General features: G+C 43.3%; 1 protein-coding gene across 1 annotated transcript; it reads right to left on the bottom strand.

Moving 5' to 3' along the window:
- Window positions 1-33,576: 33,576 nt before the first annotated feature.
- Window positions 33,577-45,703, bottom strand: LOC137359807 (uncharacterized; the record flags this gene model as incomplete). Its single annotated transcript, XM_068025505.1, has 9 exons — window positions 33,577-34,173; window positions 34,441-34,597; window positions 34,944-35,075; window positions 36,806-36,916; window positions 40,592-40,766; window positions 41,907-42,064; window positions 42,686-42,791; window positions 44,006-44,268; window positions 45,403-45,703. Coding segments are annotated over 9 exons (1,407 nt in total), but the record flags the coding sequence as incomplete, so codon positions are not given.
- Window positions 45,704-72,089: the final 26,386 nt, after the last annotated feature.

Genomic DNA, 72,089 nt, shown 5'->3' with positions numbered 1-72,089 from the left:
GCGGCAACAGCAGCCCCGTCCACCGCGCTGACCCCGCCAACGCGCTGAGGGCAGTGTCTGTTGCTGAAAAGCGTCACCAGCGGCCCGGCCAACCGGCAGTCTCAACAGCAACCAGGCAACAACCAAAACTGCAACAACAGGAAGAATAGAGCAAGTGGTGAGAAGATTCAGCCTTAAGTACTTCATACCCGTTTATAAATCTTTATGATAATTTCGAAACTTTATCATCGTTTACAATTCTTAGAATCATTACAAATGATCTTAAGAACTGCATAATCCTTTATAGTCCTTTACTCTTCTTTATATTACTTTATAACCATTTTAACTATTTTATGACACGTTATAAACATTTATAATCCTTAATTATAGCCCTTTATAATGCTTTATAATACTATATAATCCGCTATAGAACTTGAGATACCTTTATAATACTTCGCGTTTCTTCAGACAATTTAAAATTATTTACAACCTTTTATGGTCCTTTCGAACCCTTGATAATCCGTTCTAATACTTTATAAACTTTTGTAATACTTTATAATCTTTATAATCCTTAAAAGCAATTTATAATGCTTAATAACTATTTTACTGATGCTAACTCTTTGTCCTCCTTTATAATCCGATAAACCAGCATAATCCTTTATAACCCTTTTTACCAGTTCATAATAATCTCTCATCTTTATAATATGTATAGTCCTTTGCAGCCTTTTATAATCTTTCATAAGTCCTTAGAAGCCTTTGTAATTCTTTATTACCCTTTTTATCTTTATAATCGTTTGAATCGTTTATAACCCTTCAACATCTTTAAGAATTCTTTCTTTTTTTATAATCCTTTATAACCTTTTAACCCTTCAGAATCCACTGTAACATTTTATAATACTTTATAACATCTAATATCAATTTATATTTTGTAATCCATAATATGTTTTATATGTTATAACCCTTTACAAACCTTTATAATCCTTTATAACAGTTTATTATACATTGCAATTGTTTCTAGTCCTGTGCAATCATTTATAGCACTTTATAATCCTTCACAATCATTCACAATTCTTGACAGAAGTCTATAATCATTCATAACTCTTTATTGCACTTTCTAACAGCGAATAATCCCTTAAACCCCGTGGTAATCCTGCATAACCCTTTTAATCCTTCCTAATCCTTTATCATTATTTATAACCCTTTATAAACATTTATAACACTTCACAATGCATTGCTATAATTTGGATTGCTTTATAATGATTTGTAGAACTTTATAACACTTTATAATAATCGTAATCGTTTATAACGCTTTGTGATTCATCATAGCCCTGTACACTCATTTATGGAGACTTTACCACTTCATAATGCTTTATGAACGTTATAACCAATTATAATCCCTTCTAATCCGTTATAACCCTTCATAATACCTAATAACCTGAATAATTCTTTGAAAATAATATATTCCGCTATAACCCTTTATCACCCTTCATAATCCTGAGTAATCCTTTATAACATTATATAATTATTCATAGTATTTATAATGATGTATAATATTTTATGAACTTTATAATAATGCATTGTAAGCTTTTATAGTTCATTATAACCAGTCATACACCTTATTGGTCCTTTATAGAGTCATTACGACATAGAGAATCATTTACTACACAGGAGGAGGTCATTCGACGCACATAGGCCATGGCGGCTATCAGCAGAAATCAGTCAGTCCCACTCCCTCGCTCATTCTCTGTAGCCTTCGAGTTTATTTCCTTCAGGTGCCTATCCAATTTCCTTTTGGAATCATTGATTGTCTCTGCTTCCACTACCTACGTGGGAGGTGAGTTCCAGGACAGAAACACTCATTGCATAAATAAAATAGTTTCTAATGTTCCCCCTGCCTCTCTTGCCCAGAATTTTAAACTGTGTTCCCTAGCCCTTTCACCAGCAGCTAACTGAACATTTTTTTTTCCTTTTCTAACTTATCTAAGCCTGTAATATCTTGTTCACCTCGAGCAAAACTCCCCACAATCTATTTTCCACCAAAGAGAACAAACGCAGCTTTTCCAACCTAACCTTGTAACTCAGATCCCCCATTCCTGGAACCATTCTGAAAAGTCTCCTCTGCAAGCTCTCAATGACTCTCATATTCTCCCTGAAGTGTGACTGGAACTGGACGCATTGATCTAGTTGGGACCCAACCAAATCTTTATATAGGTTCAGCATAGGTTCTACACCTTCGTACACAATGCTTCTATTTATGAAGCCGAAGATGCAACCAGATTTACTAACCACGCTCTCAATAAATCCTGCCACAGTCAAAGACTGATGCACATGCTGCCCCCGGTCCCTCTGTTCATACACACCGTTTTGAGCTGTGTCATTAAGTCTATATTGCCTTACCCTATGCCTTCTGGAAAAATGCATCGCCTCACACTTGTCTGTATTAAATGTAATCTGCCACTTGTCTATCCATTGTGATAGCCTATCTAGTTCCTGCGACAGGCAGTTCACAACATCCGCTCTGTTTGCAATCGCTCCAAGTTTGGCATCAAATAACAAAAACAAAGAACAAAGAACAACACAGCACAGTAATAGGCCATTCGGTCCTCGAAGCCTGCACCGATCTTGATGCCTGTCTAACTAAAATCTTCTGCACTTCCGGGAACCGTATCCTTCTATTCCCATCCTATTCATGTATTTGTCAAGACGCCTCTTAAACGTTGCCATCTACCTGCCTCCATCACCTTCCCAGGCAGCAGGTTCCAGGCAATCACATCATCTGCACATTTTGGAATTCTACTCTGTATTCCAAATGCATGTCATTAATATATAGAGCAAAAAGGGCAGAGGTCCGAGCACTGATAGGGAGGAACAGCACTATCCACTATCCTCCGGTCTGGAAAAAAAAAATAATTTACCAAATCTCCCCGTTATCTGTCCTTGAGCCAATGTTTTATCCAATTGGACACTGACCGGTCTATTCCATATGTTTCAATTTTGTTAACATGCCTTTTATGTTGTACTTTGTCGAAGACTTTCTGAAACTCCATATTGACCGCATCCACCACATTCCCTTCAATATTCCTTCACTGTTATTTCATCAAATACATTAATTGGATTTGTCAACCATGATCTGCCTTTAGGAATTCCGTGCTCGCTATCCCTACTGATGTTAATCTCTAACCAGTAGGTGTAGTGCATTTGCATGTCCAAAAAGCATTCGATAAGATGCCACATAAAAGGTTACTACACAAGACAAGTGCTTATGCTGCTGGGGGAAATATATTAGAATAGATGTAGAATGGCTAACTAACAGGAAGCAAAGGCTTGGGATGAATGAGTCATATTCCGGTAGGAAAACTGTAACCCGTGAGGTGCCATAGGGATCAGTGATGGGCGGCAACTATTTACAGTCTATTTTAATGAATTACATAAAGTGGATAAAGTGACCGACTGAATTGTAGCCAATTTTGCTCACAATACGAAAATAGGTCGGAAAGCAAATTGTGAGGAGGGTGCAGAGTTATATGAAGTGTTAGAATTGGTTAGGTGAGTGGGAAAAACATTGGCAAATGGAGTATAATTGGGAAAATGTGAGCTAGAGTACTAAACTTGGAAGAATAGGGGTAAAAAACAAATATTATTAAAATGGAGAGCGATGGAAAAATTCTGCGGTGCAGGGGGACCTGGGTATCGTTGTACATGAATCAGAATAATTAAGCATGTAGAAATAGCAAGTAATTAGGAAGGCACATGGAATGCTGACATTTATTGCAAGGCGGGGTGGAGTATAAAGTTGGGAATTCTTGCTAAAACTGCACATAGCGTTGCTGAGACAGACTTAGAGTACTTTATAGAGGTTTGGTCACCATACTTAAGGAAGCATATACTTGTATTGGCAGCAGTTCAGAGAAGATTCACTCGGCTGATTCCTGGGATGAGTGGTTTGTCTTATAAAGAAAGGTTAAGCAGGTTGAGCCTATAGTGTTTGGAGTTTAGAAGAATGAGAAGTGATGTTATTGAGGCATGTACGATTCTGAGGGGGCTTGACAGGGTAGCTGCAGAGAGGATGTTTCCTCTCGTGGGGGAATTTGGAACTGTTGGGCACAATCTGAAAAATACGGAAATCTCCCATTGAAGGCAGGGATGAGGAGGAATTTCTTCTCCTCCAGGGTTGTTAGCGTTTGGAATGCTCTTTCCCAGAAAGAGTTAGCGGCTGGGTCAATCAACGTATTCAAGGCTGGGATAGGCAGATTTTTCATTGACAAAGGAGCCAAGAGTTTTTGGGGCAGGCATTAAAGTGGAGTAGGGACACAATCCAATCAGCCATGAATGGTGCAGCAAGCTCGAGAGGCCAAATAGCCTACTCTTTCTCCTGTTTCTTATGTCCTTATGTTATTTTCTTATATTTCTAATCGTAGCCATAGAATCACCATCAATAACTACCCTTTCTGTTACCACATTGTTAACACTGGTGTTCCCAATGTCCGTGCCCCCTTCCTCTCCCTCGTCTAACTGCTGTCCCTCAGCGGTATCATTTGAAAGCACAGCGTTATTTTTGACATGTCTTCTTATGACACTCAACTCTACCGCACCGCCATTTCTCTTCACGTTTCCAGTGCTGCGAAATTATCAGACTGCTGATCCAACGTCCATGTTTGAAAATGCAACAAATTCATCCAATTAGCTACTGTGATGACGAAACACAAATTTCATCAGCTCCGACACAAACTCAATTCCATACTTACTGATTACATGCCTTTAATATAAAATAAACCAATTTGGAAGACAACCAGATTCGATACATTTTTTTCAAGCAGCCTATGTGGTCCATGATAAGCTGCTAAATGGCCGATGAAGCCAAAGTGTTTGGGAAGATGGGCATTCTCCAAGGGTCAGGTTGTGAGGAAAAATTAGATAAACTAAACCTGTATTCCCTGGAATACAGAAGGTTACGGGGTAATTGCTCACTCTCTCAGTCACGGGAGGACCGTACGTAATGTTGCTCAGTCAACATAAACTGATGAGATACATCCAAGAATACTGATGGAAGTAAGGCAGGGAATTCTGGAGATACTGGCCATAATTTTCCAATCCTTCATAGATAAGTGTGCGGCCAGAGGACCAGAGAATTGCAAATATTACACCATTGCTCAAAAAGTGTGCAATTGCAACCTCAACATCTACAAACTAATCAGTTTAACCTTGGGGGTGGGAAATCATTCAGAAACAATAATCTATGAGAAAAGTAACAATTATTTGGACAAATTTGGATTTATTAAGGAAAGTCGCATGGAGTAGTTAAAGGAAAATCATGTTTAACTACTTGCTTGAGTTTTTTTTTTTTGATGAGGCAATGGAAAGGTTGATGAAGGTAATGTGGTTTATGTGGTGTACATGGACTTCCAAAAGACATTTTATAAGGTGTCACATAACAGATATGTCAACAAAATTAGAGCCCATGGAATAAAAGGGACAGTAGAAGCATGGATTCTAGGTTGGCTGAGAGATAAGCGAGTAGTGGTGAACAGTTGTTGCTCAGACAGGAGGATGATATTTAGTGGGGTTTCCCATGGGTAAGCATTAGGGCCACTGCTTTCTTTGATCTAGATTAATGACTTAGAGTTGGGGGCGCAGAGCATAATTTCAAAATTTGAAGATGACACAAAACCTGGAAGTATTGTGATCTGTGAGGAGGATAGTGAGAGATTGCAAGAAGACATAGACAGGCTGGTGGAATGGGCGGACATGTGACAGATGTAATTTAATGTAGAAAAGTGCGAAGTGATTCATTTTCATAGGAAGAACGAGAAGAGGCAATTTAAAATAAGGGGTACAATTCTAAAACGAGTGCAGGAGCAGAGGGATCTGGGGATATATCAATACATATCACTGCAGGTTGCAAGGCAGGTTGAGAAAGCAGTTAATACAGCATGTGGAATCCTGGGCTTTATAAATAGAGCGATAGCATACAAAAGTAAGGAAGTAATGGTAATGCTTTATAAAATGCTGGATCTGCCTGTACTGGAGATTGTGTCCAGATCTGAGCACCACACTTTAGGAAGGATGCTTACGCAGTTGAAACGGTACACAAAAGATTTACAGGATTGGTTGCAGGGCAAGGAAATTCTGAAAGGTATATGCTGCAGAAGCTGGAACCATTCCCCTCAGAGAAACTTGAGAGGAAATTTGATAGAGGTGCTCAAAATCACGAAGGGTCTGGAGAGAATAGATAGGGGGAAACTGTTGCAATTGGTGGAAGAGGCAAGAACCAAGCAACACTGATTTAAAGTGATTGTCAAAAGAAGCAAAGGCGGCTTGAGGAAAAACCTTCTTTATGCAGCTAGTGGTTAAGATCTGGAATGCACTAGCTGAGCGTGTCGTGGAGGCAGATTCAATCGTGAACTTCAAAAGGAAATTGGAGAAATTTTCGGAAGAGAAACAATTTGTAGGACTATGGGGAATTGGCGGGGGAGTGGGACTTGGTGTGTTACTCTTGTAGAGAGCCAGCTCAGCCACAAGGGGTCAAATGGTCTCCTTCTGTAAACATTCTACGATTCTATGGAAAACCATTTAAACGTTCTGACTATGAGAAGAGCTTTGAAAGCAAAAATAATCTGTTGATACACAAACCCACTCACATTGGGGAGAGGCTGTTTATCTGCACAGCATGTGGGAAGGGATTCAATTTTTATCAACACCTGCTGATCCACAGGTGAGTCCACACCAGGAAGTGGTTCTTCATCTGCTCCGTGTACGGAAAGGAATTTAACTGATCATCGAACCTGCTGAGATTCCAGCAATTTCACAAGTGACTGCAGGGGTTTATAAAGCTCTGGCTAGGCCACAAATAGAGTATTGTATCCAGTCGTAATTACCACACTTTAGGAAAGATGTGAAGGTCCTAGAAAGGGTGCATGGGAGATTTGCCAGAACGGTTTTAGGAGTGAGAGATTTTAGCTACAAGGTTGGGTTGGAGAAGCTGTGTTGGTTCACCTTGGAGCAAAGGAGATGATGGGAAATCTGATCGAGGTGTTCAAAATTATGACAGGGCTAGGTAAGGTAGACAAAGAAAAGCTGTTCCTATTAACTGATAGTACACCGGCTAGGGAACACAGATTTGCGGGGTTGGGCAAAATATACAGGGGGATGTGAGGAACTATGTTTTTACATAGTGAATGATAATGACCTGGAACTCGCTGCCTTACAGTGTGGTAGAAGGGGAGAAATTCAATGATTTAAAAAGGCAAATGAATGGGCACTTCCCGGATTTAAACCTGCAGACCTATAGGGATAGAACGGGGGAATGGGATTATTAGATTTGTCTAAAGGCAGCTGGCATCAAGTCAGAAAGCTGAATGTCCTCCTTATGTGCTGTATTTACTGTGACTCATTTGTGTAATCTGTCCTTGTCAGGTTTTAGTTTAGTCAGGCTTCAAGATCGGTGCAGGCTTCGAGGGCCAAATGACCTGTTCCTGTGCTGTACCGTTCTTTCTTCTTTGTTAATTTAACCCTTGGAGACAAGGTACCATTCAGGTAAATCTATGCTGCACTGTCTCCAAGGCCAAAATATCCTTCCGAAGGTGTGGTGCACAGAAGTGAACACAATAGTCCAGAAGTGGTCTAACCAGGGCTTTGTATATCTCAGTACTGATACTTGACAACTTTTTTCATGGACAGAAGTGACTAACCTTTTTTCCTTCCACATTTAAAGACGTTTGATATTCAGGTCCTCATGAATCAAGTGACAGTCAGACCTTGATGTGTTGCTTGATTTGAATTTCCCATTTGTCAATCTTCCCCTTCCAGATCCCTGTAAAAGGAGTTTACAAAAGCCATGACTGTCAGTCCAGCAGCGGAATTCACAATATTCTCTCCCCTTGCTTCCTGGTCCAGGATGGCTGCAGAGGCGCCCTGCAGCACATTGTCCCCTCCAAAAATGGCAGCCGTTAACCCGGGCCTGTCACCGGGTGAAACACCGCAGCTGCCACCCTGCTTGGTGTAAATGTGAGACCTGGAGAATGTTATGGGGGTTTGAGGCCTACACCAGGTGATTGGAAGTCGGAAAATGTTCCCTGCTTTGCACTGGAGTCTGGGTCTGCACTCAGTGAGTGTGAAGCTTAATTTGCCCCGGAGTTTATGAACCCGTTCCCTCCAGCCTCCTCCTTCAATTTCCATTCCATTTCCAGGACTTTATCTCAAATTCCTTTGCAGATATGGTTCTCTTGTCCTCACCTTCCACCCCACCAGACTGTGCATTCAATGCCGCATCCTCCATCATTTCCCCCATCTCTAGTGTGATGCCTGCAAACACATCTTCCCCTTGCCTTTAAGTATTCCGCAGGGACCATTCCCTCCGTGACACCCTGCTCCAAACCTTTATCCCATTCAATACCCACTCTCCCTCCCATGCAAGAGCAGGGGATGTAGCAACTGCCCTAACACAGTCTGACTGTCCAAGGCCGTAAATACTCACTCAAGATGAAACAGCTATTCATTTGTACTTCATTAAAGTCAGCATACTGTATTCACTGCTCATGTTGCAGTCTCCTCTACAATGGGGAGATAAACGCAGACTAGGTGACCACTTTGAACAATTCTATACAGACTACAAGCTTGACCCTGAACTTCTGATCTCCTGTCATTTTAGTTCTCGACCTTGCTGCCATGCTGACATCTCTGTCGTCAGCCTTCGGAACTGTTCTAATGAAGTTCAACAGCCGCTCGAGGAAGAGCACCTCATCTTTAATTAGGCATTATAATTCGGCGCAGACTCGTTCGGCCGAAGGGCCTGTTTCAGTGCTGTATGACTCTAAGATCAGCCACCCTCTTATTGAATTACAGAGCAGATATCAGCCTATGCCTGGAAAATGTCTGGGTCTTGATGCATTTCTGCATGCAGTCATGAATGGTGCTCAGCATTGTTCAACCAGCAGCGAACTTCTCCATTTCTGACCTTATGATTGAAGGAAGGTCATTGATGAAGCAACTGACAATGGTGGGGCTTGGATACTATCATGCAAAACTCCTGCAGTGATATCCAGTTGCGGAGATGATTGACCACCAACAACTACAACCATCCTCCTTTGCACGAGGTACATTTCCAACCAGCGGAGTGTTTTCGCCCCGATTCCCATTAACTTCAGTTTTGCTAGGACTCCTTGATGCCATACTCGGTCAAATGCTGCCTTGAAATCAAGGGCAGTGGCTCTCACCTCACCTCTTGAGTTTAGCTCTTTTGTCCATGTTTGACCCAAGGATGTACTGAGGCCATCAGCATAGTGGCCCTGGCGGAATCCAAACTGAGCGTCACTGAGCAGGCTATTGCTAAGCAAGTGCCGCTTGATAACATTGTCGGTGACACCATCCATCACTTTACTGATGATCGAGAGTAAACTGATAGCGCGGAAATTGGCTGGGTTCGATTTGTCCTGCTTTTTGTGTACAGGACATAACTGGGAAATTTTCCGCACTGCCAGGTTGCTGCCAATGTTGTAGCTGTCCTGGATCAGTTTGACTCGAGGTGTGGAAAGCAATGAACACAGGACTTCAGTAGAATTGCCGTTATATCGTCAGGGCCCATAGTTGTTGCAGTATCCTGAGCCTTCAGTCGTTTTTTTTTTATATAAACCCAAGTCAAGCGAATTGGCTGAAAACCGGGATCCGTGATGCTGGGGACCTCAGGGACAGGTCGAGATGGATCATCCATTTGGAACCTATGGCTGGGGATTGTTAGAAATTCTTTAGCTTTATCTGTAGCACTGATGTGATGAGCTCCCCCATCATTGAGGATGGGGATATTTGTGGAGCCACCTCCTCCAGTTCGTTATTTAATTGTCCACCACCATTCACGACTGAATGTGACTTGACTGCAAAGCTTAAATCTGATCTGTTGGTTATGAGATCGTTACGTTCTGTTTACTGCGTGCTGCTTACACTGTTTTGCATGCTGTCAGGCGCAAGTTACCTGGTTGACACCTCATTTTTAGGTATGCCTGGTGTTGCGGCTGGCATGCCTTCCTGAACTCTTCATTGAACCGGGGTTGATACCCCGGCTTGATGGTAATGGCAAAATGAGGAACATGCCGGGCCATGAGATTACAGATTATGGTTGAGTACAATCCTGCTGCTACTGATGGCCCACTGTACCTCAAGGATGCCAGGTTATGAGTTGCTGGATCTGTTTGAAATCTATCCCATTTAGCATGGTGGTAGTGCCGCACAAAACAATGGAAGATATCCTCAATGTGAAGGTGGGACTTTGTCTCCACAAGGACTGTGTACTGGTCACACCTCCCAATACTGTCAGTGACAGATGCATCTGCGGCAGGCAGATTGGTGAGACGCGGTCAAATAAGTTTTTTTCCCTTGAGTTGGTCCCCTCACTTTCTGCCACATGCCAAATCTAGCAGCTATGTCCTTTTGGACTCGGCCAGCTTCTTCAGTAGTGGTGCTCCTTAGCCACTCTTGCTGACAGCCATTGGATCTTCCCAACCAGAGTACATTCGGCACACATGCAACCCTCAGTGTTTCCTCCTGGTGCTGTTCAACATGGAGGTGTACTGATTCATCAGCTGAGGGAGGGCGGTAGGTGGTAATCAAGAGGAGGTTTCCTTGCCCATGTTTGACCAGATGGCATGAGGTTTCATGGGGGCCAGAGTCAATGTTGTGGACTTACAGGTCAGCACCATCCCTACAGTATACCACTGTACCTGCACCTCTATTGGGTCTGTCCTGTCGTTGAGCAAGTGCTGTTTGATAGCACTGTCGATGATCCCTTCCGTCACTTTGCTGCTAACTAAGAGTGGACTTCTAGAGGAATCGTCTGGGCCTTTGTGTTACTGGTCTGGTGACATCACCGCTGTACCACTGGCTTCTCTGCATGTTTCTATGTACGTGAAGCTTATCCAAAGTTCTAACTAGGAAGCAAAGTGAAACATAACTTTGAAGTAAGTCTTTTTCGGTTTTCACTCAAGTTGTATGACCTTTCCGCTTTTTGTTAAATATTCCGCAGCATGAATGTGGTTTTTTTTCTTTCACTAGTGACTCCGTTAATCTGCAATGGAAACTGCTTGAAGCAATTAACAGGTTACTTTAGCTTGGAGAAAAAGCCCTTTCGGCCTTCAAAATTCATGCTGGTCAGGTTCGGTCCGTTTCCTGTACACCTGTATCAAGCATAGGGCACATCAAGGGCAATTTGGGTTGGGAACAAATGCTGGCCTTGCCAGCGAACCTCATATCTCTTGAAAAGATTAAATAAAAACATATCTTCCTCTATTTGTTTTAAAATATCGATGTTCCTGAGTTGAATAGTACAGCAAGTAACAATCACAAATGTTTCCGAAAATAATATTACCATCTCTTACCTTGTCTGACTGAAGTTAATAAGAGGTCCTTACCAGTGATAAGCAAAGGGATGACCTTATGTGCTGGGGGCTGGAATAGGAGGCGTCCACCTTGGGTACCTGGTCCCTTGGTAATTGGACCATTGAATGAGAAGATGTAATTGGTCAAGAGATTGGCATAAGACAACCACCAGCCCCCAAATTAAAGTACATAAATGGGCATCAGAGAAGAGAAAAACACGGACGAGATGAGGAGGCTCCTCAAGGTGGATCCATGTTCACTTCGGCTCAATACCGTGATCAGCCGAAAGGCACGGCAGTGAACAGTATGGCAGACAGCAGAGGCCAGGCCATTCCATCCATTCGATCCCGGATAGTAAACCATTCTCACCTGTCACAGGTCAGACAGCAGAGACCAAGGTGCAACTGCAATTATGGGTGATGTTAATCTGCATATAGACTGGACAAACCTAATTATCAATAATACTGGAGAGGATAAATTTCTGGAGTGCGTACATATTTTTTTTGGTCCAATCTGTTGAGGAACCTGCTACAGAACAGGCCATCCTAAACTGGGTATTGTGAAATGAGAATGTGCTAGTTCACAATCTTGTTGTGTGGGGCCACTTGGGAAAGAACGACCATAACATGGTAGGATGCATCATTCAGATGGAGAGTGAGAGAGTTGATTCCTGGACTAAAGTCCTGAATTTAAATAAAGGAAACTATGCAAATATGAAGCGCAATATGGCTCTGATGGATTGGGGGACGTTACTTAAAGGGTTGACAATGGATAGGCAATGGCTAGCATTTAAAGAGCGCATGGATGAATTACAACAATTGTTCATTCCTGCCTGGTGCAAAAATAAAACGGGAAAGGTAACTCAACCGTGGCTGACAAAATCAGGGATAGCATTAGATCCAAAGAGGAGAAGCATAAAATGGCCAGATCAAGCAGCAAAGCTGTGGATTGGGAGCAATTTAGAATTCAGCAAAGGAGGACAAAGTGATTGATTAGGAAGGGGAAAATAGAGCATGAGTGTACGCTTGCGGAGAGCATAAAAACTGACTGTAAAAGCTTCTATAGATGTGTGAAGAGAAAAAGATTAGTGAAGACAAATTTGGGTCCCTTACAGTCAGAAACGGGGGCATTTATAATGGGGAAAAATAAGTTACAGACCAATTAAATACATACTTTGGTTCTGTCTTCACAAAGGAGGACACAAATTATCTCCCAGAATCTTGGGGAACATAGGATCTAGTTAGAAAGAGGAACTGTATGAAAGCAGGAAATGGAGTTCGGGAAATTGATGGGATTGAAAGCCGATAAATCCCCATGACCTGGTAATCTGCATCCCAGAGTACTTAAGGAAGCGGCCCTAGAAATAGTAGATTCATTGCTGGTCATTTTTCAAAATTATAAAGATTCTGGAACAGTTCCAACGGATTGGAGGGTAGCTACTGCACCCCCACTATTTTTAAAAAGGAGGGAGAGAGAAAACAGGGAATTATGGACCGGTTAGCCTGACATCATTGTTGAGGAAAATGCGAGAGTCCAGTGTAAAAAATGTAATAGCAGAGTACTTGGAAAACAATGTTAGGATCGGACCAAGTCAACATGGATTTACGAAAGGAAAATCATACTTTATAAATCTACTGGAATCTTTTTGAGGATGTAACTAGCAGAATAGATAAAGGAGAACGAGTGGATGTGCTGTATTTGGACATGCAGAAGGCTTTCGATAAGGTCCCAAATAAGAGATTAGCATGCAAAATTGAAGCAAGTGGGATTGGGGGTAAGGTACTGATATGGAAACAGAATTGGTTGACAGACAGCAAAAAAAGAGTAGGAATAAAATGGGGAATTTTTCCAAGTGGCAGGCAGTGACTAGTGGCGTACCGCAGGGATCAGTGCTGGAACCCAGCTATGCACAATATCTACAGTCATAGAGAGATGCAGCAATCAAACAGGCTCTTTGGCCCAACGAGTCTGTGCCTACTGACAACCACCCAGTTATACTAATCTTACGTTAATCCCATATTTCCTACCACATTCCCACCGTTCTCTTACCTATTCTAGGGGCAATTTACAATGGTCAATTTACCTATCAACCTGCAAGTCTTTGGCTGTGGGAGGAAACCATACCACAGGGCAGAAACCCGTGCAGTCACAGGGAGCACCCGGGTCGCTGGAGCTGTGAGGCTGAGGTGCTAACCACTGCCCCACTGTGCCACCCGAATATTAATGATGTAGATGAAGGAATTAAATGTAACATATCCAAGTTTGCAGATGAGACAAAACTGGGAGGGAGTGGGAGCTGTGAGGAGGATGCAAAGAAGCGCCAGTGTAATTTGGACAGGTTGAGTGAGTGGGCAAATGCATGGCAGATGCAGTATAATGTGGATAAATGTGAGGTTATGCACTTTGGTGGCAAAAACAGAAAGGCATACTATTATCTGAACGGCGATATTTTGGAAAAGTGGGAGGTGCAGCGAGAACTGGGTGTCCTTGTGCACCGGTCGCTGAAAGAAAGCATGCAGGTGCAGCCAGCCATTAAGAAGGCAAATGGTTGTTCGCCTTCATAGCGAAAGGATTCGAGTACAGTAGCAATGGCGTTTTGCTGCAATTATACAAGGACTTGTGAGACCACATCTGGAGTATTGTGTGCAGCTTTGGTCTCCTTATCTGAGGAAGGATGTTCTTGCTATGGAGCGAGTGCAGCGACGGTTCACCAGACTGATTCCTGGAATGGCAGGACTGGTGTATGAAGAGAGATTGGGTCAATTCGGCTTGCATTCGCTACAGCTTAGAAGAATGAGAGGGAAGCTCACAGAAACCTACAAAATTCTAACAGGACTGTACACACTAGATGCAGGAAGGATGTTCCCGATGGCAGAAAGCCCAGTACAAGGGGTAACATTCTTAGGATAGGGGGTACGCAATTCAGGACTGAGATGAGGAGAGATTTCTTCCCCCGTAGACTGGTGAACCTGTGGAATTCCATACCACGGACAGCAGTTGAGGCCAGTTCATTAAAATATCTTCCAGAAAGGGTTTTATGTAGTTCTTTGGGCTAATGGGATCAAGGCATACAGGGAGAAAGCGTGAACAAGTTACTGAGTTTGGAGGAACAGCCTTGATCGTATTGAATGGCAGAGCAGGCTCGAAGGGCCGAATGGCTTAATCCCAGTACGATTTGTCTATGTTTTCTATTCCATCAATCCAATCCAGGATAGCAAACCATTCTCCCTGTCGCAGTTCAGAAAGCAGAGACCAGGCCATTCCATCCAACCGATCCGGGATAGAAAACCATTTTCACATGTCACAGGTCGGATGTCCATATTGTCTATTCTGATTTTGTGTTGTATTTGAACTATTGCTCCGAAATAAACTGCTTATAAATCCACGACCTCCTTTTGGGTAATCTTTAACACTTGAACAGATCTTAGAGAAGTGTTGGAGAGGAATCACAGGGCGGAAAAAAAGGCTTGGTTTACTTGGTTTGTGAGAAACGATAATCTCAGTTTGCCATGAGACAGATAGAGCTTACACTCGGTGAAACGTGTGTGACCTTACTAAGAGGGGTCCAGAACGTTGAGAGAACTTTGAATGCATGAAGCCAGAAGTGCAATGCCGTTCGCACATCACTGGGAATAGTTGATCAGCAGCCTGACCAAAAAACAGTCACCAAAATGAAAACAAAATACTGGGGATGCTGGAAATCTTAAATTAAAAAAAAACAAGTATTTCTGGAAATACTCAGCACGTCTGGCAGCATCTGTGGAGACAGAAGCAGAGTTAACGTTTCAGGTCAGTGACCCTTCGTCAGAACTGGCAAATATTAGAAATGTGAAAGGTTTTAAACAAGTAAAGCGGGGGTGGGGCAAGATATAACAAAGGAGAAGATGTAGATAGGACAAGGTCACAGAATAGCTGACAAGAAGGTCATGGAGCAAAGGCAAACAATATGTTAATGGTGTGTTGGAAGACAAAGCATTAGTGCAGATAGGGTGATAACGAACTGAGAATTGAACATCCACAAGCACAAACATTAAAATAGTGGGTAAGGAAACTGAACAAACTAAGATTAAATAAAATAAAATAAACACTGACAAAATATAAAAAAGAAAAATAGAAAAATTAATTCAAAATAGAAGTAAAATGGGGGCCCGTCATCCTCTGAAATTATTGTGAAAAACAGTCACACCTGGAATAATGTATTTTGGAAGATTCCAGTGGGGTTTACAATTCCATTCCCAGCGGTAGCTCTGAGAGCGTCCAGAAATGCAAATTTGGCTAAAAAAAAGGAATGAGAACAGTTGGGCAATGGTGATCATCTCTGCACCTCACAGTTCAATAAAACAAACACAAAGCATTGAAGGGACCAGCAGATAAGTTATAGAAGGAAAATAAAGTTGGCAGGGGAACATTTGCTTCTTGCACAATAAGTTCCTCTGGGATCAGGAGGTAATGACACTGCACATTAGATGTAGAGAAAATGAGAGCAAATCTTGGATTAAAATGATTTATAGACAGAAAATACCAGACTAGATAAAGAGTTAGAAGATGTGAGGAGGGAATTTACCGGAATTAGACCAGTGTTAAAGCTCTGCCTCTCCTCAAGCTGAATCATGGGGAGGCGGTGGCGTAGTGTTGATACCACTGGACTAGTAGCCCCCAGAGGGCCAGGCTAATGCTCTGGGGACATCGGTTCGAATCTTACCATAACAAATCGGAAAATTTAAATTCAATTAATAAACGTCTGGAATTCAAATATCTATTCTAATGGTGACCATGAAACCATTGCCCATTGTTGTAAAAACTCACCTGGTTCACTAATCTACCATCGTAACCTGGTCTGGCGTACATGTGACTCCAGACCCACCGAAATGTGCTTGATTCTGAAATGACCTAGCAAGCTACTCAATTGTATTGAACGACTACAAAATCTAAGAAAAGCAATGAAACTGGAGGGACAACCTTGCACCGAGCTAGGCGCCAGAAACAACAAAAGCAAACCCAGCCTTTTCGACCCTGCGAAATCGTCAATGAACATCTGGGGGCTTGTGCCAAAATAGGGAGAGCTGTAGCACAGACTAGATTAGCAGCAGAAAACATACTCATATTCACCGATTCGTACCTCACAATGTTCCAGGCACCACCAGAACCATCCCTGGGCGTGTCCTCTCCCAGCGGCAGGACAGATCCTTGACTGCAGACCCCATGAAGCTTCATGGCATCAGGTCAAACATGGACAACGAAACCACCTGTTGATTACTATCTACAGCCCTGCCTCAGCTATTGAATCAGTGCTTCTCCTTGTTGAACACCAATTGGAAGAATCACTGATGGTAGCAGAGGCACAGAATGTACTCTGGGTAGGGGACTTCATTGTCCATCAGCTAGAATGGCTGGGTGGCACCACTACTGACCGAGGTGGCCGAGTTCTAAGGAACACAGCGGCCAGACTGGGTCTACGGTAGTCGGTGGCAGAACAAGCAAGAAAGGAAAATCTATTAGACCTCGTCCTCGCCAATCTGCCTGTCACAGATGCATCTGTCAATGACAGTTTTAGTAGGAGTGATCATCACACAGTCCTTGTGGAGACAAAGTGCCGTCTTCACACTGAGGGTACCCACCATCGTGTTGTGTGACACTAGCACCGTGCTAAATGGAATAGCTTTCATACAGACCCAGCAACTCAAACCTGGGCACGCATGAGGCGATGTGGGCCATCAGCAGCAGCAGAATTGTACTCAATCAAAATTTGTAACCTCATGGCCCGGCATTTACCCAACTCTACCATTACTATCAAGCCGGCGGACCAACTCTTGTTCAATGAAGGGCATGCCAGGAGCAGCACCAGGCATATCTAAAAATGAGGTGTCAACCTAGTGGAGGTACAACACATGTCTAGTTGTTTGCAAAACACCGGAAGCAGCATACAGTGAACAATTCTAAGTGATCCCACAACCAATGGATCAGATCTAAGTTTTGCAGTCCTGCCACTTCCAGTCGTGAATAGCCGTGGACAATTCAGCAACTAACTGGAGGAGGTGGCTCCTCACCTTTCCCCATCTTCATTGATGGGGGAGCCCATCACATCAGTGTAAAAGATAAGTCTGAAGCATTTGCAACAATTTTCAGTCAGAACGGCCAAGTGGATGATGCATCTCGGCCTCCTCTTGAGATCCCTAACATGACAGATGCCAGTCTTTCGCCAATGCTATTCACTCCAAATGATATCAGGAAACGACTGAAGGCACTGGATACTGCAAAGGCCATAAGCCTGACAATATTTCAGCAATAGTACTGAAAACTTGTGCTCTGGAGCTTGCCATGCCCCTAGCCAAACTGTTCCAGAACAGCTACAACACTGGCATCAACCCAGCAATGTCTAAAATTGCCCAAGTATACCGTGCCCACAAAAAGCAGTAGAAATCCAACCTGGCCAGCTCCCACTGTTTCGGACTACTCTCAATGCTCAGAAAAGTGATGGAAGGTGTTCTCATTAGGTCATGGGATGTGGGAGGCGCTGACAAGGCCAGCATTTATGGCCCGTCACAAATTGCCTTAACAGTGAGTGGCTTGCTCGACCATTTTAGAGTCAACCACATTTCTGTGGGTCTGGAGTCATATGTAGGCCAGACCAGGTAAGGACGGCAGATTTCCATCCCTAAAGAACATTAGTGAACCAAATGGCCTTTACAACAATTAATAATTTTGTATTACCTTTTCACAACAATGGCACCATGAGACCAGCTTTTTAATTCCGGATTTTATAAATTGAATTCAATTGTCACTATCTTCCCTGGTGGGATTCTAACTCATGACCCCAGAGCAATAGCCTGGGCCTCTGGATTACTATTGCAGTGTCATTATCACAAAGCCAACGCCTCCCCTGCCATCAACAGAGCTATCAAGCATCACTCACTCAGCAGTAGTGTGCTCAGTGAAGTTCAGTTTTGTTTCTGCCAGGGCAAATCAGCTCCTGACCTCAATACAGCCTTACTTCAAACATGGATAAAAGAGCTGAACTCAAGAGCTGACATCGAGGCAGCTTTCGACCGAGTCGGAAATCAAGGAGCCTTAGCAAAACTAGAATAAATGCAAATCAGAGGCAAAGATCCGACGTTGGCTGGAATCATACCTAGCACAAAGGAAGCTGGTTGTAGTTTTTGTAGGCCATCGATCTCAGTCCCAGGACATCACTGCAGGAGTTCCTTCACGTTAGTGTCCTCGGCCCAACGATCTTCAGCTGCTTCCTCAATCACCTTCCTTCTAACCTACGGTCAGAAATGGAGATGCTCACTGCTGAGTGCACAATATTCAGCACCATTTGTGACTCAATGTGTAAATGCATCAATACCTGGGCAATGCGGCACGACCCGTCATCCACCTAGGTACCAGAAGCAACAACGACAAATGGAGGCCTGTTAACCCTGCAAAGTCCTCCTCACTAAAATCTGGGAACTTGTGCCACAGTCAGGAATGCTGTCCTAGAGACTAGTTAAGCAACAGCCTGACATAGTCATACTCATGGAAACATATATTACAGATAATGTCCCAGACACCTGCATCACATTCCCGGATATGTCTGGACCATCCGGTAGGATGGACCCAGCAGAGGTGGCGTCCCAGTGGCATACGGTCATGAGGGAGTAGCCGAGCTGCCAGGGTGTTCTCCACATACACTCCAGACCCCATGAAGCCTCATAGCATCAGGTGAAACATGGACAAGGAAACCTCCTGCTGATTACAGCCTACCGCCCTCCCTCAGCTGATGACTCAGTCCTCCTCCACGTTGAAACCCACTTAAAGGAAGCACTGAGGGTGGCAAGGGCACGAAATGTACTCTGGTGGAGGACTTCAATGTCCATCACCGAGAGTGACTCCGTATCACCACGACTGACCGAGCTGGCCGAGTGCTAACGGACATAACTGCTTGACTGGGTATGCAGCAGGTGGTGAGGGAACCAACACGAAGGAAAACATACTTGCCTCGTCCTCACCAATATGCCTGCCACAGGTGCAACTGTCCACGGCAGTATTGGTCTGAGTGACCACCGCACAGTCTTTGTGGAGACGACGTCCCGCCTTCACATTGAGGAAACCCTTCATCTTGGTATGTTGCACTACCACATTGTTAAATGGGATGCATTTCGAACAGATATAGTAATGCTAAGCTGGGCATCCATGAGGCGCTTTGAGTCATCAGCAGCAGCAGAATTGTATTCAACAACAATCTGTAACCTCATGGCCCGGCATATCTCCCACTCTACCATTACCATCAAGCCGGGAGATCAGCCCTGGTTCAATGAAGAGTGCAGGAGGGCATGCCAGGAGCAGCATCAAGCATACCTAAAGATGAGGTATCAACATGGTGACGGTACAATACAGGAGTATCTGCGTGCCAAACTACATAAGGAGCATGTGATAGTCAATACTCAGCCATCCCATACCCAATGGATCAGATCTAACCTCTGCAGTCCTGCCACATTCAGTCGTGAATTGTGGTGAACAATTAAAGAACTATCTGAAGGAGGTGGCTGCACAAATATCCCCATCCTCAATGATGGGGGGAGCCCAGCAAATCAGTGCAAAAGATAAGGCTGAAGCATTTGCAACAATTTTCAGCCAGACGTGCTGAGTTGATGATCCATCTCGGCCTCCTCCTGAGGTCATTTGCATCACAGATGCCAGTCTTCAGCCAATTCGATTCACTCCGTGTGATGTCATGAAACGACTAAAGGCATTGGATACTGCAAAGGCTATGGGGCCTGACAACATTCCGGCAAATGTACTGAAGCCCTGTGCTCCAGATCTTGCCACACCCCTAGCCAAGCTGTTCCCGTATAGCTACAACACTGGCATCTACCCTGCAATGTGAAAAATTGTCCAGGTATGTCCTGTACACAAAAAGCAGGACAAGTCCATCCAGGCCATCTTCGCCCCAACGGTTTACTCTCAATCATCAGTAACGTGATGGAAGGTGTCGTTGACAGTGCTTTCAAGCGCCACTTGCTCTGCAATAACCTGCGCAGTGAGCTCAGTTTGGGTTCTACCATGGCCATTCAGCTCCTGATATTATTACAGCCTTGGTTCAAACATGCACAAAAGAGCTGAACTCAAGACATGGGTTGAAAGTGACTGCCTTGACATCCTGAAAGTGGCAGCCTTGACATCCAGGCAACATTTGACCGAGTGTGGCATCAAGAAGCCGGAACAAATCTGAAGTCAATGGGAATTTGTGGGAAAACGCTCCGCTGGCTGGAGTCACACCTAGCACAAAGGAGGAAGGTTGTGGTTGTTGGAGGCCAATCATCTCAGCTCCCATATATCACTGCAGGAGTTCCTCAGGGTAGTGTCATATGAACATACAGACATACGAGCATACGAATTAAGAGCAGGAGTAGGTCACTCGACCCTTCGAGCCTGCTCCACCATTCAATAAGTTCATGGGTGAACTGATAACTGCACATTTCCATGTACCACGATAACCTTCTAACCTTTGCTACAGCACAACATTTTTCAGTTCGGAAGAACATTCTCCAGCAGGGTAGTTTAAGTCTGTTTCTCTTTCTAAAAATGCTGCCTCGCCTACAAAGTAGGTCGAACATTTTCCGTTCACAGTTCAGATTACCAGCATCCGCAGTATTTCGACTTTTCTGAAGAAGATGGTATCAGGATGGCAAAGGGGAATATGATGGGATTAGGAAAGTGATCTCTTTAGGCACACACTTGGTCAAATGCTGCCTTGATGTTGAGGGCAGTCCCCTCCATTATCATTACCAACATTACCAGAAATACAGCAATCACTTATTTTCTTGTACAGTTTTGCTGCATTCGCCAACTGGAGAGTGGCAGAGTGTTTCTGAACCGTTCTTCTCAGAAATGCTGCACAACTATACTCCATATAAGGACTGTGTTGCTTTAGAAGGTAACTTGTGAAATCTTTGCGGAAACGTGGCCACTCAGAGAGACTGTCGAGAGAAGCAGAACACAAAGACACACTGACTGGTAATCAGAAGGTCTAAAAATTCACCATCGTTGAATTGTCCGGGGTGGGACGTGGTGTGTTCCCTGCAAGCATACAGGAATGTGCTTTATAAATGGTGATCATTTAGAATCAAAAAATAATTTCCATTACCGAAATATGTGAAAAGCAGCTCACAGTCTGCAGAGCCTCAGAACATTCACTGTATGCTTTGTTGTTCTGTTGAACTGACAGGAAGCGCCTGACATTGTGACAGTCACTAAACATACAAGGTCAGTGACATGCTTTCATCTGAACACCTTATTTGTCAAACAGTGTACTTGCCAGATATTGCACAGGCAGGAATTGAAACGTTCCAAAGCCCAGAATATAATTTGTTTGACTATTCCACTGCTGAAAACTGCACAGCGCTATAGTTACATTGATATAATACTGTCCATATCTGCCTGTGGATTTTGATCAGTGCCATGCGTGCATTTAACAAGTACTGCCTCCCTCTGCTGGTGAATACTGCATAGTACAATTGTTGCGTTCATACAGTAATACCTCCATTCTTTTGTCGGTATGACAGTGCAGTATTATAGTTATATATCAACGATGAGCGCAAAGACTACATTGATATAGTAATATCTACCTCATTTGGTGAATACCAGTTTATACCTCTGGTGGGGAAGACTAAACAGTGCACTGGCTACATTTGCACAGTGATATCCTTGTCTCTTTGGAATACGGATTAGTGCATTGGTTATTGTTACGATCAGGTGATGAGGGTCACACGACTCCACACTTGTCCTTCCTCTTATTTAACCGCAGCAGGGTTTATTCCTTTCTAAACACTGGATGTATTTATCACTTCAGTGAGTGTTTTACATGTTTCCTTTGTTGTGATCGTAAAATAAACAATTGGACAGGTTTTCTTGAGGTTAAACAAGGAAGAGGTGAGTTTATTATACTTAATAATCCGATCTAAGAAAAAAATTACACCACACATTCACACACGCACACAGGCACACAAACAAACAGAGGCACGCAAACACACACCTAAATTACAGCGTGATAATAAGTTGATTGGTGTTTGGATTAGAGTCCAGAACACAGTCTATCTTGCATCCAGCAAACAGCTTTACTTGCCCCACACGAGGTCTTCTGGAGCGAGGGAAAGAGACACCCGTCATGGCTTCTGCACATGGCTTGTGTGCTTTTTCCAAGGGGTAACTCCCAGCTTTCACAGAGATGGACCGACGGTCACATGACTGCCTCAGTGTATTGCCTGGAACATTGTAATGGGATTCAAGTTTAGTAATTTCAGTCCCTCAGGCCTCAGGATGTTAACGTTTACACCTGGAGGATTGGCTCTTTCAAGGTTAATGTTGTAGGCTGGCTCTGTGCAGCCTTCTAATGAAAGGAATCTCCTGTGATTAACTCAGTAGAGCAAGTCATTATTTTGTGTACAGGCCCATCAGACATGTGTCTCCTCTTTGAGGCCTTGGAATGTGCAAGGTGTTCAAATACAAATTGTGGTGACCATCTTGTCTGCCAGCGTTCCAAACAAGTTAACTGTCGAATTCCAGCTTCTTCTGTTTCATTAAACGTTTAAAGTAGGTTTCCTATCCATGAATTTTTTTAAAAATCCCCTTTTTACAGCAGGTTTTCTTGACATTATGTTTAATATCATGATGCTTACCGCCACTGGTAGATCCTCCTCCATAAACTGCACTAATGGCTCCAACTGATGCAATATGTGTTTTCACACGAGACACCCTAAATTCATACAGTATTTCTTAACTGTTTCAAGGTCAAGAAAATAAATGTACACGGCATCTATTGAATGGCACACAGAACATCAACTGGTGACTAACCATAAACAGTCAGTAGTTAGTTAGAGATACAGCAATGAAACAGGCCCTTCGGCCCACCGGGTCTGTGCCGACCATCAACCACAATTTATACGAATCTGACACTAATTCCATAGTCCTACCACATCCCCACCTGTCCCTATATTTCTTTACCAACTACCTATACTAGGGGCAATTAATAATGGCCAATTTACCGATCACTCTGCAAGTCTTTTGGCATGTGGGATGAAACCGGAGCACCCGGAGAAAACCCACGCAGACACAGGGAGATCTTGCAAACTCCACACAGGCAGTACCCAGAATTGAACCCGGGTCGCTGGAGCTGTGAAGCTGCGGTGCTAACTACTGCGCCACTGTGCCGCCCATATTTTCATTGACCTACAACGGACAAACTGACCAAGTTCATATAAACTGACCCCAACCATACATCTAAACTATTCATAAAATGCTCCGTGACTCATTAACTGAACAGGTCTCTAAAGCTGACACATCGCAACAAAATACATAACCATCGACATCGATTTGTTTTGTGATGGGTTCTCTTCGTTTCTTGTCCTAAATGTGCATCACTTTAAGGGAGTTGCGGAAAATTGTAGGTGCCTCTCCACTCTCACAGCTATGTGGTTGCTTAGTCTGCCTAGTTCTCATATTTCACTTTTACTGTCTCCGCTGACAGAATCCTCTGCATGGCGAGGCCCTTCAGAAGCAGGAGAACCAAGCCAGCAATTCCAAACTGAACAGTCACCCCTCATACTTCAGCACGCACCAGTTCGGCATTTAGCAAAATGCATGGGACTGATGGTGAGATAGCACAGTCTGTACAGGGTGAAGGTCACATTATAAGTGAGTAGCACTGGCAGTGTTGCAAGGTACAGCAGAGGAGAGAGGAGGGTGGTGAGTGAGCCCTGACACAAACTAGCATGGGGAATACCAATTCAATGCCTGAGTCTTCACGCAAAGGAAATTGGAATACTACCAGCAGAGAACGGTTGTGTGGGAAACCAGTTAAAGAGTGTCCACATCATGGATGAGACTATGGAGGAGCCAACAGTCTATGACTGGCACCTGGACGTTCCTGTTCATGGGACGAGTTGCCTGTGTTCTGTTATGGAGAATGTGCTGTCCTCGACGGAAGCTGCAATTAGGCTTACAATTCAAGAGCCCTGGTAACCACCAAGGCCAGCTTTGATTGAAGCCCAAACTGCTGCTATTCAGGCTGTGGTTTCTACATTATCTTCCAGCCTCGAAAAGTAGAGAAGCAGCGTTGACAGATTTAGTGGTTTGATTGGAGAGGAGCTTTGGTCGGATTACTGATGTCCTTTAGTTTTCTCTCATGAAGATCAGTTGGTTGATGATGTGCAGCCCCATGGGTTCAGACTGGCGCTACAGCAGCTGCAGATAGTGTCCTCTTTCAAGAGGGAAGTGCATCTGTGCCCTTGACAGACCCTAGTCCCATGCCCATGCAGGCACCAGCAAGTTAGTCTAGATGCACCAACCTGAAGCCAGTCCCATTCTCGGTCGCACCGCCGAAAATGCCGGTTGTAAATATCTGCAGTGCCATTTTTACGACTGCAGCAAGCGTCCACCACGCTGAACTAAAAGGGGCAGCTCTATAATTATAAAATACCAGCCTTCAAGGAAACAGTATTATTTGGTACATGAATGAATATTAATTTGAGTGCAATTTATTAACGGAGTCTGAGTCAATCGTCTATCCATGTCAATTTGTGCAAAATGTTTTGTTAATAATTTAGGGCCTTCACAGTATGTTGGCATGTGAATGCCTCCTGCAGGGATTTTCTCTGTCCTGGTGCAGTGGAGATTTGAGCAAAATGTAGGGGAAGAATCAACTTCGTGAATCACTTGGTGCAGGGGTGGGAGGAAGGGGTGTGAGTAGCATTTCAATACAACCGATATTTAGTCACTTGTTCTCAGACTTCATATGTCATTCGCTGCTTCACCGTGCAATGCCAGGCACCACATGGTCAGCTTTCGGTGTGGTCTCCAATTCTGCTGCACAATGACAGTGCAGTGACTGGCACGGCAGAGCCATCTCTCAGTGTGGGCTCCAGGTCTGGCTGCTGATACATGGCAGTGGGAGGGAAATATGAAATATCTGTCAAAGAGGACCACATATCTGCCAATGAGATAGGAAAGAGGAAGGTTGATCCCAGGGTAACTGCTACTGTCGTGAGTCAATAGGGGATCCCCACACCGAGCACGAACCCACACTTCCTCCAATTCAACTTGTTTGTTCATTACCAATACCCGCTATTCAAAAATACAGGAGCGCTTTTAAGGCTGAAAAGTGCCAATGGAAAGTTGATGTGTTCACTGAAGCCTCATCCAATCGCCGTTGGGTCTCTGCAGAATATACTCCATTGGGAGTAATGAGTACCATGAACTCAGTTGGAAAAAGTACAATTAGATGCTTGGTTCATTCAGAAAGAATGTTCGGCACACTCTCTGTGAAAAGGGAGGAGGGGAAAGAACAGGTGTCGCATCATCCGACACTTGCATGAGATGTTTTTGTGGGAAGAGGATTGATTCTGGGATAGATAGAACACTAAACTAGGGTTTCACAAAGGGAATAGAGCCTTTGGATTGTTTAAAGGAGAGGGGGGACTGATACCTTTTGTGGTCACATGGCACAGGAAGTCGCAGAAATTGTAGAAAACTGTAGAATATGTAAGTGTTGCTGTGGAAAGTGAGGACAAGGCGAACTGGATCATGGCTCTGGTGGCGACGAGAAGGGATGAGGGCGGAATTGCAGGTCATGTGCCCGAAGAAGGGGAGTCTTCACCCGAGCAAAGACAGAAGCCAATTCGGAAATGATGATGTGGAAGATGGCGTCGTTGGAACTGCTGTCACAGAGACGGACATACCTGGAAAAGGCAATAGAGAACTGACACGAAGCATGATGGAGGAAGTCGGGGTGCATAATCAAGGTAGTTCTCTGAGTTGGTGGCGAATGATAGACATTGTGAGCTACCTGCCTATCCTCAGTTATGAAGATAGTAATTCGAGGATTCGAATTTGGGATGGGTTGTGTAAAGATAAGGTAGGCATGGCAGCTAGAAGCTGCCTTTTCAATGCAGCAGCTTATTCGGGAGCAGAGACTGCGAGCGAGTGAGCTGTTGGGAAGGTCAGTTTCAAAGTAAACTTAAATTCCTTTTGTTTTCAGCAGAGACCAGTGGGCTGCTGGGTAAGTAAAAACCTATATATTTGGGCTGTTGAAAATTACTTACCGTTCATTGCAGCAGCTTATTCGGGAGCAGAGAGTGCGAGCGAGTGAAAAGCTTTGATTCTCAGTTTCAAAGTAAACTTAATTTCCTTTTGTTTTCGGTGGAGACCAGGGAACTGCTGGGTAAGTAAAACCCAATATATTTGGGATGTTTACATAACTTACCTTTCATTGCAGCAGCTTATTCGGGAGCAGAGAGTGCGAGCGAGAGCAGCTGGGAAGGTCAGTTTCAAAGTAAACTTAATTTCCTTTTGTTTTCGGTGGACCACCAGCGGGCTGCTGGGTAAGTTAAAAGCTATATATTTGGGCCGTTTCTGAACACGAGACACTACACCAAAAGGATGTGGATGCTTTGGAGAGGGTGCAGAGGAGGTTCACCAGGATGTTGCCTGGTATGGAGGGCGCGAGCTATGAAGAGAGGTTGTGTAGATTACGATTATCTTCATTAGAAAGCCGGAGGTTGAGGGGAGACCTGATTGAGGTGTACAAAATCATGAGAGGTATAGACAGGGTGGATAGCAAGGAGCTTTTTGCCAGAGTGGGGGATTCAATTACTAGGGTTCACGAGTTCAAAGTGAAAGGGGAAAAGTTTAGGGGTGATGTGCGTGGAAGGTTCTTTGCACAGAGGGTGGTGGGTGCCTGGAATGCGTTGCCAGCGGAGGTGGTAGACGCGGGCACGATAGCGTATTTTAAGCTGTGTCTAGACAGATACATGAATGGGCAGGAAGTAAAGAGATACAGACCCTTAGAAAATAGGCGACATGTTTAGATAGAGGATCTGGATCGGCGCAGTCTTGGAGGGCCGAAGGGCCTGTTCATGTGCTGTAATTTTCTTTGTTCTTTGTTCTATCTAGTTCCTTACAGGCTTTAGTTACTACCTCCTCACCGTACACTGACCTCCTCATTTGGTTCCCATCCCCCTGCCACATGAGTTTAAACCCTCCCCAACAGCATTGGCAAAAGCACCCCCAAGGACATTGGTTCCAGTCCGGACCAGGTGTAGACCGTCCAATTTGTAATAGTCCCGCCTCCCCCAGAACCGGTCCCAATGTCGCAAAAATCTGAACCCCTCCTTCCTGCATCATCTCCAAAGCCACGCATTCATCCTGACTATTCTTTCATTTCTACTCTGACTATCATTTGGCACTGGTAGCAATCCTGGGATTACTACCTCCGAGGTCCTACTTTTTAACTTGGCTCCTAACTCCCTAAATTCTGCTGGTTGGACCTCATCCCGTTTTTACATATATCGTTGGTGCCTATGTGCACAATGACAACTGGCTGCTCGCCCTCCCCCTTCAGAATGTTCTGCAGCTGATCTGAGACATCCCTGACCCGTGCACCTGGGAGGCAACATACCATTCGGGAGTCTCGTTTTCGACCACAGAACCGCCTATCTACTCCCCTAACAATCGAATCACCTATGACGATAGCCCTTCCACTCGTCTTCCCGCCCTTCCGATCAGCAGAGCCAGCCACGGTGCCATGAACCTGGCTACTGCTGCCTTCCCCTGGTGAGCCATCTCCCTCAACAGTATCCAAAACGGTATACCTGTTTTGGAGGGAGATGACCGCAGTGGACTCCTGCACTGCCTTCCTGCTCTTTCTCTGCCTTTTGGTCACCCATTCCCTTTCTCCCTCAGCAATCCTAATCTGCGGTGTGACCAATTCGCTAAACGTGCTATCCACGACCACCTCAGCATCGCGGATGCTCCAAAGTGAGTCCGCCCCCAGCTCCAGAGCCGTCATGCTGTTTAACAAGTGCTGCAGCTGGACACACTTCCTGCACGTGAAGGAGTCAGGGACATCAGCCGTGTCCCTGAGCTCCTACATTGAGCAAGAGGAGCATGACACGGGTCTGAGATCTCCTGCCATTTCTAATCTTAAGCTTAACTTAGTTAAATAAAAAAGGAACGAAAAGTTTGTACCAATCACACGATAAAAAAAAATCGAAAATGCCTTTCCTTATCTACACACCACCGATTCCTTTTTTTTGGTACGAGGAGGAGGGCGGTTGGGAGACACTACAGTGTAGTGTCTCGGGTTCAGCCGCTGCCCAAATATATAGGGTTTTACTTACCCAGCAGCCCCCTGGTCTCGGCCGAAAACAAAAGGAAATTAAGTTTGCTTTGAAACTGACCTTCCCAGCTGCACACTAGCTCGCACTCTCTGCTCCCGAATACGCTTCTGCAATGAAAGGTAAGTTATTTTAAACAGCCCAAATGTATAGGTTTTTACTGACACAGCAGCCCCCTGGAGGTCCGCTGAAAACAAAAGGAAATTAAGTTTAATTTGAAACTGACCTTCCCAGCTGCTCACTCCCTCGCACTCTCTGCTCCCGAATAAGCTGCTGCAAAGAAAGGTAAGTTATTCTAAACAGCCCGAATATATAGGTTTTAACTTACCCAGCAGCCCCCTGCTCTCTGCCGAAAACAAAAGGAAATTAAGTTTACTTTGAAACTGACCTTCCCAGCTGCTCACTCCCTCGCACTCTCTGCTTCCCGAATAAGCTGCTGCAATGAAAGGTACGTTATTTTAAACAGCCCAAATATATAGGTTTTTACTTACCCAGCAGCCCCCTAGTCTCCGCCGAAAACAAAAGGAAATTAAGTTTGCTTTGAAAATGACCTTCCCAGCTGCTCACTCGCTCGCACTCTCTGCTCCCGAACAATGAAGTCAGTGTGACTAAGCAGGCAGGGAGCAGATGATGAACGCAAAGGGACTGGTGGTCTGAGGTGCATTTTTTTAATGCAAGAGGTGTAGTAGGTAAGGCATATGAACCTCGGGCTTGGATTCGTACCTGGGAGTATGATGTTATTGCTATTACTGAGACTTGGTTGAGGGAAGGGCATGATTGGCAACTACATATCACAGTATATCGATGCTTCAGGTGGGATAGAGAGGGAGGTAAAAGGGTGGTGGAGTTGCATCACTTGTCAAAGAGAATATCACAGCTGTGCTGAAGGAGGTCACTATGGAGGACTCGAGCAGTGAGGCAAAATGGGCAGAACTCAGAAATAGGAAGGGTGCCCTTACAAAGTTGGGGCTGTACTACAGGCCTCCCAACAGGGAGTGTGAGATAGAGGTACAAACATGTAAACAGATTATGGAAAGATGTAGGAGCAACAGGGTGGTGGTGATAGGAGATTTTAATTTTCCCAACATTGACTGGGATTCACTTAGTGTTAGAGGTCTAGATGAAGCAGAATTTGTAAGGAGCATCCAGGAGGGTTTTCTAGAGCAGTATGTAAATAGTCCAACTCGGGAAGGGGCCATACTGGACCTGGTGGTTGGGAATGAGCCCGGCCAGGTGGTTGAAGTTTCAGTAGGGGACTACTTTGGGAATAGTGATCACAATTCAGTAAGTTTTAAAATACTCATGGACAAAGATCAGAGTGGTCCTCAAGGAAGAGTGCTAATTTGGGGGAAGGCCAACTATACCAAAATCGGCAGGAGCTGGGGAATGTAGATTGGGAGCAGCTGTTTGAAGGTAAACCCACATGTGATATGTGGGAGGCTTTTCAAGAAGGGTTGATTAGCGTGCAGGAGAGACATGTTCCTGTGAAAATGAGGGACAGAAATGGCAAGATTAGGGAACCATGGATGACAGGTGAAATTGTGAGACCAGCTAAGAGGAAAAAGGAAGCATACATAAGGTCTAGGCGGCTGAAGAAAGACGAAGCTTTGAAGGAATATCGGGAATGTAGGATCAATCTGAAACGAGGAATTAAGAGGGCTAAAAGGGGTCATGAAATATCTTTAGCAAACAGGGTTAAGGAAAATCCCAAAGCCTTTTATTCACATAAAAGGAGCAAGAGGGTAACCTGAGAAAGGATTGGCCCACTCAAGGACAAAGGAGGAAAGTTATGCGTGGTGTCAGAGAAAATGGGTGAGCTCCTAAACGAGTACTTTGCATCGGTATTCACCGAGGAGAGGGACATGACGGATGTTGGGAATAGGGACAGATGTTTGATTACTCTAGGACAAGTCGGCATAAGGAGAGAGGAAGTGTTGGGTATTCTAAACGGCATTAAGGTGGACAAGTCCCCAGGTCTGGATGGGATCTATCCCAGGTTACAGAGGGAAGCGAGAGAGGAAATAGCTGGGGCCTTCACAGATATCTTTGCAGCATCCTTAAACACGGGTGAGGTCCCAGAGGACTGGAGAATTGCTAATGTTGTCCCCTTGTTTAAGAAGGGTAGCAGGGATGATCCAGGTAATTATAGACTGGTGAGCCTGACGTCAGTGGTAGGGAAGCTGCTGGAGAAGATACGGAGGGATAGGATCTATTCCCATTTGGAAGAAAGTGGGCTTATCAGTGATAGGCAGCATGGTTATGTGCCGAGAAGGTCATGTCTTACCAACTTAATAAAATTCTTTGAGGAAGTGACAAATTTGATTGATGCGGGAAGGGCTGTCGATGTCATATACATGGACTTCAGTTAGGCGTTTGATAAGGTTCCCCATGGTAGGCTGATGGAGAAAGTGAAGGCGCATGTGGTCCAAGGTGTACTAGCAATATGGATAAAGAACTGGCTGGGCAACAGGAGACAGAGGGTAGCAGTGGAAGGGAGTTTCTGAAAATGGAGACGTGTGACCAGTGGTGTTGCACAGGGATCCGTGCTGGGACCACTGTTGTTTGTGATATACATAAATGATTTGTAGGAAAGTATAGGTGGTCTGATTAGCAAGTTTGCAGACGACACTGAGATTGGTGGAGTAGCAGATCGTGAAGGGGACTGTCAGAGAATACAGCAGAATATACAAAGATTGGAGAGTTGGGCAGAGGAATGGCAGATGGAGTTCAATCAGGGCAAATGCGAGATGATGCATTTTGGAAGATCCAATTCAAGAGTGAACTATACAGTCAATGGAAAAGTCCTAGGAAAAATTGATGTACAGAGAGATTTGGGTGTTCAGGTCCATTGTTCCCTGAAATGTGGCAACGCAGGTCAATAGAGTGGTCAAGAAGGCATACGGCATGCTTTCCTTCATCGGACGGGGTATTGAGTACAAGAGTTGGCAGGACATGTTACAGTTGTATAAGACTTTGGTTCGGCCACATTTGGAACACTGCGTGCAGTTCTGGTCGCCACATTACCAAAAGGATGTGGATGCTTTGGAGAGGGTGCAGAGGAGGTTCACCAGGATGTTGCCTGGTGTGGAGGGCGCTAGCTATGAAGAGATGTTGAGTACATTAGGATTATTTTCATTGGAAAGATGGAGGTTGAGGGGGGACCTGATTGAGGTGTACAATATCATGAGAGGTATAGACAGGTTGGATAGCAAGGAGCTTTTTCACAGATTGCGGGATTCAATTACAAGGGGTCCCGAGTTCAAAGTGAAAGGGGAAACGTTTAGGGGGCATATGCATGGAAATGTCTTTCCGCAGAGGGTGGTGGGTGCCTGGAACGTATTGCCAGCGGAGGTGATAGACGCGAGGACGACAGCGTCTTTTAAGATGTATCTAGACAGATACATGAATGGGCAGGAAGCAAAGAGATACAGACCCTTAGAAAATAGGTGACATGTTCATGATAGAGGATCTGGATCGGCGCAGGCTTGGAGGGCCGAAGGGCCTGTTCCTGTGCTGTAATTTTCTTTGTTCTTTGTTCAAAGTTCATTCCTTTCAGTTGAGAATTAGGTCAGGAAACTACACTGAAATAGTCATCAATGCACCCAAACAAGATGCCGTGTGCTGGTGGGAGTTGAGGGTGTCAAAGGACTGGTTGGCTGGGCAAGTGATAACGATGCAGAGAGGCTGCACGTCGTAGTCAGAGATACTGGTGTATGTGGAAGGTACATCCTGGTAGAAGATGGATTGTAAAGCGACTGGACATCCCGGTGTGGGATGGTAAAGTAGAGAACTGAATATTTTGAATGGGCTAACTTGTCGATGGTTTGAACATCCTGGTTAGTGACAGAAGTGTTGAGGGTATGGCCGTCCTGATGAGGGATGGAGTAGTAGGGATCCGAATTTCTTGAATGGATTGGGTTTTAAAGGGATTGATCTTCCTGGTGAGTGATAGAGTTTCAGCAGAATTACATGCTCTGGAGAGAGAAAGAGAAGTTTAAAGGGAATGAACATCTTGGTGGGAGATGTAAATGTAGAGTGGTTGGACGGCCTGGGGAGGGATGGAGTTGAGGGAGTCTACATGTCCTGTTTACAGTGTTGGACTGGATGTCCATGGCGAAAAGGAAACATTGCTGGCCAGGACACCAGAGTAGTTAAAATCGTGGTTGGCGACAGCAGAAGACAAGGGGAGAAAGTGCAATGGAAAGAGTTAAGCTCCATCGGAAAGGAACAGATTGAAATGTTGAGTCTATCGAGGTAGTCTTGTTTGTGGATGTTTGCAGGATTTAGATGGGTCTGTGCGCGGTTACAGGCACGGGGTGAAGATCTCAAGAGGAAATGAGTTCAATGATAGTATGGGAAAGGATGACATGATGTACAGTGTTGTGGTCATGGTCTGGGTGAGCTGGAGCGATATGTCAGAGAGTTCGTGTTTAGGCACCCCAAGGTAGAGGTCTTTTCAGAAAACATCAACAGCGATTCCATAGTCTGCAGGTTTAATGACAACGTCAGGGTGGGGAGAATGAATTGTTGCAGATCACAGGGACATTGATAACAAAGAGTAAAGTGGGGCAGGATTCATTTCATCACAATTGCCTCCATCTTAACACAAACCTTCACTATTTTACTCTCTCAAGTCCCCCTTTTTCCCTGGTTCTGTATTTGCTAAAAGTAATAAATTTTGACTAATATATATTTCTGAAGAAATCACATTAACATTCAAAGCTCTCGCCACAGATGATATCTTAGCTGTTAAGTATTTCCAGCATGATTCGTTTTCAATTCAAATGATGGTCTTCGTCTGCTGGTGGATACGGGTATTTCAGTAAGCCAACGAGTCAGAAAAATCACAATTTTCTGGTGTTGCTGCTCTCCCGACAGAGTAACAATTGCGCTCTGCTGATAACTCACTGAAATGTTTAAAATTGACGGCAAAAACGCATGGATTTCTGACCAGATTCTCCTACTCTGACGCCATCCTCTGGGAGAGTGTAGCACAGTGAAAGAACATTGTATTGTATCTAGGAATTGGTGTTTATTTAGCACTTGAAACATAAAAGAGTTTTTGATATTGACAAAGGCACAAATTCCAACTGCAACATTGAATAAATGCTTTTAAAAATTATTTTTAAGGTTATTCCTATTGTACATCAGCACTTACATTATAAACTGCAGTAATTTGTCCACATCGAGTAGATGGCGATGGAGGAAGCAGATACAATAAATGCAGATTAAAGAGACAGACAATTTATTTGTCACCTGACGTGTTCTGAACCTTTTTTTAACAGGCTATGGAAAAGTGAATCGGTTACAAAACGAACATTACATAAACTCTTTATTAATCAGCAATGATTTTCATCTCTGTAACAGTGCTGGTAATTAAATGTGGAGTAATATATCTCACTATTTGTATAGACAGAGAAATGATCCGATATCAATTCTGTTGTGTATTTTAATTAAACAGAAAACACACACCTTCAAACAAAATATGGAGAAAAGCCAAATCTAGTTATTTCAACACAAAGTAAAATGATAGTTAATTAAAATAAAGTGATGTTTATATAGTAAAGCAAAGCACATTCATCATGTTCACACTGTTGGAAAAATTCATGCCATTCCCTCAGATTTAACACAGATTCGCCTCCAGACATCATTCACAGGATTTGAGGCTGACTTTTACCTGAAAAGACAACAAAAACGACTTGAGAGATTTACAGCAATGTTACCCGTCCAACAAATACATCAAATACCGTATCTGATCTCCTCAGAATATTTCTGCTTCAATAAGCCTCCTATATCTTTAGTAAGTACAGAAAATGTTCTCTTCTGATACTTTGGAATCACTGACCATTGAAAACACCATTAATTATCATATTAATATCGGAAACAGCCGGGACTGCCGTGTCAGCACAAATACATGGAACAAATAATAAAGCATTCATCTTACCGGTGTGATGGAGATGTAAGATGTTGAACCACACAGTCACTGCCCATTGTTAGTGGAATGTCTGCTATTGTGAACGTGTCACAGTGAACATCCTCATTGTTTTCAGGACTGGAGGGAACCAGCAAAGCGGTATCAGTGCGGGTCTGAGAGCTGTATGCTGTGGAGGGAAAAATTATGCATTAATGATTGGACTGAAAGCGGGAACGGTGCGGGTCTGAGAGGTGTATACTGGAGAGAGAAAGATGATGGATTAATGATTGGACTGGAAGCGGGATCAGTTCGGGTTTGAGAGCTGTATACTGTGGAGACAAAGATTATGGATTAATGACTGGACTGAAAGCGGGTTCAGTGCGGGTTATCTATATATGTGTCAATAACGTAGAGGGGACTGGAATTTGGTGGCCTCTGAATGTTTTCCAGCTCCATTCACCGCGTTGTTTTTTTTACCGCTGGGTGATAGCAGATAAAATGGATCAGCTGGTGACTGTGGGAGTTTAACTCACCAAGAGTGGAGAGATCACCGCCGGCACTTGTCAGTGTGAAGAGATCATCAGGACCACTGCCCAGCAAAAAGTGCCCATCCTGAGTGTCAATGGCTCCAATATCAACGTCATCATAATCAGCGGGAACCAGACCTGAGAGGAAATAATGATTTTCACTGAAAATAAATGGTAACACTGAATGCTTAGAATTATATTATTAGACGTCAGTATACACGGGCCGGCCAGGGTAGACTGTGATCTTCAACTACAGTGAGATTAGAGGCTGGCGAATGGTGGGAACTTGTCGTGTCACGACAGGTAAGTCATCGCTCATGCTATGTTTAAAATGCAGCCTGCAATCGACTGAAAGGAACGGCAAAGTAGGACATTGGTTGGGAGACTGGCAACCTGCATGTTTGGCAGATGGCAGCAGCCAGAGCAAGGGTGGCGCCCAGGTTTTCGCATGCCTCCATGGAAGTGTTCCTTCAGACAGAAAGGGCAAGGAGGGAAGCGCTTTTTCATCGGGACGGGAGGAGGAGGCCAGCTAGGCAGGTGGGGAGGGCGGCGGCATGGCAGGAGATTGAGCAGGAGGTAACCAGCCGTGACGTGGTCCCATGTAAGAGGTTTCAGTGCAGAAACAGGATCAATGCCCTGATGTAGTATGGCAAGGTGAGTGCAGTGCCTAACATTAAGCTGACGGCCTCAAATGTCAGAAAAGATGAAAATATATTTGGGGAAGGGGTGCCCCCACTCATTGGTTCAGATCCTCCTCCATCATAGTGCACATCTCAGTGACCGCCTCCCTGGAGAGGCACAATCTTCAGTGACACTGCTGTTCTGACATTTGCAGGAAGCAGAGACTCTGATGGTAAACCCTCTCTGATGGGTCGCATCTTCTGCACTCAAGAAGCTGCTTGCGTGCTACTGTGAGACCTGCTCGCCCACCCTCTCTTCCAGCGTCATGATCCTTGTCCCTCTCTGGGTGCTGCAGCCCAAATCTCGCGGACTACAGTTCTCTCCATCTCTGATGCTCCTCCACAATGGGAGACCTCAAAACAGGAGTGGATGACATCTATTGTAAATTGTTGCACTCATTTCTCAATGCCTCCACTCTTTTCACTTTGCATACATATGTTGCAAGTCGGAGAGGATGCTCATCCTGAATACTTCTGTTGTGATCGCCAAGATCGGTCAGCCTCCAGATTGCCAATAACGTGATTCAGTATCTCTCGCCCTCCCTCCAGTGCCACAATGCTTTTCACAGCCAAAACTGACCTTCCTCTGAGCTTCCGCCTCCGTGTAGATGGCGAGTCTCTGAAAGCTGTTGTTGTTGCCGGCCTTTCACTAATTTGTGAATAGTTCGGAAAATTGCCATGAATTTCCTGTTTTATAGGCTCAGTTATCTGCCCAGAGCCTTATAGTGCAGCCTCCACCCACCAGCTCTGCCGACTCTGGGAATATCACCTAACAGTGTAAAGATGTCGAGCTTCCTTTGCACCGCTATCCAGTGGCAATTTCCCTCCCAATCTGCAGCCAATGTGTAATAAAATTCTGCCCTCCGTATTAAAGTCACATGTATCCCGTTGAATCACCTATCCAAAATGCACACAAATTTCACATTTCACTGCCCAGACAACAGTGCCAGAAAACATCATGAACTGAAAGTTTAATTCCATTATACTACTGGGTGGAATCGGGATGATTTTGTAGAAATCCAAATTATTTCTACATTTTTTAAAACTAAAATCAATCAGCAAATCTCCATGTCTTCAGCAGCATCATTTTACAGCGAGTAAGTTCTGATATATTTCATTATTAATTTTAGATAGCAGACAGCGTGATGGATTAAAAAGCCTGATGATAACAAGTAAAAATGTACCCACCCTGAATACTGGAGGAGTTCCCTTCAGAATTTTCTGATCCAGGATCCGTGTCACCCAAACTGTGACTGGTGTAATATTCAATCTGATTGAGGGACTGAATGGAATCAGTAACTGTTAAACACAAACATGGATGGTTATTGGAGAGATTGAGTGGGACGTTCGAGCAAATAACAATAAACCGTCATCATCTGATGACAATGTACTGGGACTTTGTATCTGACACGATTGTGGAACATTCATCACAGGGACTGCAGTGGTTCAGGAGCATCTTGGGATGGACCAATAATGTTGGCTCACACAGCGAGCAGTTAAAACAATACACAGTACAGCTGGTCCTTCAGATTTCAGACATCAGCGCAGAAACAACAGTGAAAAAATAGTCAGTTAGCACAGTTTCTTAATACAGAATCCCTCCACCCTGTCCCCATCTCTTTCCATTTTAGAGTCTCAAATGGCCGATGTTGGCTCCAAAACTAAACCCCACCCCGGATAATGGGGCAGAAAAGAGTGCAAGGAGGCTAATAACGGATTTGTTCTGAAAGTCATAGAATCGTACAGCATAGAAACAGGCCCTTCGGCCCATCGCGTCCATGTCGACCATAACGAATATCTATACTAATCCCACCTTCCTGCATTAATTCCATATCCCTACATGCATTGCTCATTCAAGTACCTGTCCAGATGCCTCTTAAATGTTGCTACTTTTCCTGTCTCCACCATCTCCTCAGGCAGCTAATTCCAGATACCCACTATTCTTTGTGTGAAACATTTACCCCTTTGATCCCCTTTAAACCTCCTCCCTCTCACCTTAAATCTATGCCGTCTAGTTTTAGTCACCCTTAACATGGGAAACAGACTCTGGCTAACTATCCTATCTATACGTCTCATAATTTAACATACCTCTATCATGTCCCTTCTCAGCCTCCTTCGTCCAGGGAAAACAGACCCAGCCTATCCAATCTCTCTTTCTAACTCAAGTCCTCCAAACCAGCTAACATCCTTGTGAATCTTTTCTGCACCCTCTCCAGCTTAATCACATCTTTCCTGTAGTCTGGCGACCAGAACTGCACACAGTACACCTAGTGCGGCCGAACCAACGCTATGTACCACTGAAACATGACGTCCCACATCTTGTACTCAATGGCTCGGCCAATGAAGGCAAGCATGCCATATGCCTTCTTCACCACCCTGTCTACCTGTGTTGCCACTTTCAGGGAACTATGTACTTGCACCCCAAGGTCTTTCTGCTCAGCAACACTCCCACGGCCCTGCCATTCACTGTATATGTCCTGCCCTGGTTTAACTTCCCAAAATGCATCACTTCGCACTTGTCTGCGTTAAATTCAATTTGCCAATCCCTTGCCCACTTTTCCAGTTGATCTACATCCTGTTGTAACCGGCCTCTGATCTGAAAAACAACCCTCCACCACTACCCTCTGCCTCCTATCATTATGCCAATATTGTATCCAATTGGCTACCTCTCCCTGGATCCCATGTGTTTGAACCTTTAGGAGCAACCTACCATGCAGGACCTTGTCAAAGGCCTTGCCAAAGTCCATGTAGATATCGTCCACCACCCTGCCCTCGTCAATCCTCTTGGTCACCTCCTCAAAAACCTCAATCAAATACGTGAGACATGATTTCCCACGCACAAAGCCATGCTGACTATCCCTAATCAAACCTTGCCTTTCCAAATGCTTGTAAATCCTGTCTCTCAGAATCCCACCAATGATGTAAGGCTCACCAGCCTGTAGTTCGCTGGCTTATCCCTGCTTCCCTTCTTAAATAACGGCACAACGTTAGCCATCCTCCAGTCTTCCGATACCTCACCTGTGGCTAACAATGACATAAAAATATCTGCCAGTGCCCCAGCAATCTCCTCCTTTGCTTCCTATAGCATCCTAGGATACACCTGGTCAGGCCCTGGAGATTTATCCACCTTAATGCGCTTCAAAACCGCCAACACCTCCTCCTTTGTAATGTTGATATGCTCCAGGATATCTGTTCTCTCCCTTGAACTCACTAGCTTCCATAACCTTCTGCACGGTAAATACAAACTAAAGTATTCATTTAAGACCGCGCCCATTTCCCATGTCTCCACACATCGATTCCCACAGTGATCCTTAAGGGGACCGACTCACTCCCTAGTTACGCTTATACTCTTAATATACTTCTCGAATCTTTTATGATTCTCCGTTATCTTAGCTGCCAGGGAAATTGTCTTTGTGTGTTTTGTTGTAAACTGAGTAATTTATCTCAATGGTTAAATCGCCCTGCAAATATAGTTCAGGACAGAACTTATATCGGTATGGTGGTGTTGCTGCCCCAGTATCATGAAGCAGAATTTGTAGATTTCATGTTAAACTTCAGAATACAAGGTGTTAGAATAAGTTTCTTGGTGCAAACCACCGATTTCAGGTAAGGAATTCCCGATGGGAAAGTGTTTCTGATCCAGAATTCCAGTCACCTAGAAAAATAAAATCTGAGTCAATGTGACTATCTCCTTCTGAGAGCAGTGATTATTTATGGTCTAGTTTAAATGGAATGAAATGACATGATAGTTATAAACAAATAGAAATCACGTTCTTTCAGCATTAGCGGCGGGTGGGAATCTTCCCAAACCCATTGCTCATCTTACTATACACACAGAAAGACACACTCGCACTGTGACAGGGCTCCTTCACATGGTGATAGTGAGCAGATTTCTGACAGTGTTCAGTCAGTAACCTGACTATTAAAATGGGGTATTTGTCTAGTGAAAATTCGGTATGAAATATAAAATACAGACCTGAACGCCGGATCTGATAGGAATCCTTGCCAGGTGGAATATTCCCAATCTCTTCATAAATTGCTTGGTACAAACCAGCCAGTGAACCCTTGCCGCTAGTGACAGAACCTGTCAGGTGGATGGTGGGGAGATTAAAGTTTAGTTGCAACCCATGAGCGTTTAACAGTAAATTATCTGCGAACACTTCCAAAATGGCAGAGATTGTGATAGTAAAGAGATAAAGCCAGGTATTGTGAATGCGGAGTAGTTTTATTGTCCGTATTTGTGTATATGTCTTTGTGTCTATTTTTCTACATACTCATATGTTCACCTGCAGCAGACTGGGGACAAATGTGTTCACTGAGGAAAAGTTCAATCAAGTTTGTCAGAAACGATCTCCCCTGACAAAGCCATGCTACTATCCCCGATTAATGCCTGCCTCTCCAAGTGGAGATTAATCCTGTTCTTCTGAATTTTTCCCAATACTTTCCCTACCACTGATGTTAGATTCATCTGCCTGTAATTACCTGGTTTATCCCTGCTACCCTTCTTGAATAATGGTACCACATTCACTGTCCTTCAGTCCTCTGATACATCTCCTGTACCAGAGAGGATTTGAAAATGTGTGGCAAAGCCCCTGCTATCTCCTCCCTTATCTCACATAGCAGCCTGGGTCACATCTCATCTGGGTCTGGGGATTTATCCATTTTAAGCCAACTAAAACAGCTAATACTTCCTACCTTTCAATGATAATTTGTTCAAGTATATCACAATCCCATTCCCTGATCTCTACACCTACATGGGTCGTCTCCATGGTGAATACAGATGAAAAATAATCATTTAAAGCCTAATCTACATCCTCCGACTCCACACACTGATGGCCACTAATCGGTGGTAATCTTATCCTCTTGCCCTGAATATACTTCAAAAAGACTTGGGATTGTCCTTCATCTTGCTCCCCCAGTGTTTTTGCATGTCCCCTCTTCGCTCTTCTAATTACTTTTTTAAATACCCCCTACACTTCCTATGCTCCTCTAGGGCCTCCACTGTTTTCAGCTCACTGATTCTGCCATTAAACTCCTTTTTGTTCCTTATCCAATCCTCTAAATCCCTTGACATCCAGGGTCTCCTGGACTTGTTGGTCCTACTCTTCAAGGTTAGGGGAACATGCTGGCTCTGAGCTCTCACTGTTTCCTTTTTGAAGATAAGAGACCATGGGATCCAGAGCAATTTGACAAAGTGGATGCAAAATTGGCCTAGTGGCAGGAGGCAGAGGGTGGTGGTCAAAAGTTGTTTTTGCGAGTGGAAGCCAGTGACCAGTGGTGTACTACAGGAATCGATGCTGAGACTCTTGCTGTTTGCACTGTACCTTTAGATGTAAATACAGGAGGTATGATCAGTAAGTTTGCAGATAACACGAAAATTGCTGATGTCGTAGACAGTGAGGAGGAACGCCTTATATTACAGGACGAAATAGATGTGCTGGTAAGATGGATGGGGTCCGAGCAAATGGAATTTAATCCTGAGAAGTGTGAGGTGATGCATTTTGGGAGGACATTCAAGGCAAGGGAATATACAATGGATGGTAGGACACTAGGGAGTCCAGAAGGTCAGTGGGACCTTGGTGGACTTGTTCATAGATCACTGAAGGCAGAAGCACAGGGAGATAAGGTGGTGAGGAAGGACATATGGGATACTTGCCTTTATTAGCCGAGGCATAGCATATAAGAGCAGGAAGACTATGATGGAGCTCCATGAAATGCTAGTTAGGCCACAGCTGGAGTACTGTGTACAGTTCTGGGCACCACACGATTGGATTGATGTGATTGCACGGGAGAGGATGCTGAGGAGATTCACCAGGCTGTTGCCTGGGCTGGAGCATTTCAGTTCTGTAGAGAGACTGGATAGGCTAGGGTTGTATTCTTGAGCGCAGAGAAGGCTGAGGGGAGCCCTGATTGAACTTTACTAAATTACGAAGGGCATTGATAGGATAGATAGGAAGAAACGTTTTCCTTTAGCAGAGGGGTCAGTTGACTGGGGACATGGATTTAACATAAGGGGCAGGAAGTTTAGTGGGGATTTGAGGAAAAAAAATATTCACCCAGAGGATGTGGAGTCTGGAACACACTGCCTGAAGAGATGGTGGAGGCAGGAACCCTCACAACATTTAAGGTGTTTAGATGAGCACGCGAAACACCATAGCATACAAGGCTAAGGGCCGAGTGCTGGAAAATGGGAATAGAATAGATAAGTGCTTGATGGCCGGCACATGCACAATGGGCTGAAGGGCTAGTTTCTGTGCTGTATAACTCTATTACTCTATGACTCGATGACCTGATCTGCTGCTTGTGTTCGTTTGTAAACTACTGCCAGTCTAGTGAGGTTAGAAAGCTTGATCGTATCAGCTTTTGGACTGTCTTGTTTCAGAGCCTGTTCTAGTCGGGTCCTCGGCAGAGATAACAGGCCGAAGCTGTCCGAGCTTTCAAATCTTTCTGAGTAAGAGAGAGAGCTATTTCTATAAGAACTCTATGTTATTATGGAAAGTGTTTTTTATTAAGAGGCCCATTTCTTATAATAAATCAGGAGTGTGTTAGTTGGGTGAAATATGAGTGGAAGCGTTGTTTTGGAATGTAGAATCACCGCTGGTGAATGCAGAAGGTCCTATACAAATTTCATTTGTCAAAATAACAGGCAGACCCGGTTAGACAGCTCGAGATTGGATGCCCAGAGCCAGAATCTGAAGGGCTGGAATTGATACCCAATGGATGAAGGAAGATTTAACAGTCAAATAAATAGCTGAATGCACAGCCCAGAAATTCCAATCAAATTTCCTGATCCATTGTTACAATAAGTAAATTCTTCCAGAGTTTCATGTATTATGTGATGAACTCTCACAGTGAATGTGGACACTTGAAATTACTCTCCAGTTTAAATGTCACCTTTCACTAATTGCGAGCACGTTGAATTGAGAAAACCAGCAAAAAAAATTACAATGTGTTTCTAACAAGGCCACTTGACGGTCCATAGAAAGCTGCAATGAACGAGAAGTTTGGCAGTATGTGACACAATATCTGGGATTTTGTGTTGGATCCGCGGTAAGATATGAGCCTCACCTCTTCTGATTGACTTTTTCTGTATAACCACCATCAGCGAGATGAACACACAGATTAGCAGGACTCCGAAGCAGACCGCAATTAGGATGGAAGTTGTTTTATATCCCTGTTCTTGATGACAACAAGAAAGCTTTAATACAGACACAGTCCGTCTTGCATGATAAAATATTTATATAAGTATTTAATAATTAGATCCACTGCTTCCGGGCAATGAGTTGGGCTGAACATTCCCCAGTATGTGTGGTGCACATTGCACCAGAGGAAAGTGTGAGCCAATCTAAATTACAGAGACAGTGCCCCCATGTTTCTGATCAGTACAGGACAGTTCAGGTACAGTCAGAAACTGGGATTAGCGGATTTTCAACCGGACCATTTGAAATATGCGGTGAGGAAAATTTTTTTCCAGTCAGTGAGCACATGCTTATAGTATCTTGAGGAAATGACAAAAGTACCAATTCAACTAATACAAACCCGAACGCTAGCTGGAATACTAATAATGGTAAGTACCTGCAGATGAGGACGGGTAAACAATCGGAGGCACATCGAGTCCTGTGGAATATATTGTACAAAACGTTCAGGAGGATTTCAGCACTTTCCATTTAAACGATAAAAATTGTTCTTAATTTCCGAACTAATGAGTCAATTTAACAAAACAAGGCACCCTAACCCCACTCTCCAAACCCTGCCACCCTCACCGGAACAAATCACACTGGCATCTTCCTTGTGATCACAGTCAGACTGAGCCAGCGATGAAGAAGGACAGTCGGCCAGAGACGATTCGCTTCCAGTGCATTTCACCTCATCCAGCCAGATAACACCGTCACCCTGGGAAAAAGTAGCTCCTCCTGGGGCCAAAAGAGCGTGACCACAATCCAGCTGTCTGCAGACAACATTGGCATCGGCCAGATCCCAGGAATCATCACACACCGTGCCCCAGCTGTTATTGCACAATATCTCAACTCTCCCGGAGCAGTTGGTGTTACCTCCAAACAGGCGCAACCAATGTCCAGAATCTGGCAAAGAGAATCAATGGTTATTATTGATGTAGTATAAGAAAGTAGTACATGTCAGATAGTTGGTATAATAAAGAGGAAGTAGCACCTGGTGAAAGCCCACGTTTACAATCATATTCTCGAATGCAGTCCTTTGATCTGTGGGGCTGCTCCTCAGTTACTTTTGCTTCTGTTGAGAAGAGAAACATGCTGACTGTATCACACACCAATGTTTGAAATGACACTCGCACATTTAGAGGTTTGTTGTGTTACCTGAACAAACAACACCAGCATCCTCCCTGTGTTCACAGTTGTGTTTACCCCACGGTTCTGTTTGACATTGCCAAAGGAACGATTCGTGTGAAATACATTCCATCCCATCGAGCCAAATGGGTCCGGATCCTTCTCCGAATGACTGAGCATAATAATCAATCGAACTGAGAGGACCGCACTGTAATTGTTTACAGATCACTTCTGCATCAGGTCCATCAAGTCTCTCCGAGCACACTGTTCCCCAGGTGCCATTGTAGAACACTTCCACTCTCCCCTCACAGCGATGCTTCCCATTCACCAGCCGCAGCTCTTTGTGCTCTGTCAATGACACAAGAAATATCCAGATAGTTAGATTGATAACTCGTTGTATGTTCATACTGCACAGCTCAACACATGCTGCACCGGTTGTGTTCACTGATTTCCAGTAATTATTTCAGAAAAGCGATAGAAAAACACTGACAGCCCATAAAGTAATAAAGAATAATCAACACGGATTTCACAACAGAAAAGACAAACAACGTTATTGAATTCTTTGAAGAAGTTACAGAAAGATAACAGGGATAATGCAGTCGATGTAATATGCATGTTTTTTTTTCAGAAGGCCTCTGACAAGGATCATGACTGAGGTCAGAGCCTGTGAAGTCAAGAGATCAGTGGAAGAATGATAGGAAACCAGCTACAAAGCACACCGTCCGGGTACAATGTGCTAACCCAGAATGGTGGAAGTTGGGAAGTGGTGTTCCACAGGGCTGGGATCACTACTGCTCAACATTTACATGAGCGATTTGGATTTAGACAAGGGAGACTTAATTTCAAAATTTAAGATGACAGCAATTTGGGGATATAGTTAACACTAAGAAAGACAGAGACAAAATACGGGAATACGTTAATAAACGGGCCGAATGGGCATACAATTGCCAAATAAGTTGAATAGAGATAAGTCTAAGGTGCTCAGTGTTGACAGGAAGAATAAAGAGACCACGTACTTCTTGCAAAATAAGAGTCAAAATGATGTCGATCAGCAAAGAGATCTCGGGATACAGAGGCACTAATCACTTCGAAAGTGACAGAGACCGAAGTTAGTGATCATAAATATAGGATAATCACGAATAAATCTAATAGGAAATTCAGGAGAATTTGTTTGTTTTTTTACCTAGGGAGTGGTTTGAATTTTGAATTCCGAACACATGCAATTGCTGAGGTGATTTGCACTGATGCCTTTATGGTAAAGCTATACAGGTACATGAGGCAGAAAGAAGCAGGAGGATATGCAAAGAGGGTTAGGTGCAATGATGTGGGGTGATACTCGTGGGCAACGTAAACACCACATTGACCAGTTAGTCCGAATGGCCAGATTCCGTGCTGTCCATTATATGCAATTCGAAGCCATATCTTCCCTGTGAAACCGCGTGCACAACACTACGGAAAATGGGCACATGGAAGCACCTTCACCTGAACACATGATCCTCACATCTTCTTTATGAGAACAGTCGTGGTGACCCCACGATGCTGAGGGACATTCCCAGAGAAATGATTCGTTACCAGAACACGTCAGTTCATCCAACCAAACTGGCCCTGAGCCTGGTCCACAAGATGCAGGAAGTGCCAGGTCCAATGCCTTTCCACAACCCAGCTGTTTGCAAACCACGTCAGCGTCCGCCAGATCCCAGGAATCATCACAAACTGAGCCCCAAGTCCCATTGTAATAAATCTCCACTCGGCCAGTACATGGGCTTCCACCGTCAGACAGCCTTAACTGCACGTGGTCTGTTGGATAACAGTACATGAGGATTATACTTTCAATAGACATTCACATCATCACTCAATACAACTGATTTTACCATCACCAGCTCAAAAAATGAACGTGAAAAGCACCTGTGACAGGTAAATAAAACTATACAACAGAATATCTGTTTACACTTACTTCTTACATAGAATGTAAAGAACGGCAATGTTTCAGATATGCTATTACATCTGGCTTTGACAAGTTCTGGTCTCCAGTTCCCCTTTTATGTTTTGAATGCTGTGTACGGTGTTAAACAGGCAATCACTCACACGATTCACAGTTAATTTATACTCATGTTATATAACTGTATCTGTTCCTTGTCCATGTATGTTACCCTAATTTGTTATCTTGGTCAGACATTTACTGCCATCTCCTATTTCCCTCATCTTCAATTACAAGTGACTTGCATTTATCTAGCGCCATTAACGTAATGAAACATCCCAAGGGGCGATACAGGAGTGATATCAAAGACATTTTAACACAGAGCACCGAAAAATATATTAGGTCAGATGACCAAAAGCTAAGTCAAAGAGTTAGTTTTTATGGAACGTCTTAAAGCAGGAAAGACTGGTTGACAGGCAGAGATATTTAAGCAAGTAATTCTAGAGCATGTGACCTTCGCAAATAAAGGCACGGCCGCCAATGGTGCACAATTAAAACCAGGAATGCTCAAGAAGCCAGAACTGGGAGCTGCCAGTCTGGAGCCGATTGCAAAGACAGGAGCTGTGAGGCCAGGAAGGGATTTGAAAACAAGGATGAGAATTTTAAAACCTCTCGTTGCTGGGCAAAGTAGGTCAGTGGGCAGAGGGCAGATGCCTGAGTGGCAAATGGTCGAGACAGCGGAGCTTACAGAGGTTGTAACTAGTGAAGCCAGCCAGGATTGCATTAGCATCATCGAGTCTGGAGGGAACAACGCTATCGACAAGACGAGATAAGGGCAAATGCGGGTGATGTCATGGAGGTGAAAATAGACAGTGTTAATGAGGATATGGAGATTTGATAGGAGGATCACCCTGGGGTCAAATATAACACCAAGATTACAAGCTGTCTGGCTGAGTGACAGACAGTTGGCATGGCGAGAAATGGAGTTGGCAGCAAGGAAACATGCGATGGGGACTGATGGTTTCTATCTTTTCAATACTGAGTTGCAGGAATTTTCTGCTGATGCAGTACTGAATGTCAGCCTGGAATTCTCACAGTGTACAGGCATTGGAGGGCTCAAGAGTGTTGAATGTGAGGTAGAGTTGGATACAGTGAGATACATGTGGAAACTGAGGCTTTGTTTGCGGATATCGCTGAAAGGCAGCATGTAAATGAGTAATGAAGTGTCAAAGGATCGATCCTCTGGTGACACTATAGGTGACTTTGCAGAAGCAGGAAGAGAAACCATTGCTGGCAACTTTCTGACCATGACTGTACAGATAATACTAGAACCAGCTGAGTGCAGTCCCACCCAGCCGTGTGTTAATGGGGAGGAATTGGACAAGTATTTCATGATCAATCATATAAAAATTTGAGACAAGTCAAGAAAGAGGAGGTGGAATCGTTTATATTTGTCACAATCACTTCGGATGTCATTTGTTTTCGGCCTGTGGTGTGGATAGAAAATTGATTTGCGTAATTGAAACATGCAGCTTCATATAAGATGAGCATGGATTTGGGAGGCGACAACACATTCAAGGACTTTGGCGAGGTACGATCAGTTGGAGCTGGGCAGTAACCTGCATGGACAGGTGGTCAATGGTTCCTTTCTGAGGAGAGGTGTGATGACTGCTGATTTGATGGAGAGGAGCCTGAAAATGTAGAGAGAGAGAGAGAGAAAGAGAATCGTTAATATTGCCAGCTAATATGGAACCCAGGAAGGGAATGTTTGTGTTCAGTAGTTTAATAGAAATAAGGTGTAGACAGCAAAATGTGGATACCATCAACAGCACAGGTTCAGAGAGAGAGTGAAGGATTCTAGGAGAGAAACAAGAAATGTGAATTCAGGGTGATCGTATGGGATGGGGGTGGGAACTGATAGGAAGTTAGGCCTGATGGGTTGGGGAAGAAAGGGAGGTGACTGAACGGATGTTTTTGAACTTTGTGACAAAAAGTCTATGAGCTCCTCTCAATTATTTTTGGAGTTCAGGGTGGATGAGGCAGGGGAGTGGTTCAGGAGGAAGATTTATGATGGAAAATATTTGCTGTGCGTTTTCTTTGGCTTCCTGGATAATCTTTGTCAAACAGGAGGATTTAGTGAAGATGAAGAGGACCCAATGATGCTTTATGCGACTGATACATTCAGGATTATATTACCAGATAGTTCCCCACATGTCACCGTGCCTTTCTGTTTTTCAATTATTTCAGGGAATGTTGGTGTCACTGGCAAGACCAGCAGTTTAATCCATGCTATTTATTACTTCATGATTACTTTATTACTCCACTTCATATTGGAGAATGTAAGGTCCACAAGTCCTACCCTTAAACATCAGCCTTGCAATATGCAGTATCTTCGTGTGGAACTACGTTCTAGGGTTGTGTTGATTATAACATTATTAACATTATCATAAATCAATTTAATATTAATTGCATAAGAGAATCACTTACCTTTGAAAGGATGGGACTCTGTCTTTGACAAGGAATATATTTGAGTAATTTTAGATACATAAACCGCATGTCTGAACAGAGAAGATGCAGACCTGTCTGTCCAGACAGACTGCTGCAATTATGTTAAATGAGCAAACGAAACATGTGAGGCACATTAGCAATTGCGATTGTCTGTAAAAAATCAATGAACTAAACGACTAATTCTATCAATATATGACTGTTGGACCGGACCAAAGAGGGCAGAAAACAGGATCTCTCTGCAAAATGTTGGACAGGATCAGGAAGCGCCTACGGGCAATTGAACTGTCGATGTGCAGACCTCCCGGCTGAACAGAAACCAGTATTTAATCTGGACTGGACAAAAATGATTGGACTAATTGCGTCAGGCACTTTGGAGAATAAACATCAGCAATGTGACCCATCAGATACAGAAGTAGAAGACAAGGAGAAGACACATGGCTTCTGTAGGTGGGCATAAATGTTGGGTGGAGCTTAACATCTACCTAACTGAAGAACAAGATGACATACTCGACTCTGTCCAGTGACTGAGTGTGTAATAACCATTCAGCACTGTAAACTTCTGACGTGAAACGCTGGAATGTATTGATTTCCGCAGTGTCCGAAGAAAATGCTTACTGTAACCAATCGGTATCAAATCTGAATCATTAACTATCTCATATGTTGTAAGTTCCACATGTCGTATGCAAATAAATGTTCATTGGAACAACCCGAAAACATCTGCCCACACTCAAGCCAAAGGACTTGCAGGTTGGCAGGTAAATTGACCATTATAAATTGCCCCTAGCCGTGGTAGGGAAATATAGGGACAGATGGGGATGTGGTAGGAATATGGGATTAGTGCAGGATTATTATAAATGGGTGATTGATGGTCGGCACAGTCTCGGTGGGCCGAAGGGCCTGTTTCAGTGTTGTATCTCTAAACTAAACAAAACTAAACTACACTCTGCATAATGCAACATCCCCAGAACACATGCATGCATTAACATGCCACACAATGAAACTTTAAAGTGTCTAGTCCAAAACATCTGTCTACCTTTATACACAATCTAATGAAACTAGCACCAGACCAACTCCCACACAGCTACCTCCACTTATATACTATACAGTCGAACTGATTGCAAGCTTGGCGCCGGATTTGATACCACAGCTGAGAATCCAATTCCGTATTCTCTTTCTCATAAGGCCGTTATCTTTCACCTCTATCATCATTCACCTCCCTTCCTGCCTCAGCCCATCTGCTGCTGAAATGCTCACCCATGCTTTGTTGCCTGCAGAATCGAATATTTCAATGTTCTCCTGGGCGATCACCCATCTTGCATCCTCCAGAAACATCAGCTCATCCAAAGTTTTGTTGCCTTCCCTACATGAAGCCCCTCTCAGGAACGCCATGGCACTCGACGATCTACTGGTTTCCCTGCGATCAATACCCAGAGTTTCCAAATATGATCTTCATGTTCAGACACCTTCATGCTCTCCCCCTGCATCAGTATAACCATCTCCAGCCTGAATCATTTCAGGAGCTCTGCTTTTTTCTGAATACAGCTTGTTGCACTTCACCCACTTCAATTGCCCACAACTTTCAGTTTTGCCTTTAACCATCTAACCCCCAGATCTGAATTTCCACCAGAAATATTTCCGTGTCTCCGGCTCTTCAAATCCAACCATCTGACTAAGAACAATAACAAGAAATGCTGGAATCACTCAGCAGGTCTGTCGGCATCTGTGGAAAGGAGAAGCAGAGTTAACGTTTCTGGTCACTGACCCAAAACGTTAACTCTGCTTCTCTTGCCACAGATGCTGCCAGACCTGCTGAGTGAATCCAGCATTTCTTGTTTTTGTTTCAGAATTCCAGAATCCGCAGTATTTTGCTTTCATCTGACTAAACATTTCGTCACCCACTCTAACATCTCTTTGTTTGGCTCTGTGTCAGTTTTCTCTCCGTTTACATTCCTGTTAAACCCCTTGTGATGTATGTGTTAATTGAAATTTCTGTAATACAAACGTTCTTGCTGTTTAATTGTGTCCGTGTCCTCTCTCTCTGTACACCACCCCAGCTCCCCGACCGCCCACCATCCTCTCCGACTCTCCTCGAGTGAAATTACTGCTTTGAGAAACCCAGGAACAAGTAACCGATATTATCACTTTTCTCAGCAGATTAGACATTTCACTTTTATGTTTTTGTAAAAGCAGTGAAGAATTTGCTTACCTGAACACAGGACCCCTACATCCATACTGTCAGTGAGAGACGAATTCAATGTGAATAAGATGCAGTTCTGGAGCTGCAATTCGTTTCCTTCACACTGGACATCATTCACCCAGATGGGTCCTTCACTCTCTCCGTCCTTTGAATAGTTATAAGCGGCTGTCGCTTCACCACAACCCAGCTGTGTACAGACTACATTGGCATCATTCAGGGTCCAGTGTCTATCCTGCAATCTCCCCCAGCTGCCATTGTAGTAAATCTCCACTCTCCCATCACACCAGCTTCCCCCGTTAGTCAGACTTAGTGACCAATTTTCATCTACAACATGAAACAGATTGAGAATGGTGAAACTGAAGCAAAATATCTCAGAATTTACTGCCACCCGAAAAGTCATTAATATTAATGGTTACTATTCCTGTCATCATTGTTCAGAAGGCTTGTTGAAAGATCATTTTCACCATTACCTTTTCTCTGTAAATACATTTTAGAGACGTACCGAGTAGCTTACGGTTGCTGAACTGGGGACAGAGGGTAAAATGAACTGTAGGTGATAGCCGAGGGACTGAAGGCCGTCCTCCTGTCCACATGCACTGATATTCCAGCTCTCGCCCTGTACTTGAAAATATCATCAACTTTTCTTCCAGTTTAACCTCCTTATATTCACATGGTCCATCTTCAACTCTTCCATTCTCTTCCTCAACATCTCTGTCTCTGCTTCTGGGGATAGGTTATTAACTAATATAAAGAGTAAACCCAGTGACTCTCACAGTTACCTTGTCTATGCTTCCTCACACCCCAATTCTTCGAATTACTCTATCACATTTTTTCACTTGCTCCATCTGCAATGTCTGGTGATGCAAACTTCCATACCAGTGGTTCCAGATATGTATTCCTTTTTCCTCAACCGAGGACTCTCCTCCCCTCCTCATCCACCCACCATGGTTGACAGGGCCCTCAAGCACGTCCATTCCATTCCCCAAACGTCTGCTTTCACCCTTTCCCCCTCCCGGAATAATGATAGGATTCTGATTCTCCTCATCTTCCACTCCATCAGCTTCCATATTCAACAGATCATCTTCCACCATTTCCACCACCTTTAATGTGGTGCCACTACAAAGCACATCTTCCCCTTCCCTCCACGTTTAACATTCTGAAGGGACCATTCGCTCTGTGGCACTCTGATTCACCCTTCAATCATTCTCAGCACCCCTTCCCCCAGGACCTTCCCATGAATGCGCAGGAGGTGCAGCCACTGCCCTGTTACCTCCACCTTTCTCACCATCCAAGCCGCCAAATACTGCTTCCAAGTGAAACAGCGATTTTCTTGTACTGCCTTCTCTTTAGTATACTGTATTCACTGTATTGACTGATCATGATACCGTCTGCTTTACATTGGGACACCAAACATAATTGAGTGCTTACTTTGCACAACACCTTTGTTCAGTCTGCAAGCTTTACCTTTAGCTTCCAGTTGCCTGTCCTTTTCATTATTTATTCTGCTCCCACTCTGACATCTCTCTCCTCTTTCTCCGACACAGTTCCAATGAAGATTAACATAAGTTTGAGAAACAGCACTTCCTCTTTCCACTAGACTCTTTACAGGCTTTTGGAATGAACACTAAATTCAGCAATTTCAGGAAAGATTCCCTCCCCTTTTTTGGACGATGTCTTGCCTTCCAATTTGCAGCTCCTCTCGAAATGTGTTTTTCACTTGGCCCATTCCTATCTCTTTCTGCCTTGCATTGTCCCATTTACCATTTAATTCTTCCTGCCTTCCACCATATCACAGATTGTTCCTTTCGTTCTTTCCTTGCTTTCCCCTTTCTTTAAAAACTGTTAAATCTCTAAGTTCTGATGAAAGATCTGCAAACTGTAAGGTTGATTCTGTTTCTTGCACCGCAGATGCTGCCAGAACTTCTGAGTATTTTCAGCACTTACTGTTTTTATTACCTATATTTTAAATTGTGAAACGTGGGAGCAATTTGCGTTGAGCAATGTCAAACGGACAGCGATCAGTTAACTGAGCAGATAATCTGTTATAAGAGGGCGCTGGTTGAGGGACAACTGGGAGAATTGTAATTTACATCAAGTTTGTGAAATAATCAAAGACATGGCATATTGGTGAAATAACGAGTTACTTCACTCACTATCATTTTATTGCCCTTAATGTAATGGAAATTAAAATTTATCTCATGCTATTTAGTTGGAAACAAGTTCACAGTTTTTTCTATTGCACAGCTGATCTTTGCAGAGAATTACATGATAATTCATATTTGAACGGCCAACATTGATAACAGTTTCAATGCTCGAGCAAAATTTCCATTCTATGGCAGTGGTCCTGGGAGCAAATTGCTGATTCTATAGCCCTTGAATAATGCCCTAGATTTACCACAAAAGAGATATTATATGAGCGATAAGTACTAATCACGAGACATTGTATGTATTCAATGTTTACTGGAGTGAAGCTCTTTGATTCATTTGTAATTTAATTCAGACCAATAAACCGACAAACACATCTCAGAATCTTAGTGTCGAAGGAAGCATGGGATCAGCAAAACTGGTGAATCAGCGACCTGTGGAAATAGTTAATGATGCTTGACAGCAGAACAGTTGGTGTATTTCAGTTCAATTGACTGAGATGACTCACCCGTACAGATGACACTGGCATCATTTTCATGGGAGCAGCTAAACTGTTCCCAGGATGAAACAGGACAATCCCACAATCGCGTCTCATTCCCCCGACACCTGTAACTTTCCATCCACACTGGACCGGCTCCCTTCCCAAAGTGAGCTCGTCCCGGGATTGAGGTTACTGTCCCACACTGCAAGTGCTCACAGACCACGTTGGCGTCTTCCAGATCAAAGTACATGTCACTCAGCGTCCCCCACTGGTCTCCATGCAGCACCTCCACCCGGCCAGAGCATCTGTTCGTCCCATCAACCAATCGAGGTCCATGTTTCCCTGTATTGGAAACGAATCCAAATCAAAATAATTTATAAATCATCCTCTGCATAGAAACAGCAAAATAGAAAATGGGTATAAAAGTTGAATCTTATGTACACGATTATCTATCCATACTTTACACAAATTATCTATCAAAAAACAATTAGAATTACCACAGCAACACAAAAGCAAAATACTGCAGATGTTGGAAACCTGAAATAAAACAGAAAATATTGGAAATACTGAGCAGGGCTAGCAGCATCTGTGGAGAGAGCACGAGAGTTATGTTTCAGGTCTGTGTACTTTCATCACAATAATTACTACAGGACCTCTTTAAGAAGTTGGCTGAACACTCAAAAATTAACAGCTCTTCTTGCAAACGCTAATCGATTGTTGGTCTTTATCTCTTGGATTTTGGAATGTAAACGATGAAGGATGTGATGATTCAGTTGTATCTGTTGTCACGTTTGGGCACGGCACTTCACAAAACCATTGGCTGTGGAGGTTGTTCAGGACAGTGTCACTAGAATGGCAACAATGCTTTAAACGGTACATTATGAAGATAAGTTGCATAAACTTTGTTTGTAATAGATTTAGTTTAGAAGGATTACAGCTTATCTAGTTGATGTGTTTAAAATGGTTAAGGGGTTTGATAGATGAGCTATAGAAGATCTGGAGAACAAATACAAAACAAGCCCATTTCGGAGCTGCTTTTCTTTATGCGGATGTGGACATCTCTGGCAGAGGTGGCAGTTATTGCTCAACTCTATTTGCCCTTGAAACCGGTGTCAGGACCGTCCTCTTGAACTGCAATTGCCTGCATGGGGAATGTTCTTCTGCAATGCAGTAAGGTAGAGTTAAGGCAAAGTGTGCAAGCATAGACTGTACCTTTAGCTGCATGTGTTGTCAGCAGAGTGGGAAGTTTGGAATTTGGTAATTAGTGGCTAAGACTTAAATCTAGCCGTAACATTTAGCAATTCGCTTGGAATTAAAAACCAAACTGCAAGGCAGTTCATTGTTCGCAGTTAACAGGGTAAGTCAGGTTAGCAGTAAGCTGTCAATCAGCTGTGATTGTGCGAACTCGGGTAATTACTGTCAGCTGGAAACTGTCTGGACTGTTGTATCTCGAATGTGCCTCAAAAAGCATATAATATTGGACGTCATTGCAAGATGATTTGAGTAAAGGAGCAAGATGTTACTGCACCTATACAGGGCTTTGGTGAGACCACACCTAGAGCATTGTGTGCAGTTTTGGTCTCCTTATCTGAGGAAGGATGCCCTTGCCATTAAGAGTGTGCAAAGTAGATTTACAAGGCTAATTCCTGGGATGGCAGGATTCACGTATGAAGAGAGATCGGATCGACTCGGACTATATTCACTAGAGTTTAGAAGAATGAGAGAGGATCTCAGAGAAACCTATAAAACTCGAACAGTACTAGACAGGCTACATGCAGGGAGGATGTTCCCGATGGCTGGAGAGTCCAAACCCACGGGTCACAGTCTCCGGATATGGAGTATGCTATTTAGAACCGAGATGAGGAGAAATGTCTTCACTCAGAAGGTGGTGAACCTGTGGAATTCTCTACCACAGAAGGCAGTGGATGACAGATCTCTAAATATATTCAAGAAGGAGATAGATATCTTTCTTAATACAAAAGGAATCAAGTGATATGGGGAAAAACGGGAACAGAGTACTGAATTAGATGATAGGCCATTACTTTTTTTGAATGGCGGAGCAGGCTCCAAAGGGCTGTCTGGCCTACGCCTACTCCTATTTTCTATGATTCTATATTTAGACTTCTGGTAAGGCAGAGTGTAAACAAAGATTGCAATGTTAACTGAATACATTATGAACATAGTGGGAAGTTAGAGTTTGCTAAGAGTAAGAATTCGGTGCAGAGGGGTAAAAGGAGGTATTTTTTATTCTTTCACAGGGGGTGGGAATTTCGGGCTCGGACAGCATTTATTACCAATCCCGAACTGCCCTTGCAAAGATGGTGGTGAGCCGCCTTCTTGTACCACTGCAGTGCATGCGCTTTCAGTACACTCACAGTACTGTTAGCAAGGGACTTCCAGGATTTGACCCAGCGACAGTGAAGGACCGGTTATATAGTTCCAAATTAGGATGGTGTGTGCTTCGGAGGAGAACATGCAGATGGTGTTCCCATGCATCTGCTGTCCTCGTCCTTCTAGGTAGTAGAGGGTGAGCGTTCGGATGGAGGTGTTCTGTTTTGTCTGTTAAACTGGAGTCAGTGACTAGAGCAACCGGTTTAAAAGAGCGCCACAGCCAGCAGTAGCACAGCCTATTGGAAGGGGCTGAGAGACAGACACCTGGCAAATAGAGGGACAAACTCACTCAGTGAAGCAATTGTCAGGTCAGAGTGTGAGAGGGCGTGGGTAAGTTGTAAATACGGACTATGTTAATTGATGAGTGCTTAGTGTTTCGGCGTTAGCTAACCAGTAAAATAGTGTTAAAGCTAAAATGCATCAACAAATAATTTTACCTCTAAAATAAAGACAGACTAAGTTCTGGCAGAGCAGGTTTTTTTCTGGATATTGGAATTTGTAGATAATGGAACTGAACCGAGGGAACTTGTCTGTAGTAGATATCTCAACCTGGAACCTCTCTGGCTCAGGATCATAGAGCTGTTGTGGGAATTGGAAAAACACCAACACATATGATAGCAAGAAGAGTATTTGACAGTTTGCTGCAGATTTCAGTCACACCTTGTCGAGAGCTGCAGGATCAGAATGAGGTTGTTGCAGCTTATAGTGTACAGATTTGAAATCCAGATGTAATGGAGAACGAGGATATACAGAAGTGAACAGGAACAAAGTACTGTCTATTTGTGAAGATCAGGATGAAGACTGTTAGAAGGACAGCCACAATGTTGACCGTGATACCTTCGAATAGGAAGCTGTTCAAAAGGAGGAGGAGTGGTGCATAATGTGATACTTTTAAGTGATTCAATAATTAGGGCATTAAGAGTCCCACACAGTATTTTCCCAACTTGTGCGAAGTGAGGGTTATCTCAAATCAGAATGCAAGATTGGGGTGGAAATATCCAGTCGTTGTGGACCAATTAGGCATAAACAACATTGCTAAGAGTAGGCAAGAGGTTCTTTTCGGAGAGTACCAGGAGCTGAAATATAAAAGAAGATCTCAAGGATTATAATATCTGGATTATTATACAAGCCGCTTGCACATTGGCATAGGAAAAATAAACGATCAGGGAGATGAACACGTGCTTGAAGGTTATGATGTTGGAAAGAGGTGTTACCTTTCAAAGGACCCTGGCACCTGTACTGGGATATTAAAGAACTATTCTGTTGGAATGTGAAGCACCTGAATCGGGTTTGGATCAGGGTCCCAGAATAAAGGATAAATAGGGTTGTTACAGGAACCTTAAACTAGTAAATGGGTGAGGGGAGGCTGGTGGGGGGCGGGGTGAGGGGGTAGAGCACAGTTGTAAATGTAGCATATCTAGGTGCTACAGGGAAATAGAAAACTAAAATATTCAACATTTGAGTCAGACCATTTTACGGTTTTACATCACGTGCCTTTGCGCTGAGAACAGCAGTTGCTTTCTTGAAAAAGCAGTTGTTAGAAATACTGACAGACCACGACGTTTTGGGCCATGTACTCTGCCCATTGTCTGGAGAAATAATTGTAATTGGTGGAAGCAGTCTGTTTATATGCAGTGCAGAACGGGAATGTGGGCAGGATCTTACTACTGATAGGTTATTACATGTTCTTGTTCTGTTTTTTCTTGGTCAGTTAATTATATTCCATGAGAGGTCAGTATATGCCATTATTCTTGCTGCTGATTCGTCAGTTATTGTGCATCGTGGCAAGTCAATCCATGCTACTGTTCTGGTCGTGGTTTGTTGGCTGCACAGCAGGTGCTTGTGCGTTTCTCGAGGAGGGAAACCCTGATATTCACCGAGGAACAGGTCACTGTTAGGGGGAAGGTCTTGTGTTTATCGATCTCCATAGCTTCCTTGACGCAGTGAACGGCACAAGCCTGCCATCAAGGAAGCTCAACTCAATGACCACAGCATTGAATGGTCCAATTCCAAACTCAACCTCATCTATTATGGACTGGCGTGCACGACACAAGAACATCATAAGTATAAAAGAGACCAAAAACATGCAAAAATGCAAAAAGAAAAATGCACAGATCTTCGTGAATGGCAGAGATACAAAGAATAGCAAAGGATGACAAAACAGTTCGCAAGAGCTCCAAAACTTTTACAATAACTTCAGAAATATATTGTCATTAAAAGCAATGTGGTCTCATTACAATGACAGTTGTGATATTATAAATGAAAATAAGGAAATGGCAGGAATTATGCATAATTTCGTTGCATCAGTATTTACATGCACACAACTTTTATTAAGGTTCTTTGTTGCCGCAGTCGGACAAATGCTGCCCTGACATTGAGGGCAGTCACTGTCATCTGGAATGCAGCTTTATCATACATGTTTGTACAAAGGGTGTGATGTGGTCTGAAGCTGAGGGGTCCGACAAACCCAAACTGAGCATCAGTGAGTAGTTTATTGGTAAGTACTGCTTGATAGCGCTGTAAACAACACCTTCCGTCCCTTTGTTAATGATTGAGAGCAAACTGCTGGATCAGTAATTAGAAAATTGCAATTGTCACACTGCTATTTAAAGAAAGGTTAGCGAGAGAACCAAGGCAATTATAGATTGGTTAGCCTAACAGCAGTTGTCAGGAAATTACTAGAGTGTACATTTGAAGATGGAGTGTCTGATCACCTTGAAAAGTGACAGCCAATCAGAGAGAGCCAGCGTGGATTTGTAAAAGGTAGATCATGCTTGATGAACCTGATCAAATATTTTGTGGAGGTAACTAAAGTAGAGAACAGGGGAACCTGAATGGATGTTATTCAGATGAACTTCCAGAAAGCACTCAGCAAAATCTCTTGTAACTGATTGTTGGCTAAACTTGAAGCTCATAGAATTTAGGGAAATTATTGACCTGCTTCGGACGTTTGTTTAGTGGCAGGAGATAGACAGCAGGGATAATGGGCAGATCATCTAACTGGCAGGATGTGATGGCGCCGTCCCACAGGAACCTCAACTATTCACCATATTTATTAATGATTTAGATGACTGGATAGAAAGCCACATATAATTGACATACTCAATATTGCCATTGAAATAAAATATCAGCCATATTGTAATCATGCATATTTTAAGCATAACTTTACAAAAAAACAGATTCCGTGACTGTGTAAAACTATTTCAATATTGGTGAGCGTGAGGTGTCCAATTTGGACTTAAAAAGATTACAGTATTTTCTACATGGTGAAAAGCCGGATGCAGCACAGGGAAAATAGACTTCAGGGTCATGGGAAAGTACAGGAACGAAAATCAAAGCAGCCAATGGAATACTGGGATTTATGTCTAGAGGAATGGAATACAAGGGTGAAGAAATGATGCTGCAGCTAAAAAAAAACTGGTCAGGCCCCATCTGGTGTAATGTTAAGCTATGGGCAATATGCTTTGGGAAGGATATGTTGACCAAGGAGAGTGTGCAGCATAAAAGATGCGAGAATGATTCCTTGGCTTCAAATGTTTCTGTTTTTTATTCATTCATTTGATGTGGGTGTCGCCGGCAAGGCCAGCATTCATTGCTCATGCATCGTTACCTTTCACAACTGGGTGACTTGTTAGGCTATGTAAGAGGACAGTTAAGAGTCAACAGCATTGCTGTAGGTCTCTGGTCACATGTCGGCCAGACCAGGTAACAATGGCAGATTTCATCCCCTTAGGATATGACGAAACAAGATTTTTTTAAATAACAATCGACAATGGTTTTATGGTTACCATTACTGAGACTAGTTTTTAATTCCAGATTTATTAACTGAATTTAAATTCCACGAGCTGCGATGGTGGGAATTGAACCAGCGTCCACAGAATTAGCCTGGGACTCTGGATTGCTAGTCCAGTGACATTAGCACCACACCATTGCCTCCCCTCATTATGAAGAAGGATTACACAAACTGTGGCTGGGTTCCCTGAAATTTATAAGAGTCATGTCCTTTCACATTCCCAGCCTATGTCTTCCAGCTGCTGGAAAGTCTTTGGGAATTCTGCAGGTGAGCTACTTGCCACAGAATGCCGATCATCTGACCTGCTCCACTCGCCACTACATTATTGTGAATGGTCTAGTTCAGTTTCTTGTCACTGACAACACCCAGTAGGATTTGATGGTGGTAGTGAATTCACTGATTATAATAGCTAGGGTAGATGATATTGTCTCTCTTGTTGGAAATAGTCATTAACTGACACGGAGGTGGTGAGTGTGTTACTTTCTACCTATCAGCCCAAGTCTAAATAATGTCCGGATTCTTGATGTAATTGGGCATGAACTGTTTCTTAATCCAAGGAATTGTGAATGGAACTAAAGACCATGCAATTCTCAGCAAAAAGCCCAACTTCTGACATTTTGATGGTGGGAAGGTAACTGACGAAGCACCAGAAGATAGTTGGGCCTCAAAGAACAATTAGGAAACACATTTTTCTATAAAAACAGCGGCAATCTGGAACTTTCCCTAACAACGTCCAAAGTAAAGAGCTGTGGATGTTACATCTAATCTAAATTTTCAAGACTAATATTGATAGATTTTTTTAAGCTCGGTGTATCAAGGAATCTGGTTCAAAGCCAGGTAAAGAGACTTGAAGAACATATCAGGTATGATCTAACTGAATGATCGAACAGGCTAGTGCAACTGAAAGCTCTGTACTGATAATGTGGATATGTGTCCGATCCTGTCATATTTAGCGGGTAAAATACACACTTTCTATAAAATAACTTTGTAATCTTTCACTTCTGGCCTGATTGCACTGAGCAGTGCTGGAGTACAGCCGTGCTTTTATACCCTGCCGTTCAGTTAGTGTTAACGTGGGCACAGTGGAGCAGTGGTTTGCATCACAGCTCCAGTGACCTGGGTTCAGTTCTGGGTGCTGTTTGTGCGGAGTTTGCATGTTCTCCCTGTGAATGCGTGGGGTTCTGCCGCGTGCTCTGGTTTCATCTCACAGTGAAAGACTTGCAGGTCGAAAGTAAATTGACCATTGTAAATTAACCCGACTGTGGGTAGGTGCAAGGAGAGTGGTAGGTAATGTAGGATCAGTAGAAATGGGTGGTTGTTGGTCGACAGACAGTCGGTGGGCCGAAGGGCCTGCTTCAGTACTGTATGATAAGAATACTAACGTGGGCAGGGAGGATCAGAAGGCTATTGTAATGTCGGATCATTCGTGGTGTTCAAATTAAAGTATCGAAATAGGCCAGTGCATATTCATTTAGTCAACTCCCAACTGTTGCAGCCAATATTCAATTCTAAATATACATTCGGTGCAGTGGTAAACAAACTTGCGAAAATTCTGCTTCTTGCAAAATAAATGTTAAGATTCAGAACCATCTTGTTTACCAGTAATTGTGGGTATTTTGTACCACGTTACACCAGACCTTGAGCAGTAATAATAAACTATAATGACTAGTTTAGATATGAACCTTTCAGACAGAAACATGGGAATGCCACCTTCCTCAGTTTTCCACATGTTAAGCAGGGAGTTGTCTGCTTTTCAGTAAGTCTGTACTCACCGGAACAGATCACACTGGCATCGTTCCTGTGGCTGCACTCCTGCTGATTTCCTTGAAAAAGACGGCAGTCCAATAAACTGGTCTCATTTCCAGTGCAGTCAAAGATATCAGACCGTACGAGCCCAATGCCCTCTCCAAAATGAGCATATCTTGGCACCGACACGGCGACTCCACACTGAAGCAGACTACAGACCACATTGGCGTCTTTCAAATCCCAGTCAAGGTCACACACTGTTCCCCAGTTTTCACCGTACTGGATCTCCAGTCTGCCTGAGCATGGGGAGTCTCCGGATGTTAGTCGAGGATATCTGTGATCTGAATAAGCGTATTATATCATAATTAGCATAATACGTTAATAATCACAATAATACATAGATTTTTATTTCAATACGCATCTGATTAATCACAGATCTGGCACGAGCCGTTCTCAGATTCTGTTCAAAACTGATGATGCTGGGTTTCCTGTATCACTACTGCTTATAATGTGACAGGACTATAATCTTTAAAATGTGCCTTTATTTATTTATAACTTACCCAGTCGCCGTCACTGTATCAGCAGTTAGAACTGGGCAAGAAGTATTGTGTGACAAGAACTGGTGCTGGGAGTACTGTTGTTCATATTTAACATAAATGATTTCGACTCAGAAAAAGGACGTACAATTGTAATATTCACTAATGACATTGACTTGGAGCAATAGTTAATACAAAGGCAGATTGTGAGAAAAATACTTCATGTTAACGAAATTGTAAATGAATTTTCATGCAGATAAATGTACATTTACACATTTGGGGAGGAAGACTGAGAACCCATACTCCTTGGACAATGATAATCTAAATTGTGTCGCGGAGCAATGGGACTCAGGGGTGCAGATATAAAAATCAATAAAATAGCAATACAGGTTAACAAAGCTCTGGAAAATACAAAAAAAAAATGAGTTTTATTAAAGAGAGATACGTTGAAAGGGGAGTCACACCCAGCACAAGGAAAGATTTGGTGTTGATTGGGAGGAGGTTGATTGGGTACTAACCAGTCAGTGTTTCCCTACTTTTCTAGGCAGTGTGCAACTGAGCAACTTCACACCATATCAGTTGAATCCTAGTGCTGTAACTGCTGTAATTGTACTGGATCAGCTTGGCTAGAGTTGTCGCTAGTTTTAGAGCACTGATCTTCAGCACGACAGCTGGAGTGTTATCAAGCCTTTAACTTTTGCTTTGTGCTGCGTGCTCAGCCGCTTCTTAATGTTGTGTGCCGTAATCTTCGGAATGGACCAAACAATAGAACGCATTTGCACAGCGCTAACCCATTGACATGAATTGTCACACAATACTTCTCAACTTTTGTCAGTCTGAATAACTACCTTTAACCCACAATTTGTTGACTGTTTTGTAGCCAGTTTGCTACAGTCTGTCTTGATCACCCTTCAAAGCCCTTCGTATGCAATTAATTACCCTGCAACCACATTCACAGTTTTAAGTTTAAAAACTGGACAGACAGTTTGCGACTAACAAGCTGCAGCAGTCAGCATATAATCATAGAATGTTTACAACACAGAAGGAGGCCATTCAGCCCGTTGTGTCCATGCTGGATATCTGTAAGAGCACCTCACTAGTCCTATGCTTCTGCCCTTTCTACATAGACATGCAAAGATTTTCTCTTCAGGTGCTTGTCCAATTCCATATTGAAAGCCACAATTGAATCTGTCTCCATCAGACTCGCAGGTAGAACATTCCAGAAGATCCTAACCACTCGCTGTGTAAATAACTTATTCCTCATGTAAACCTTCACTGTCCTGCCTCCAAGGCATTTACATCATTCCTTAAATAAGGAGACCAGTACTGTACACAATACTCCAGATGTGGTCTCAGCAATAACCTGTATAGCTGAAGCATAGCCTCCCTACTTTTGTATTCAATTCCACTCACGATAAATGATAACATTCGACTAGCTTTCTTAATTACGTGCTGTACCTGCATACTAATATTTTGAGATTCATACACTGGGACACGCAGATCCCTCTGCATCTCAGAGCTCTGCAATCTCTCACCATTTAGATAATATGCTTCTCTTCTATTCTTGCTGCCACTATGGACAATTTCACACTTTCCCACATGAAACTCCATTTGACAGGTCTTTGCCCACTCACATAACCTATCTATATCCGTTTGCAGACTCCTTATGTCCTCTTCACAAGTTACATTCTTACCTATCTTTGTGTCATTAGCAAATTAAGCAACCATACCTTCGGTCCCTTCCTCCAAGTCATTGATATAAATTGTGAAAATGTGATGTCCCAGCACAGATCCCTGTGGCACACCACTCGTTACATCTTGCCAACCAGACAATGAGCTATTTATGCCTACTCTCTGCTTCCTGTTAGCTACCCAATCTTCTATCCATGCCAATATGTCACCCCCTACACCATGAGATTTTATTTTCTGCAATAACCTTTGATATGGCACCTTATCAATGCCTTCTGGAAATCTAAGTACAATATATCGAGCGTTTTCCCTTTATCCACAGCACTTGCAACTCCCTCAAAGAACTCCAATCACTTGCTTAAACGTGATTTCCCTTTCACAAAAATATGTTGACTCTGCCCGATGACCTTGAATTCATCTAAATGCCCTGCTATAACATCTTTAATAATAGTTTGTAACATTTTCCCAAGACAAATGTTAAAGTAATTGGCCTGTAGTTTCCTGCTTTATATAATCCCTTCCTTTCTGAATAAAGGCTTTGCATTTGCTATTTTCCAAACTAAAAGAACCTACCCCGAATCCAGGGAATGTTGGAAAATTAAAATTAACGCCTCAACTATCTCACTAGCTACTTCTTTTAACACCTTAGGATGAAGTCCATCAGGACCCGGGGACCTGTCAGCTCGCAGTTCCAACAATTTGCTCAGTACCATTTCCCTGGTGATTGTAACTTTTTTGAGTTCTTTCCTCCCTTCCATTTCCTGACTTACAGCTAATACTGGGATGTTACCTTTACCCTCAATATTGAATACCGATGCAAAATATCTGTTCAATTCACCTGCCATCTCCTTATTACCCATAATTAATTCCCCAGACTTATTTTTTACAGGATCAACGCTCACTTGGTTAACTCTTTTCTTTTTTGAACAATATCTATATAAACCCTTACTATCTGTCATTATATTTCTATCTAGCTTTCTCTGGTACTCTAATGTTACCTTCCTTATCAATCTTTTAGTCGTTATTTGCTTTTTTGTATATATTCTGTCCAATCATCTGACCTGCCTCCCATTTTTGTGCAATTATAGGCTTTTTCTTTAAGTTTGATACGACCTTCAACTGTTTTACTTAACCACAGATTGCGGTCCCACTCTTGGAATGTTTCTTTCTCATTGAATTGTATCTACTCTGTATATTCTGAAATATTCCCCTAAATATCTCCCACTGCATCTCTATTATCCCTTAACCTGATTTGCCAGTTCACTTTAGCTCGCTCTGCGTCCATGCCCTCATAATTGCCATTATTTAAAGTACTAGTCATGGACCCACTCTTCTCTCCCTCAAACTGAATGTAAAATTCAATCATATCATGATCGCTGCATCCCAGGGGCGCCTTAACTATGAGGTCATTAATTATTGGTGTCTCGTGGCACAATACCAGGTCTAGGATTGCCTGCTCTCTGGTTGGCACCGCAGCGTATTATTCCAAGAAATTATCCCGAAAATACTCTATGTACGCCTTATCTCGGCGACTTCGGCCATCTGCTTTTTCGAGCTAGATGTAGGTGAAAATCCCCCCATAATTATCGGTGTACCTTTCGGACAAGCTTCCATTATTTATCCCTTTATACTCCGTCCCACAGTGTGGTTAAGGTTAGTGGTCTGTACACCACTTTTGACAAGTGACTTCTTGCCTTTATGAATTTTCATCTCTACCTAAACGGCTTCCACATCCTGGTCTGCTGAACTTAGTTCATCCCTCACTATTGCGCTAATACCATCATTATTTAACAGAGCGACCCCTCTACCTATTCCTAGCTTCCTGTCCTTCCTAAATGCCATGTATCCTTCAATATTCGGTTCCCAATCTATATAGTGTACAGGACACAATTTCAAAGTTTGCAGATGACACAAATTTTGGAAGCATTGTGAACTGTGAGGAGGATAGTGCGGATCTTCAAAAGGACATTGACAAGTTAGTGGAATGAGCAGGCAGGTGGCGGATGAAGTTCAATGCAGAGAAATATGAAGTGATTCATTTTGGTAGGAAGAACATGGAGATAAATTATAAAATGAAGGGCTCAATTCGAAAGGGGTTGCAGGAGTAGAGGGGCCTTGGTTGAATAGTGCATAAGTCATTGACGGTGGCAAGTTGAGCGAGCGTTTAATAAGGCGTTCAGTGTCCTGGGCTTTATTAATAGGTGCATGGAGTACAAGAGTAAGGAAGTCTTGTTGAACTTATATAAGACACTAGTTCGGCCTCAGCTGGAGTATTGGGTTCAGATCTGGGCTCCGCACTTGGGGAAAGATGTGAGGGCATTGGAGAGAGTATGGAGACGTTTCATGAGGATGGTTCCAGGGATTGAGGAATTTCAGTTATGAAGCTAGATTGGAGAAGTTATGTCTGTTTACCTTGGAGAAGAGAAGGCGGAGAGTTGATTTGATCGAGGTATTCCAAATCATGAGGGTCTCTATCTACTCCATGGAAATGTCACAATCTCAAGCCAACTCTCCATTCGTCAACCCAGCAGCCGCTACCGGGCATGTACTGTCAGCCCGGCTGTCCATCTGCAATGATCGCTTGGCCTCAAATCTGATATAGTACACAGATTGTGAAGGTGAGACTGGGGAGCAGGGGAGGGAGGGAGGTTTCTCAGCCTCGTGGAGCCGTAGTAATGGGTCCGCAGTAATTGTGGGTATCACAAGAGGAAAATGCTCAGAAAGATCCCACTTACAGGGTGGGAACTGTTTCCACTGGTGAAAGGATCGAGAAGGAGAGGGCATCGATTCAAAGCATTTGGTAAAATAAGTAAAAGTGACATGAGGAAAATCTTTTTCATGCAGCGAGTGTTTCAGATCTGGAATGTTTACCCGAGAACGCGGCAGAGACATGTTCAGTTGAAGCATTCAAAAGAGAATTAGACAGTTCTATGAAAAGGAAGATTGTACAGACTTATGGAGAGAGGGGAATGGAACTGAGTGAATGTCTCTTTCAAAGAGCCCATACAGACATGATGGGCCGAATAACCCCCTTCCGCTCTTTAGTAGTTCAGTGATTCTGTGATATCGCCTCTCCTCCGTGTTCCAACCAGAATGTATCAGTTCACACTTCTCTGCATGTAATTGCATCTGCCACCTGTCCGCCCATTTCACCAGCCTCTCTTTGTCCTCTTGAAGTCTATCACTATCCTCCTTATAGTAACTGGTCAGGATTTCAGGAAAAGATTAGATTTGATTAGAGATACTGCAGTGAAACAGGCCCTTCTGCCCACCGAGTCTGTGCCGAACATCAACCACCCATTTATACTAATCCTACACTAATCCCATATTCCTACCAAACATCCCCACCTGTCCCTATATTTCCCTACCACCTACCTATACTAGTGACAATTTATACTGGCCAATTTACCTATCAATCAGCAAGTCTTTTGGCTTGTGGGAGGAAACCGGAGCACCCGGAGAAAACCCACGCAGACACAGGGAGAACTTGCAAACTCCACACAGGCAGTACCCAGAATTCAACCTGGGTCGCTGGAGCTCTGAGGCCGCGGTGCTAACCACTGTACCACTGTGTCACCCTACTCGCTTTTCTTCCAATAGTTCAACGGTGCTGAGTTTAATCGTTGCAACTGCTTCCTGAACTATCTTAGCTCTTTTGTTTAATATTCTGTGCATTTCACTTTCTTAATATTTGCCAAAATGTAAATGGCAATGCGCACGCAGCGGTGGGATCTGACAGAGCCGTTTCCTCTTTGTGATACTTTGGCTCCCCAAGGCTGAGAAATCTGCCTCCCTCCCCTGCTCCCCAGTCTCAGCTTCACAATCTGTGTAATATATCAGATCTGAGGCCAAGCGATCATTGCAGGTGGACAGCTAGGCTGACAGTACATGCCCGGTAGCGGCTGCTGGGTTGATGAATGGATAGTTGGATTAAGATTGCGAAATTTCCTGCTGTTCAGCTCATTCACTGCAGCTTTAGGGAAAATCTCAATGGAAAGTGCTCTGTCTGTATTGCAAATGTGCTGAGTATCAGGTATTTACTGCTCCCGGTGGAGAATGTTTACTAAATATATTACTAATGATATAAGTTTGAACAGTGAACCTAATATTAATGATAATTTTAACCAGAGATTACTGGAATTATTATCATCTGATTTTCCAGGTACGGACCGACCCGGATTGTTTTATTTTCGCTTCTTCACAGATTCTATCAGCTGCGGCGGCAGATGAGAAACTGAGAAAGATTTTTACCTGAGCAGATGACGCCGGCATCATCGGAGTGCGACAAGGAATAGTGATCCCATTGATATGATTCACAGTCCCGCAGAGCGGCCTCGGTTCCGCTGCACGCTACATCAGCCGTCACAACGGGTCCGGTCCCTTCCCCAAAGTGAGCCCAGCCCGGTGCAGAGACCGCGGTCCCGCAGCCCAGCTCCCGACACACAACAGCTTCGTCCGGCAGGTCCCAGTACGATCCATACACAGTCCCCCACTGTCCCCTGTAGTGAATCTCCACTCTCCCAGCGCACCGACTGCCCCCATTCACCAGTCTCAGCTTCACTGTCTCTGTAAAATATCAGAAATATCACCAAGAGGTTATAGTGTGTTAAACCCACAGGTTCCCAGCGCACGGACCCTCCCCATTCACCAGTCTCAGCTTCACCGTCTAGGTAAAATATCAGAAATATCTTCAAGCGGTCATGGTGTGTTAAACCCACAGGTTCCCAGCGAACGGACCCTCCCTATTCACTGGGCATGAATTGATAGGAACATCGGTCTGCACCCTGGACCCTAATAAAACCCGGAGTAAATATTACACATGAAGAAAAATGAAAGGGAATTACTAATAAACAGTGCAAACCAGCAGGGAACCGGGCGGCAGCGAGATATTCCCACCAACACAGAGGCTCCAATGGGATCTGAATAGGGACAAGCTCATAATATATTTAACCTGCAGAAGTGGGGAGATGGGCGTGGTTGGTATGATCACATGTTTACGTGCTCAGTACTGAATGGACGAACACAGTGAGATCCCAGCACCTGGAAAGAGCAGAGTAAATTGCACCCTCACCCACCATAGCCAATAAAGACAGGGCTGGATGGTGATGTGATCTGGAGATCAGAGCAGATTGGTGAGGTGGACCTTTGGACCGGTAACAGTGTCAGTGGAGCTGATAATTCACACTCTGCTCTTCAGACACCCTCAGTTAGTGCCCCTCGACATGAAGAGAGCATTCATCTCTCAGCTAGGTAACAGTGTCTGTGGAGCTGACCCTTCACACTCTGCTCTTCAGAGACCCTCAGTTATTGTCCCTCCACATGAAGATAGCAGTGATCTCTCAGATAGGTAACTGTGTGAGTGGAGTGGATCCTTCACACTCTGCTCTTCAGAGACCCTCAGTTATTGTCCCTCCACATGAAGGCAGCAGTCATCTCTCAGCTAGAATTAAAGACCTTTGCTAACATTATGAGGGACACACTCCCTTTCTGGCTAGCAACCGGGCAGCGGGTTAATCCGTGATCAAAAATAGTACAGAGATTGTCGTCCAAGCTTAATATTTAATGGGTTGGATTAGAGCAAAGAGATAGCAGGTCGTGTGAAAATAATGGGCGATTACCTGACGGGTCAGCCTGACTGTTCCCAGGTCTGCCTGAAATGAGAAGTTAACAATTAGAGTTCACTGGGACAAGAAAGGAATGACAATGTCAGAAAGAAAAGAGACAAATACAACTAACTGCAGGGTCATTATTCCTTTCGCTTTGCAGAAGAAATTATACCGGGATCTGTGATTTCATTTCTTAACACAAAAAATACAATTTCTGCAAAAAATTAATATTGGTAATGGGCCAAAATGTATCCAGAAATGTTTTCACATATGCACACACTGACACCCGGATACACTGTCTCCTTGTGGTGATGGTAGGTGGGCTCCATGTATTCCCAGTGTGAAGGTGCTCTGAGAAGGCGGTGGTGATGGTCCTCTCCCTTCTAGAATCTTACAATGAAACAGAACAGAGGGACGCCATTCGGCCCATGGTGCCTATGCTGTCTCTTTGTCAGAGCTGTCTAATTAGTCCCACTGCCTTTCCCCATCGCCCTGTAAATTTGTGCTGATGGTGCTCTGACCCGTGTGTAGGTGTCCTGAGAAGAGGGTGGTGATGTAGCCGCCTTTAAACCCACTGGTGATGGCACTCTCAGTGAATTCAGCATTCTGATCGAAAGTTCGAGAAGGAATGGGAACATTTAAATTCAATTAAAGATTTTCTCATCCTGTGGTAAATTTCAATGCCTTTTAATTTACTGCATAATCTTCCACTGGTAACTTTCAAAGTTTCTGCTGTTGCTGTTATCCTGGTGCGGACTTTCCCGGTCACCCATTTCCCCTGCTCTTACTGACCTACAGCGACTCCCACTTCCCAGCACCTCAGATTTCAGTGGTCACACGGTTAACTTCCTGATATTTAGACCAATGGGTTTGGTGCAAAACTGTTAAGTTATTTATACATGTTATACTGATGTTAACTTGCTATCGCACCATGTTACCACAAAGAGTAATAGAGAAATATTAATTAGAAATAACAATAAATTCAAAGGAGGTGAACTGAAACGGGACAAACGTGGGATATTCAAAGCCCAGAATTGAAACTCTTGAATGAGTTAAAAAACCAAGGATAGGGGTGGTTTAGGGGTTACAAAATACAGTCAATGCAGAGAGTTTATAAGTGCATATTTCTCACGGCAGTTTACTCGGTGGGTCAAGAATCAAAATGATTATATCCATCTTTTTTAGGTCCAACTTGAACAACATTCGCAATTAAGCGAACTCTTTTAGATTTCAGAAGCAAATGAATTGATAGAATTACAGTTATTGCAGCTTACAACCACAAGCAAAGCAGCGGACAGAAGGAAATCATATCAAGCAATCCGGATTCTGTGCGTCAATAGCATTATCAGTAATTTTTAACAATCTATCTCCATAACACATGAGCTAGTGCCTGAAGAAATGATACCATTGTTATAAATAACCAAACACGCATCAAACATTTACAGAACTGAGACAAATTGTTCTGGGCACTGTCTGTTAATTTTAAATATGGAAAAGAATTCAGGATTTGTTCCACAAGTTGACCAGAGTATGGGACTTGTGGAAGGACATTATAGAATTTAATAGGAGTAGGGTTAGGCCATACTTCCTACCCAGACGACTCCGCCGTTCAATAAGATCATGAATGCTCTATTGCCCCATCTCCACTTTCCCACCTTTCCCCAGAGATTGGGACAAAACTCCAGATCTTTCATTAAACACCGCATCGCACGATACAAAAAGTATGGGACATGTGGAAAGAGATGCCGAAACACGTCTGGATGTTGAAAACTACATCAAATGTATGAATCATGTAGAAATAGATTGAGAAATACTAATTATTACACAACACCGTGCACATAAATGTATGAAACAGAAAGCATGATTTATTATAAAAAGTGATAGTTTTGAAGATTGTCGGTGACCAAATAAAACTGTTCACACACCGAATCCCCCTGAAACCAGTAGCATCATTTCTGGAGGGTGTAATTGATAACTCTATTGATAATCAGTACAAATGAACCAATATTGGATTCCACCTCTAATTAATATAGTATACAATATTTATTGTCCTTTCTGAATATTCCAAATGCTGTACACAATATTTAATCTAATTCTCTGTATGACACGGCACTTCACTGAGAAATTCCGTGGACAGAAATCTCAATGTGGGATGAGTCGACTGGATGGAGATCCCGGTATTCTGCAGTTCTGACTCCCATAAACTCGATTGCAACACTGACTACTTTTTACTTCCAGGAGTCTCCGTTTTCAACGCCTGATTAGAACTTTAACTCCAGTCTGCTGCGTCTGTACTAGAGTCTTAGGAAACAACATAAAACCGACTCTTACGGTGTTTATATTCAATTTTGGTACTAAAACTAAATTTAACTCATATCTCCTCTGGAAATGCAATTAAATGTTAATCAGATGACAAATATTAGTTCAATTTTTGCTGTCAACGACAAAAATGGATAACATTTCCCTATTTGAAATCAAACAGGACAAAATGTATTTAATGACAAATTTATAAATTAAGGAAACTGTTTCAATATTCACTTTATACGATCTCAATAAATGACAAATTAAAATAAATATGCACTTTCCGATAAATTGATTTTGATCTGGTGCGGATTGCTAAAAACAAAAATTCAGGGAGTCAGCTGCATTTCATACTTTCCTTCTGTTCTGTGGCTTGCAGAAAATATTCTTAAATTACTTTCAAGATCAGGATTTTACAACACAATCCCTTTTACAAAACCAAAAGAAAATTCATCACGGAAGTATGTAATAACATTTAGGGAGTGTTTCCCTGTCGTGAACCTGCATTTGTTGTCGATAGACATTAACAAATGTAACCAAACCCGCACTGGAAACAGTGAGAAACTGAATCGAATCATCGACCGAAAAACTCTGCAAAAATATCGAGCAGGTGGAAGGAGACTATTCATGATATCTCATTCAACATTTCACGATGCTTTACAAAAAAGGAGCATGTGGAAGGAGACTTTGTCACACTAATCATTATTTGACACTGTACATACGAATATGTGAAATAAGTTGAGAATTTATAATACAAAGTTCGAAAGTTTCAAGGTCATCATTAAGTAAACAATAATAAATGTAAAATCTTCCACAGATTTTGGAATATTCACTAACATTATCTTTTGGACAGACACT

Source organism: Heterodontus francisci, unplaced genomic scaffold (assembly GCF_036365525.1).
Source record: "Heterodontus francisci isolate sHetFra1 unplaced genomic scaffold, sHetFra1.hap1 HAP1_SCAFFOLD_93, whole genome shotgun sequence".
Classification (NCBI taxonomy): domain Eukaryota; kingdom Metazoa; phylum Chordata; class Chondrichthyes; order Heterodontiformes; family Heterodontidae; genus Heterodontus; species Heterodontus francisci.
This window is presented reverse-complemented; position numbering and strand designations above follow the sequence as displayed.